Genomic DNA, 72,089 nt, shown 5'->3' with positions numbered 1-72,089 from the left:
TTTTTTTAATCTTCCCCTTTGAGTTAAGAACCTTCTGCCACTTTCAATTTATACAACTGCCTTTGTCTTCTAATCCATTGGTCTTTTTTCACATCTTCAAATAGTTACATTTGTGTATGTTTCTTCATGAATCTTATTTTCTGCCCCACTGGCCACTCTATTACTTTTCAAACTTTTTTTTCTTTTTCCAATTTAGCAATGCTTTGGAAATGATTTCACTCATAGAGTAGAAGCATATTGCCAATTTTAGAAAGTTCCAGGCTTTGGGGTAGTACAGTGGTTGCTGGTTCATCCTTTTCTCATGTATTAAAGGATTGAAAACAATAAGCAATGAATTCTCATATTTAAATGAATGTGGTCTTCTCAGAAGTTACTTGAAAGAGATATGCATCCTAATCCAAATACTACTCTTGTAAAAAACATTTTCTGAATTCCTTTTCTTGGAAATGCCTTTAGAGGCCATCCACCAGCCCTTTAAGAAAATAGACTTTATAACTTTATACTCACAGAAACCCTTCTTTCGTCTGGTGCTTTTTTTCTTGCTACCTCTCACTTCTCCCTGACCATCAATGTAGCCTCATCTTCTCACTGCTCGCTGGTGGTGGGTCACGGTGAGGGTACGCAGAGCTCCTGCCAGTAAGCTGAGTGACAGACATGGATCTGCTGCTGTCTGTGACCTTCCTGCTCTAACAGTAGGTCAGTGAGTTGACACATGGAAGCCACTGGCTGAACTTTATACAGCGAGTATGGGAAATCTCATTTCCCCAAATTGATGACAGCCCCAGCTATTTGATGTTGGCAATAGCTTAGATTCTACCACGCTGAAAAGAACTAAAAGTAAACTGTGTAGACAGTTTGGTATTAGCAGTCCCTTTTCTTCCTGGTTATGGAAATGGTATGGAAAGAAAGCTTCCACAGCTGGTGACTATGTGTTTACATACTAGGTCTACATTTAATGCTTTGCACAGTGGAGGAGTAACCACCCATTAAAGACACCTTTTGGATTTATGACTGCCATTACATGAATACGCTTAATAAACAGGTTCAAAGACACATCCTCTTTACTTTTGGGGAGCAGGTGTTGCCCATGAGACAGGTGTTTTGTTTTAATTTAGATTTTCTCAATGGAGTTTTTGAACAGAGCAACCAATGGACAGCAGCTTTAATCTCAATAAAGCCTCAGGGCTGCTTTATGGGATTGGAGTGCAGGAGCCGTGGCGGATATTCCGTTTCAATGCTGGGCCTGTTCTTCACCAGTTTCTAGAGCACCTTTCCCTTCCCACTGCTCCACTCCTGAAAAGAGTGCTAAAAACTGGCTCCCTCTTTGTGACAGCTAATAGTCATCAAGGCTCTCATTTGTTTTCATGTCAAGTTCTAGACATTTCATGGATCAGGGAGAGACAGGACTCCAACTACCCCATCAGCGAGTGGTAGGGGAGCCTGCTGCCAATAGATTAAGACGTTTTACACACCCACTGACCATTTGTTTCACCCATGAGTGACTGACAAATGGCTTCTTCAGCTTGGTTCATTTTTAAAGCCCAGTGGTTTGTCTTGAGTGAGACGACACACAGAACCTGCGCGCTCTCAGAACTACCTTCGTGTCATCCTTTTGGCTTAGCGTCTATTAATAACAACTTGGAATAATCACTCCAGACATGTTAATGAAGAGAATCTAAAGATCATGATTTATTCATTCAATCAATAATTATTTATTGACCTCTTGCTAGATGCACGAAATAAATAAAATGAATAATTGCCACTCACATTTATCTTACTATAGGCTAAGCACTGTACTACATGCTATACATACATCATTTCATGTAATCCCCACAATCACCCTTTAAGTGACAAAGTGACCTTTGTCACTTAAAGAAGTTGTATAAATTGCCAAGATTGTGCAGCTAGAAAGCAGCAGAGCTAAGGTTTAACCCAAAAGCCTAAGCTTTTAGTACTATACTTCCTCCCAGTACAGAATGCAGGCCATGTGTTCAAGAAGCTTATTATCCCTGGGAAGTCCACACGATAGTTTTATTCCTGGTTCATTCTCGAGATGATGTTCTGCATGTAAAACACTATTTAAAGAAAAATTTATAAAAGATGTATCTAAGAGTGATAATTTCATGCAAAATTTCGAACATTGCTATTTCAGTAAATGTGCGTGTTTACCACAGTGTTCAGCATGTAAAATTCTGTCTAAAGACAATGTATAAAAGATGATTCTAAGAGTGCTATTTTTTTATCATACTTATAAAAACTACTATTTCTTGAATGGAATTCTTAATAGAATGATTGATAGAGTCATTGATTTTATCTACCCATTCAGTCTAGAATGATCGATAGAATTCCTGGTACTTTAGTTTCCCTCTGATCAAATCAATTGAATTCAATATTTGCTTGATTTCTATACTGCATGAGACTCTCCTAGGTCCTAGGATACAAAAATACCTAAGACACCTGCTTTGCTCCCCCAAAACTACAGTCCAAAGGAAAAGACATACATGTGTGCTGCCAACACTAGTACAAGCTCTATGGTAATTGTGAACTAAGTATAGTGGCACTACAGAGGGAAGGAAAGGAGTGAGTCATGCTGACTGGGGGATTAGGATGTCTTCCCAGAAAGGGTGGCATTTCAGTTGGCCACTGAAAGATAAGTACTATTTCCACTTTTAAAGGAAGAGGTAGAGAATTGCAACAGAAAAAGACAACTTGAGCAGAGGTATGAAAGCGTATTATGCACCCAGGGAACATGGTCTAGCATGACTGCAGTATAGCATATGAGTTAGGGAGGGGATCATGTTCACACCATATCATATTTGGGGCATTTTGAGAAAAAAATATATAACATATCATTAATGAGGGAATGTGTTTATGCGTGTATCATCAATGAAAGAAGCTGTGACTTACATGTAATTCATGCTCATCATGCAATGCTGTCTTTAACCTGTTTCACTGAAGCAGTAATTGGAGTAGAGATGTTCTATATGATTCTGCTCAAAAATGACTGGAACAAAAGAAATAACTTGTTCCTGATTGAACATGCCCAGGGCTGTTTGTGACAAGGCAGGGCCAGCTAAAGGCACTGAGGACTGCAGGGACTTCTAGGAAACAGAGCCTTTAGTGGACTGGATGCAAAGAAAGTGATCAGTGTTCTTATCATAGAATTTGTTTTCTCGTATAGGTGCATGGTTGGCTATGTGAATGCCAGCTTGTCCGTGTTCCGGATTTCTGACTTTGAGAACCGATCTGAGCCCGAGTCTGACGGCAGTGAGTTCTCGGGCACTCCTCTCAAGTATTGCAGGTGAGCGAGGCACTCCTGGCGTGGCTCTGCCCGAGCTGGGCTGGCTGTACAGTGGGGAGGCTTTGCCCCAATAGCCCCTGGGGGCTGAGCGAGTTTAAAGCAGTGATTGTCAACCTTAAGGATGCATTAAAATTGCCTGGAGAATTTTAAAAGCTTCTCTGGCCCAGGCTGAGACCCAAACCAATTAAAACAGAATCTGAGGGAATGGAACTCAGATATCAGTATGGTTAAAGAACCTTAGGTGCGGTCAAAGTTGAGAACTGCTGGTTTAAAAGGAAACATCTAAAAATATAGCCGACAAGCGATATACGCCTGGTCCAGGGACTCGGACAAACAATCTCTAGGTGGTTTGAGCAACAGCTGTGGAGGGCACTTGTTTTTGTTCTGCTTCTCTCTCTTGCCCATATTGTGTAGCATCACAGTTCAAAGGCTGAACAACTCAGATGTATGTGCAAAGACACCCAGCCTGTTACGGTTCCACCACAGTTGCCTCTGCTACACATTCTTGTTCTCTCTCTCTCTCTCTAAAAGAGGAAACTAAACTGTGCCTCTTGATGTGCATCCACACAATAGCACATGAAGAGGAATTTATTGACTACCTCCTATGTGCCAGCAACTGTTACTTCATTTAATAGTCACATCCACCTTTTAAGGCAGGCAGTATTATCCTATCTGACAGATGATTTAACCATTCACTAAATGCTCGATGAGATTACTTGTTACAGCTGTTGAAGTCAAGTTCAAATGGTGTTAATACCTTTTCTCTTAACACTTTGATGTTATAACAATTTTATGGATTTCCCATGAGGACATTTTGTGCTCACCTTGTAATAAAAGCATGACAAAGGACAGCCATGGAGTCCTAGGCTCTTTGATGTACTTTGTAACGATCCACTTCAACCCTCGTTTTACAGAAGGGAAATCTGAGGACCAGAGATGGCAACTGATTTGTCTAAAGAGATACCCCAAGGCTAGAGGTAAAATTCAAGGCTCCCACCTTTCATTGCTGTGTTCATTCAAGTAGCTTCATTAGTACACGTGCCACAAGAACATGGATATATATACTTCTCAGATGCCACACTGGCCCGGAAGGGACTCTGGACAGAGTCATGATAGTGAGGCTCCAACATGGTTCTTTCTGGCATTAATAAATAATGTCTATGGCTAGTGACTTTTAGCTTTCCATGAATGAAAATCAGATGATCATTCTTTTGTAAATTAACCTCTTAACTTCTTGCTGGAAAATAATCTTTTTTCTTTGCCCATTTTCTTTCCTTTGCCTATAATTGTTTTTTTTTTTTTTTTTTTTTTTAAGAAATGGGCACAGTTACAGAAACTAGATGTTTGGAACAATAGTAGCCCATATTTACCCACTTAGTCCCAGTGTAAGAAACTAGATCCTAGAGAACAGAAACTGACTTGGCCTTCCTGCTAGAACAGGTGACTCTATGTTCTACCGTGTGGGGAAGAGAGGCGTAGACCCCACTGACCCCGGGCATGGGCAGTTCCACGAGGACAAGAGAGATGTGCGAAGCCAGGTGCTCCCTGTTTCTATGCAGGGACAGCACATTCTCCACCCCTTTGAAACACTCATACCAAGTTTCCAGGGTCTCATTGGCTGTCAGATCTCATCCGATGCCCTATTTCCTTCTCCCACATGGAAGAACAAGTAAAATGAGGAGAAAGAGTGGCTGGAATGTAACCCAGTACTGCTTCCAGTTGAAAGAGTAAGCAACCAAACAACACTAATGGACACTTTCTTTAGTAGATTTTCCACTTGCTTGTCCAGACCATTTCACACATGAAATTATTTACAATGTAAACATTGTTAGAGGCATATAGGATTCCAAGTAGAAAATGATTCAAAATAAAATGCCAATTATTTAAAGGCAAAAACCTTGTAATCATTAGAAAATAAGATAAAATACAGAACCTTTCTCCTCTTTTCTTTCCTGACTCATAATTCTTCCTGCCTATTTCACATAGTGGCATAAAAGTACATTCCATAAATTATGAATATGAATGGATTGTTGATACTGTCATCATTAATTTGAATGATGATGGTTTTGTTTAGCCTTTTATTAAAACTTCCCTAAAGAAAATATTTTTAAAATTTCAATTAAAAATAAGATCAAATAACATTTTCAGGTTTATTCAGAGCTTTTAAATTGTGGTATACATACACACACACATACACACATACCATCATGAAAAATAGAAACATGGGACTTTTATTTTTAGTCACACAGCAGGTGAGACACCAAGATCAGCTCTCAGGCTTAACATATCTAAACATGTAGAGAAAATTTTAAAAACACCTCAAATGCATCGATGATCTGGGAAGAAAATTTGATACTCTAAAGCCAAAACTAAATGAAGGCAGACCTTAGAGTGGTACACAGAGTCTTGCAGCCAACTTTACCCAAAGGCAATTTGCTGAACTGAGTGGGCTGGATTTGTTTTTCAGGGCCTTCTATAATTAGGGAAGGTCATAGAAAATATAGAAATGACCAGCCCATGAGTAAATCTAAATATATACTACATGAAACAACTCTAATATAGAGTCCCACTACAGTCTGTTATACAGCAATGAAAATAAACGAGCTACATGCAACAGTATGAATGAATCTGAGGAACATGATACTGAACAAAAGCAGTTCCCAGAAAACTACATACAGTAAAATATGCTTTCTATAAAATCCAAAAACAAACAAAACTAAATAGTATAATATTCACACAAATGTATATACATATATACATGTATATTAATGATAAGAATGAAATTCAGGATAGGGGAAGCAATAGATGTAAGAGATTTACCTTATGTTAAGACATAGTATAAAATTATAGTAATTAATCAGTGTGGTAGTGTCACAGGAATGGATAAACAGAAAATGAAATAGAATTGAGAACCAAAAATATATTGGATAATAATTAAAGATGCAACCACAGAAAAATGCATACAATATGATTCCATTTACACAGTTCAAAGCAGAAAAACTTAATGCTATTTTATTTAGGAAAACCTGCTTAGGTGATAAAACTATAAAGGAAAACAAGAGGGTGGTTGTCACAGAAATTAGAATAGGGGTTTCCCACTCTTCTAGACATCAGCCTAGGCAAAGAGTTTATGAAGAAGTCCCCGAAGGCAATCACAGCAGGAACAAAAATAAATAAATGGGACATGATCAAACTAAAAAACTTCTGCACAGCCAAAGAAACAGTCATGAAAATAAACAGACAGCCTACAGAATGGGAGAAAATTTTTTCATTCCTACCCATCTGATAAGGGACTAATAACTAAAATATACTTAGAACTCACGCAAATCAGCAAGAAAAAATCAAATAACCCTATTAAAAAGTGGGCAAAGGACTTGAACAGAAACTTTTCTAAAGAAGAGAGAAGAATGAACAAACATATGAAAAAATGCTAAACATCTGTAATCATCAGGGAAATGTAAATCAAAACCACAATGAGGTATCACTTAACTCCAGTGAGAATGGCCTTTATCAAAAAGTTTCCAAACAATAGATGCTGGTGTGGATGCAGAGAGAGGGGAACACTCCTACACTGCTGGTGGGACTGCAAACTAGTTCAACCTCTGTGGAAAGCAATATGGAGATACCTTAAAGCGATACAAGTGAATTTACCATTTGATCCAGCAATCCCATTGCTGAGCATCTACCCAAAAGATCCAATGACACTCTACAAAAAAGACACCTGCACTCGAATGTTTATAGCAGCACAATTCATAATCGCAAGGCTGTGGAAACAGCCCAAGTGCCATCAATCCAAGAATGGATTAATAAAATGTGGTATATGTATACCATGGAGTACTATTCAGCTCTAAGAAACAATGGTGATATAGCACATCTTATATTTTCCTGGTTAGAGCTGGAACCCATACTACTAAGTGAGGTATCCCAAGAATGGAAAAACAAGTACCACATATATTCACCAGCAAACTGGTATTAACTGAGCAGCACCTAAGTGGACACATAGGTACTACAGTAATAGGGTATTGGGCAGGGGGGAGGGGGGAGGTATATACATACCATAATGAGTGAGATATGCACCGTCTGGGGGATGGTCATGCTGGAGACTCAGACTTGTGGGGAGAGGGGGGGAAAGGGCATTTATTGAAACCTTAAAATCTGTACCCCCATAATATACCAAAATTTAAAAAAAAGAAAGAGTAGGGGTTTCCTCTTGGGACGGCTGAAAATAAACCAAGGCATTTCTTTCTAAACCATTGACCATGTTCTGTCTCATCTTGAATGGGGGCACAGAATGGGGGATATATGAAGTTCACCTATCATTCTTTCAAATATACTTTTATTTTCACAGTTTAAAAATCAGAATTATATACAGCGCTACACCTGGTGCTAGGAACATAATCCTTGCAAGCCAGTCTGATCCTTGGGAAATAGAAGCAGCTTTAGGGGATGCACTTAAGCCAAAAGGGAAACACGCTGCCCTCCCACATGTAAAATTGAAGCCAAGAAATTAAAAGCGTCACTTTCAAAAAACAACTCTTGAGTCACTTGAAAAAATTTCCTCCAAACATTAATGCCACCAGACGGAGTACTTAGTGTCTTTGAAGGTCCTGGACTAAAAGATTAGAACAGTAAAACTTTGACTTTAACCCTTTGCACTCGCTTGGTTTTTTCTCATTATCCACTTGACATTATCCACACTTGACATTCAAGTGCAAAGCGTTAATAGCTTTGAAACTTAGCTTCATGGCTGTCTCTACAGCAGCAAAGGGAAGTGTTTTCTTTGTACTAGTTCCAAAGAACATGCAGCCACAGTTGTTTTGCAAATAAATAGCACCACATCAAAGGCAGAGAAGCAGGACACAAATGACATCTGCACGTGGCCCTTTCCCAAGCCTCTGTCTGATGGCAAAGGCCAGTGGGGTCGAGGACAGGATAGAGTGAAAACTGAGAGCTCCACTTGCAACTGTCATCTTCAAACTCAGAGTAGAACAGAGCAGGCGTGTAAAATTTTCACAACAGGGTGAGACGGAGAGACCCTAATGTTACTGACAGGGAAAACTAATGTGCAGAAAAGAATTCCCAGCGTTAGTGAACACCGTTGTGTAAAAAGTTTAAGGAATCAGTGAAGATGACTACTGAAACAATTCCAGGTTCCTCCCTTTATAAATATACCTTTGTCTGATAGCCAACCCTATATATAACAAAAAGCATACTGTTATTGTGCCTCTAGAATATTTACTTGGACTATATCTGAAATATAGATAGTTAAAGAAGAACAAAGGAATTACATTTGTTATTTTAATTGTGAAAAACACAATTCGTGGTTCTTAACTAGCTGTACTCTGCAAAAAGTGAATGAAGGTTAGAATAGTCCATGTACACTTTTAGCCCTGAATAAAATTATTCTTTCTAAAATTCCATGCATAGGTATTGGACCTATGACAAGAGCAGATAACCATATATTGGAAAGAACAGTGTTTTAGACAATTACCTAATCCTCATCACCATAGAGAGAACCAGCGGTTTTAAGGCACTAATAGTTTCATTCTTAATTTTAGCACCAGCTACTCATAATAAATATCACTTTAATGACAAAATAATCATGATACATTATTACTACATACCTATACGCACTAATTATAATTAAGATGATGATTGTGATGATGAGGAAAATGGTGACAGCTCATATATTTGTAGTCCTTGATACATTTCAAAGATATTTGGCATAGGAAATCATCTTGTATGCAAATCAGTGCCGACCTTGAGGATAGGCCCTGTCTTATATGAGAACCTGAATAGTCATAACTTTTATTTAGACAAGGCAATTTGGTATGTCTTCACAGCAGAACTATTGGAATAACCAGTATTTCTAGATTTCTACATTTTTGGAGCTAATGAAAAGAACACTGGGTTCAAATATGTGAAAATTGTCTGATATTGAACAAGTCACTTTTCAGTTTTCCCACGTGTGATAATAATAATGGTACCTGTAAGGATACAATGGGGTGACATGGATTAACATTCCTACATTAGTGCCTGGCCCCTAATCAACAGGTGGTCAATGAACATTTGTGCCATTTGATGCTGACTCAAAGTGATGGCCGGAGAACACATTTGGAAGTGCTTTCGTGGCAAGGGGTAGAAATCCAGTATAAACTGACTCAACCAAAAAGAAATTTGTGGATTTAGGTAACTGGGAGAGTTAATGGCTGGTATGAACTTTAGCAATGACCAGATACCAAGAGGACAGTAACTCTCTGCTTTGCTCCGTTGACTTCCTTCTCAGGTGGCTTCATTCTCTCTCCATACGGTTTGCGGTGGCCACCGGCTGTTGCAGGCTTTTACCTTCTGTGGGCTTAGCGATAGTTGCTAAGTGACGGTTCTAGCAGAAGTCCTGGTGATGAGTTTCACTGCTCAGGTCTGGCTCATCTTTTGAGTTGGGGTCAGGCAGGGGGGCAAGCCCTATCCAACCCACGTAGATGATTCCCCAGAGGAGAAGAGATACTCTTTTATCAGAAGAAGAAAATGCTGGACAAACAAAATGACAGATATCTAGTAGACAGAAACTTCTCTCCCATTGAATGAGGACTACAGAGTGGGAATGGAAGAGACTTGGGGATTAGAAAAATCAGAGTTGGGAATGCAGCATTCTCCTGTGTCTTCACAGATACCGGGACTACCGGGACTCTCCTCATTCACTGGTGCCCTATGGCTACACGCTGCAGTTCTGGCACGTTCTAGCAGCTCGACTGGCTTTTATCATTGTGTTTGAGGTAAGTTTTCCCAACCACGTCCTTTATTTCCCTTAACGTAACGAAGTCACTAGGAGTAATGAATAAAAATAAATGGTGGGCACCAGCAAATTGGTATTAACAGATCAATACCTAAGTGGAAATATAGAAACAACATTTATCAGATGTCAGGCAGGTAGGGGGGAGGGGATGGGTATATACATACATAATGAGTGCGATGCGCACCAACTATGAGATGGACACCCTTGAAGCTCTGACTTGAGAGGGGAGGGGAGGCAAGGGAAATATACGTAATCTTAACATTTGTACCCCCATAATATGCTGGGAAAAAAATCAATAAATTAAAAAAAATATTTTAAATAAATAAGTGGTGGGGGACTTTGAATGTGATTTTCTACTTCCAGAAGTAGTATAGTCATATTATGTAATTTCTCTTTTATCTTTTTTTTCTTTTCCTTAATGAAAACATTTGAATTATCCAGGAAATATTTGAAAGTCCATTGTTGGTTGTTAATGAACAAGTCAGAACTCATTGGTCCTAAATTTAATACTCTAGGGCCACAGTTTTTAAACTTAGTTCTAAACACAGTTCTTCAACATAGTTCTAAAACTGCATTTTTCCATCTCAGAGATTCTGATACATCATGTCTGTGACTTGCTTCTCACAAGCACTCCGAGATTATTCTGATGCAGGTGTTTAAGGACTGTAGTTTAAAAAACATTGGCTTAGGTATGACAAGTGGTACCTCTGGGTAGCATTATGGCATTCTTTGTATTCAAGCACACAAATAAGTTTTCATTGTCTAAGATCCAGAATGGAATTATAAGGTAAAATCTACCTAGTATTATAATATTTTATATTATATGTCAATAAAAATATGTAATCTATTTTCTTTAAGTCTTTAAGAAAATTGCTATATAGTTTATATTTCTGTAACTCTAGCCATTAATAGAAATGTCATCTCTTGTCACATTTATTGGAGTCATATTAATGCAAGCCAAGGTTGCCTCTTGGCTTGGACCAGAAGAACTCTTTGAGACTATTCGCTGCTTTTACCTTCATTTCAGGGAACCAAGAGAAAGCAATATTAAGCTGCTCTTCTCTGGAAACTAGCTTATCAATGACTGAGTCTCTCTTTAAATGAGATTTTTTTTTTAATGAGGCAAGGTCTCACTCTGTTGCCCAAGATAGGGTACAATGGTGTCATGATAGCTCACTGCAACCTCAAACTCCTGGGCTCAAGTGATTCTCTTACCTTAGCCTCCCGAGTAGCTAGGACTACCGGTGTGCACCACCAAGTCAGACTAATTGTCCTATTTCTCATAGAGACAAGATATCATTCTTGCTCAAATTGGTCTCAAACTCCTGGCCTCAAGCAATCCTCAGCCTCCCAAAGTGCTAGGAGTACACATGTGAGCCACCATGCCCAGCCTAAAGGAGATATAACCTGTCACCATCTTAAAGTTTTTCAGACAGAATAAAATGATGAGTCACAGTAGGTGATTATTTGGTTTTTCAAGTAGAACTTTTCACTTCTTTTCAGTATTTTATTATAACTATTTAAAAATACTAGAAATTACACAGGAAACTTCATAATTGGCAGAATCATGTACCATCCATGCATCATCAAATTTATCAAGTTTTGCATAAAATGAAGAATACTTAGTAGTATCATTTGAACATTATTTAGTCTTTATTTAGTACCTTAGAGTTGTAAGGGCTTTAAATTATCATCTGCATCTGGTACTTTATTAGTTCGTAGGTTGTAGTTGAACAGAAATGACCAGTGATTCTAAAATTCCAGCTATTAATATTTCAGGTACAGAATTTGTGACAGTTTACCAAAAGGAAAAAAGTTTCTTCCTGAAATGATCCCTTCCTTTAGGCTTATAGATAATTCTTACAATCAAGATTTGCAAAGATTTGACAGTCTACACAGCATTTTTTAAACATTTTCTTCTAATTCTCACAATAATAAGCATTTGATAGATGAACAAAATGAAGCTCAGAAAAATTAAGTGACTTATCCTCAGGTAGACAGACAGCTCTTAAGCAGTAAAAGCTACTGAGCTGGGATTCACACCCGGGTTTTCTGATTCCACAGTATACGTTCTCCAGCTTCCTCTAGATTCTCTGCATTCCTCCCCGCCTTCCTGACTCCCCTTCTTAGTCCCTAGGTGGTGCCATCAGACCAAGTTCAGATCTCACCTACCTTTTGCTCTTTCATTACATACACCTCCCCTGGCCCCTTCCCACTTTCCAGGTACCCTAGAGGCTCCATGTCCTTCTTGAGCCAACTCCCAAAGCTCATCCAGACTAAGGATGGACAATAGACCTGACTCTGTTGCCTTCTCCTCTGTGTTTTAGCACCTCGTATTTTGTATAAAGCACCTCATTTCATATCTGATCCCAGACCTCCCAAAAGACCTAAGGGATCGAATGAGAAGAGAAAAGTACTTGATTCAGGAGATGATGTATGAAGCAGAACTGGAACGCCTCCAAAAGGAACGAAAGGAGAGGAAGAAAAATGGAAAAGCACACCACAACGAGTGGCCGTGACCAGGTAGGTGCGAGGGGTTCTCATGACCCGAAACCACTCCAAGGTTGAGAGAGGGTGCTTTGGACTTCCTGAAACAAAGCTCGCCATTGTTGCAAAAACAGGGATCAAAATAAACTCCTTAAAGACCAGCTTATTTCTAATTTGGTAATAGCAAATGTAGCTTGATCTTCCCTTCCCACACACCTCCTGCAACTCTTCTCTGCCTCCTTGCCAGACTCTGGCCTGCCAATCAAGGTCTTCATGAGTTGGGCCAGGTGTTCCCTGAAATTAAACCTTTCTCTCCCTTATACTCCAGGCAGGCTGTTCGCTTTAATACTCTCAGGGAAACATGCCCCTTCTTCCTGGTTGAAGTCAGCCTTTCCTCTCACCCCTGATGGGCTTCCCTCCATCATTCACTTACTGTTTCCTTCTAGGCTGATCCAAGTCATACTATAGCCTCTAAGGTTTCCTCCGACTCATCAGCCCATTGAAACTTATTCCTTCTAAATGTCTCTGGTTAACTGCCATCAGTACCAAATGTATTAAAATATACTTATTTGTATTGTTAATTTATGATTTTCAAATAGTTATCAGGATTCCCCACACACCATCTAAGCATCCTTAGGGAAAGCTGTATGGATCATAATTTTATTCTTCCAACTGGCTAGCACAGCGTTACACACATGGCTCCTATTAAATGCACATTCAGGTAGTAGTTCAATGGCTTAAGGCTGAATACATTGTAAGACAGCTCCATAATATTCCCACACATCCCATCAGAAAGTTATTCTGAAACTTTCTCTCTAGCAAGTCAATTATTAGCTGCATGACCTGGGACAAGTCACTTAACTTCTCTGGGCCTGTTTCCTCAAAGATGAAATGTTTAGATGAGCTATTCATTCTGATACTCTGTGAGTCTAATTTTATTTCTGAATCTCATTTGCCTTCCTTGCCCTTCAATTCTCTTTTCACCACTTAATTGAAAACTTGGAAGACATTTTTCAAAATCTGGCCTCCAAAAGAAAAGTGAGATACATAGGAAAAAAGTATAGTTTTCACTTTTCCTGTAGGTTAAGATGCAGCGATATCTGCCCAGATGTTTGTTGTTAAGTTAGTTGTCTCAACCCAGATCCGTGTTTGGAGTCCAGAAGGGTGGGTTTGGAGGAAATAACCAAGACCCCACAGGGTTAAAAGTCATACACAATTGAATACTAACCTTCCTGTCAATTCCAGAGTAGGCTTTAGAGGCAAGAAATGTTTTGCTACTTAGTAATTTTATTATTTTCCAGATCTGCTATTTGGCTCTATTACCTTGGCAAAGAAAATCTTAACTTTTTTGAGCCTGCCTATTTGGCAGAATGAATATGCAGCTGAAGGAAGGGAATGTATGTGAGACATTTACTACTTAATAAAGTAAGCTGTAGAATACCGTGCGGGATTTGTGTCATTGTTAAGTGTCATATTATAGTCCTCCTGATTCGAGACCTGGCTTTTCCAGTCTGTGTCTGTATGATCTGGGGCATTCATGTGGATTCAGTTTCTACCTTTGCAAAAATTGGATTAAACCATACTTTAAAAACCTTTCCAGCTTTAACCTTCTGAGATTCTGAGATTTGCTCCAAGCTTCTGGCCCCCACACCCATTCTGATCACCTCTTCTCTGGCTCTTGTCAGTCTTTGGAGGAGAAAGGCTGACTGTGTCCAGAGGCTTGGGCTAGGGTGGGAGGCAGACATTAGTGAAGAGAATTGTTCCTGAGAGCTCCAGGAGCCAGAGACCAAAGTGCAGCGGCGGCAGTATCCACACCTTGGGGATGTCCTGGACTGTAGGGCCAATGACCAACCGAGAGTTTCTTCTGGCCTCACCACTACTGGCTACTTTCTTCCCAAAGCCGCAATTTCTAGTTTGCTTGTTTTTTAAGAGATAGGGTCTTGCTCTGTTGCCCATGCTGGAGTGGAGTGGCATAATCATAGGTCACCATAACCTCGAACTCCTGGGCTCAAGAGCTCTCTTGATCCTGCCTCAGCCTACCAAGTAGCTAGGACTACAAGCACACACCACCACACTTAACCAGTTTTGTTTTTTTTTCTAGAGACAGGGGTCTCGCTATGTTGCCCAGGGTAGTCTTGAACTCCTGAGCTCAAGTGATCTTCCCACCTCAGCCCCCTATATTGCTGGGATTACAGGAGTGAGCCACCGTGCCCAGGCCATTTCTAGTTTTTGCTTGAAAGGGATAGTGTTTACCTCTCTGTCCCTATTCCCCCAACAGTAGGCAGGATGTCGTGTTGCTTCAGACTGGCTTTCTGACTCAGTCTGTTCATCTGTAAAACAGGCATGATAATGTTTATACCGTACCTGACTCAGTATGGAGTTACAAATGCTTTGATGATGGTGAGTACAAACTATTCACATCATGTTGTTAAGCAATTGTGTGCACATAGGATCTTAACGCCTTCTTTTCTCTTTCCAGATAGTAGTTCCTTTCCAGGCCAAGGACCTGAATTCCGTTTACTTCTCCCAGCTGTGCAAAAGCACATCCAAGTGAATGACTAAAAATGCAAGCGCAGTGCATGTTGCAGACACAGGCTGCCGCGAGGGGTCAGCACCCAGTGGAGGACTGGCATTGCAGTCACGCTGCTGTGAAGTCACGTCGCAGTCCGGCACACAGCTGCTATCTATCCATAGACCATTCCTGACCAAGCAAGCATGCACATTATGGGCAGTTACATTCTCAAGTTTTTAAAACCAAGGGGAACTTGTATACTGGGCCTGTTTTTCAGCCTGTTTGCTACCTTTTTTGCATTCTATCCTGTGTGAATTTTACAGACACTGGGCTAAAAAGGGTATTTGGACACCTGGATACACATTCCTAGAATGTCATCATATGGTCCTAATTCCATGTCACCAACGACACAGACAAGACCCTGTTTACAACTTTTTCTTTCCTTTTTTTTTTAATTTCAGATCTTTCTGAAAAGATTATTGTATATGACATATCTATAGCTATGTGTATGGCCATAGATGTATTTCTGTGTGTACATATGTATAGTCATGTATTCCTACATATGTACATACAAATACAGAGATATATAAAGTACATAGAAATTCCTTACTTGTAAATAGCCAAAAAGTACTGACATGAATGATGAATTTTCACATTTAAATAATCATCAACATGAAGCCATGTTTAATGCTTGTATAATGTGATGCAATAAAATTTAAAATAAATTTATGCACATGGAATATTTTCAGCTGACTCCTCTGAAATTCTGTTAAATTCTCATATAATAAGAGGAATCATATAGCAGAGTGGGATCTTGAATGTAAGGAGAATTGCTAAGGGACTTTGTAAGAAACCAAATGTTTATTGGATGAATGCATGCAAAAACAAACAATATAGCCAGCAAAATATTAGCATGTGTTTCTGATGAACTTTTTTCCTAATCTTGATAGAATATTTTAAATATAAGGCATGATGAGTAGGCCAGAACTTGAGGATTTGCTAATCTACCTAATCTTATGAGTCTTCATAAGACTTCATAAGACCATTAGAAATATACTACTTCAATACTAGAATCTTCATTAAAATCTCATCGGCTGTCTGGATCATTCAGGAAAATAGTTACTTGGATAACAAAGTTACCCAAATAGTTGGCGAGGTGGGGTGGTTAATCTTTGAACCGGCCAAATTTTATGTTAGTTGATTTTTTAAATAGAAACCTTTCTATAAATATACATTTATAGAACAAAATTGAAACATATTTATCCTTCTTTTGATGACTTAGTATCATCACTGTAAAACTCCAACTTTTGAACAAGTACGTTTCCCAATAAGTTCTATCTGCTGGCTCCCTAAAAGTCTCCTATCCGTACAAACTGCGCCACTCACTGGGACTCTTTTCCCGTTCATTGCATTAATTCCTCACCTAGCGCATGCTTACCTATCTTACATCTCCACATGGCTTTGTAGTGATATCGGTCTAGACATGCACCTTCGCCTTCCCCACTGCCTAACGGAGTTTAGTACCTACCTTCAAGTTTTCAGTGCTTCTTAAAAATAAATGAATCAAAATGGGATACACACCTTTGCTTATAGCACACAAACTCACTTTCCTGTAAACATATATTTCAACATGAAAGAACTGAGTATTTCAGTCTTCAACTGGATATAATGTTCTAGTGAAGGAGTGAAAGCTACTCACATCACCTGTGACATGTTAAGTGCCAGTTATTATTTTCCCACCGGGCACATTAAGTGATCTTTTTCAAGATTGCCCATTGACTTCTGGGATTTAGACACCAATTTTATAATATTTTTCAACAACAACAACAAAAAAAAAATTTAAGGAAGGCTTGCTTAACAATGCTTCCATTATGTGAATGGAATACTTAAGTATTCAATTTAGATCCCATTAATCTCCTGGTAGGGGGGAGTAAATAGTCAAGCTGTTGTCAGTGGGGCACAGCCATGCTCCACTTGCATATCCATTAGTCCCCAAGGAGGTAATCTTTAATTTTCATTAATTCAGACCTTACTAATTAGGAAGTTGGGATCTCTGGCTGGGTGAGGTCCATTATGCAAAAGAAATACTATGAACGCAATAGAGAAAATATTCAAACCATTTTTTATATTTATTATTAAATACTATTTTATTTTGCACAAACTTCAAAAACATGCACTCATGGATGTATTCCTAAATATTAAAAGTATAAAATAGGCCGGGCGCAGTGGCTCACCCTTGTAATCCTAGCACTCTGGGAGGCCGAGACGGGAGGATTGCTCAAGGTCAGGAGTTCAAAACCAGCCTGAGCGAGACCCCGTCTCTACTATAAAAATAGAAAGAAATTAATTGGCCAACTAATACATATATATAAAAAATTAGCCGGGCATGGTGGCTCGTGCCTGTAGTCCCAGCGACTCGGGAGGCTGAGGCAGGAGGATTGCTTGAGCCCAGGAGTTTGAGGTTGCTGTGAGCTAGGCTGACGCCACAGCACTCACTCTAGCCTAGGCAAGAAAGCGAGACTCTGTCTCAAAAAAAAAAAAAAAAGTATAAAATAAAAACAAAATATTTGCTGTGGGGTGTGAGTGAGGGGACAAACAGGCATCTAAGGTGCTGGCAACATACTATTTCTTGACTTGAGAATTAGTTCTACAAATCATTTTTAAAAGAATATTTATACATAGTTTATTTGCTAATTATCGATATAAACCCGGGTTGTTTTTTCCTACTAATTATCATTATCATCTCTTCCAGTAGTTCTCACCCTCTAGCATGCATTGGAATCACCTGGGCCCTACCACTACTGATGTTTCTGACTCAGTAGGTCTACAGGGGGCCAGAGAATTTCTAGAAGGTCCCCCCGGTGGTGTTGATTCTGTTGAGTAGGGACCACATTTTGCAAACTACTGATTTAATGAATATTTTATGGCCATAGATTAAATTAATATACTCTACAACTCAAGCTAAGCTTAATCAGTTTTATCTGACTGTATAATATTTTAGGGAATATAAACTTGTTAGCAAGGTAGGTGGGCAGCAATTTCAAACTGTGATCTTAGTTACAATAGCAGTTATCAGTTGGTCACATCATTCAATACAAAGCGCTCCCAGCTGAGCGGAGCACTGAGTGTTTCTTGATGGATTGGGGTCAGTGCCACACAAAAGTCCTTTACCTTGACCTGCATTTTGCAATAACCCAGCAGGCTGAGAATAACTCCCACATCTAACTCTTACCCTTGCCAGTTTAGGAAAGAGTTTACATCAACAGGTACAATAAAGCAAATCTATTAAGGTTATGGGCTCTGGAGTCAGACAAAACTAAGTTTGGATCCAAGGTGTATGACCTCAAACAAGGCATTTAACTTCTGGCTCGTGGGGTAGAAGTCATATGCTGCCAAGATCTCTCTTCAATGAAAGACTTCTTGCCCCAGCTGTAGGGAGAGAGTGCCACTGGCAAAGTGCCTCCATCTGTCAGCCCCGTCAGGACTGCCTCATTGCAGAGGGTCCTCTGGCCCAAGCCATGCCCTGTTTTGTGGCAGCCCACATCAGTGACTAATTGATGCAGGAATATGAAAGCCCAGCTGTCTTGGAACAACTGTGAAGAGCTCCCCTCACTCTGGAGGTCCCTGTGGAGAGGTAGTGAGATAGTGCTTAGGCCTGCAATGTAGCTGAACCTCCTTCTCTGCCCAAACCTGCTTCCTCTTTTTCCTTCCATAAGTGTTGATGCTAAAGGCACTCCTTAATAAAATCCAAGCTCATTACACTCCATATCAGGATATGCTTTCCAGGGAATGAAACCTGTAACATTCCTTTAAAACAATGGACACAAACCCTCAAATGCAGGAATTGTATGGATTCATTCATTCAATAAATACTGAGCCAGGCTCTGTTCTAGATGCTAAGACTACAGAATGATCAACATTAAGAAATCATGGAAAGCATTAAGAGGTTGAAATCAATTACAGTATCAATTGACTACTTGTTATAAAAAGAAAATAGTATATCTTCCTCGCATCACCACTTCCCCACCTGCCTTGTTTTTTTCTTCTAATTGCCTAGGCCTGTATTAATAATATTCACATGCTGTTCTGAAACTATAAGATAATGATTGTGTAAGCAGATCTCAGCCAGATTGAGCATTAGTCCCATGTGGTTTCCGTTCCTACCTCCATGCTGCCCTTGGGAGATTGGAAATCATCATACTGCTTTTCCATTACCCTGAGTTGTGGAAAATTGTGAGCCTATTTAAAGTCCTATTTCCCTGGACACCTAAGGCAGCAATTTCTTCTTCTATACTCATGAAACATAGTCAAGTCTAAATTCCCAAGGCCCTGTGCTTGCCCAAATACACCTACTGGGGTCTTGTGCCTTTACTGGAATCTCATATCTTTACTGGGGTCTTATGGCTCTAAGCTCTATCCAGGAGACATGGGGCATGGGTTTCGCCGGCTTTCAAATCCCACAGAGCTATCTATGGTGGTTCGCTGCTGCCATCCCAGGGCTGAGCACATGCAGTAAACATAGGGACCCTTTCTCAGAGACGTGATACCACGCTAGCTCTCAGCTCTTCCCTCCAACACTCCCAGCACAGGAATCCATTCTACTCTCGAGGTGGGGAACTTAGCTCCTACTTTCTACTTTCTAAGATATTTTATCCTCATCAACCTAAGAAGCTAGACTTTTGGCACCCAAAAGCCAAAAAGAAATTGCTATTTTCTCTGTTTTTTGCTGAAGTATCCCTTTTATGAGCTACAACCATAAAACATCAGGCCTGATTATTTGAATGTGAGGAATAGCCAAGGAGGCATGAGAGTGATCTAGAAAAGTGAAGGACATCATTGGTTAAATGTTCTGAACATCCCACCACTCCTCTCTTCTCTGGACCCTCTCACATGCCTCTCTTCTATGCTTGATCACTTCCGTCTTAGGCCTCCTCCTTGGGCCAGCCCCTTGCCTCTACAAGAGCATGAAAAGCAAGGCTTTCCTTCAGTCTTTCCTACCATTTATTTTCAGTCTTACCTTTGCCTGGGTATCCTGGCTTCCACCCATTATATTTTACTTCTGTTTAGATCTCAGGCAACTTTTCTCTGTAACTCAGAGACTTGCAGTTAAAACAAACAAAAAATCTCCAATGCACAGAATGGGAGAATACCTATGATGATGCCACTGCACTCTAGCCAGGGCTTCAGAGTGAAGGTACCAACAAACACTTCCAAGATGCCCTCCAGGCTAAGGGATGGGGCTTTTATTCTGTAGTCAGAGATCTCCCAGTGGAGGAGTTTGGTTTACAAAGAAACAACTGTGGACTAGAACAGTGGTTCCCAGGCTACAAGCACCATCATCCTTAGGAAAATTATGAGGAAGATAAATTCCCAGGACCCACTCCAGAGCTGCTGAATCAGAAACTCTGGGGATGAAGCCCAGAGATCTGTTTTAACCAGCCCAGCCCGGTGATTCTGATGCACACTGAAGTTTGCAACGCTCTAGAAGAGAATGAGAAAAGCGCAGTGACAGACCAGACCACAGTCCAGAAGAGAACAAAGGTCTGGATTTAGAAAGCCGAGGAGAGCAGAAATGGAGAGACTCCTGACTCCTGACACACACATGTGGAAGTGGATCTGGAACTCCAGGAGAAAATTCTATTAATTGATATCCGGTGCCCTTGGGCAATTAAGCCTAAACAAGGGTAAGAGGTGAAATAGGCCTTTTTAAATGAAGAAAAGCATAAAAATAAGTGATTAGTAAATGGGGATGAGTAACAAAAGTTAGCGATTTCAAAATATCAATTATTTTCTTTCATAAATTTAAATTAGAGATCCAATTTGACCTTCATAGTGAAAGGTCATGTAAAATTCCCTCTATATGGAGAATTTACATTTTGCTCAACCACGAATTGAATGAGTAATAAATAAGTAGGTATTTTAACTTAGATGACCAGTAGGAAGAACAGAGACATAGAAACTTCATGCCAAAGTGGAAACCTGCAACTGCTTCTTTGATGATGTGTCTCCAAATTGAGTGTCTAGGTTTAAACACAGTCATCTTTGGCACCTAACTTCTCTCTGGCTTAGCTGTCCACTGAGTTTTGTTTTTTTGTTGTTGTTGTTGTTTTTTTATTTTGGCATATTATGGGGGTACAGATTTTAAGGTTTCAATAAATGCCCATTTCCCCCCCTCCACCCACAAGTCTGAGTCTCCAGCATGACCATCTCCCAGATGGTGCACATCTCACTCATTATGTATGTATATACCCGCCCCCTCCCCCCTCCCACCTGCCCAATACCCTATTACTGTAGTACCTATGTGACCACTTAGGTGCTGTTCAGTTAATACCAATTTGCTGGTGAGTATATGTGGTGCTTGTTTCTCCATTCTTGGGAAACTTCACTTAATAGTATGGGTTCCAGCTCTAACCAGGAAAATATAAGATGTGCTATATCACCATTGTTTCTTAGAGCTGAATAGTACACCATGGTATACATATACCACATTTTATTAATCCATTCCTGGATTGATGGACACTTGGGCTGTTTCCACAGCCTTGCAATTATGAATTGTGCTGCTATAAACATTCGAGTGCAGGTGTCTTTTTTGTAGAGTGTCATTGGATCTTTTGGGTAGATGCCCAGCAATGGGATTGCTGGATCAAATGGTAGATTCACTTGTATCGCTTTAAGGTATCTCCATATTGCTTTCCACAGAGGTTGAACTAATTTTCAGTCCCACAAGCAGTGTAGGAGTATAGAATTTCTTTTATTTCCATCTTGATTTCTTCATTTATGAAGTAATCATTTAGTAGGAGGTTGTTTAATTTCCACGTTTTTGTGTAGAAATGTGAGTTTCTGTTAGGGTTGATTTCTACTTTTATTCCACTGAGATCTGAGAAGGTACATGGTATGATTTCTATTTTTTTAAATTTCTTGAGATTTACTTTGTGTAAATCTCTAGGATATGGTCAATCTTAGAGAATGTCCCGTGAGCTGATGAGAAGAACGTATATTCAGTGGATTTTGGGTAGAATGTCCTGTAGATGTCAGTCAGACCCAGTTGTTCCAGGGTTTTGTTTAAGTCCATTATTTATTTATTAATTTTCTGTTTGGAGGATCTGTCTTGTGCCGTCAGTGGGGTGTTGAAATCTCCGGTGATTATGGAGATGCTATTAATCCTTTTGCTTAGATCCAGTAAGGTTTGCTTTATGAATCTGGGTGCACCTAAGTTGGGTACATATATATTTAAAATTGTTATCTCTTCTTGTTGAAGTGTGCCCTTCACCATTATATAATGACCCTCTTTGTCTTTCACTACTTTTGTTGATTTAAAAACTAAATCGTCTGAAATTAGAACTGCCACGCCAGCCTTCTTTTGGCTTCCACTTGCCTGGAATACTGATCTCCACCCTTTTACTTTTAGTCTATATGCATCCTTGCAGGTTAGATGTGTTTCCTGAAGATAGCATATACTTGGCCTGTATTTTCTTATCCATTCAGCCAGCCTATGTCTCTTGAGTGGAGAGTTTAAGCCATTCACATTTAGTGAGAGAACTGATAGGTAAGGTAGATTACTATTCATTCTGTTGGGTTGGATGTTGTTGCTTTGATTTCTCTCTTGAGCCATTGTATTATCTGGCCTTTAATCTTTGGGTTTTGGTTGTTTTTATATTCGTGAGTTTTTATTATGGTGTTCCATGCGTAACACTGTTTTGAGTACTTCTTGTAGGGCTGGTCTTGTCTTGGTGAATTCTCTGAGCCTTTGCTTGTCTGAGAATGTCTTTATTTCTCCTTCATATATGAAGCTTAGTTTTGCAGGGAATAAGATTCTAGGGTGGGCATTGTTTTGTTTCAGAAGAGTGAGAATGGGGCCCCAGTCTCTCCTAGCTTGTAAAGTCTCATTAGAGAAGTCTGATGTTATTCGAATTGGCTTTCCCTTGTATGTTACTTGCTTCTTTTGTCTTACAGCTCTTAGAAGGGCCTCTTTAGTTGATATTTTGGTCAGTCTGATGACTGCATGTCGTGACGTCTTCCTGTTTGCATTGAATCTCCCAGGGGTCCTCTGAGCTTCTTGAACTTGTATATCAAGATTTTGAGCAAGGCCTGGGAAATTTTCCTCTATTATATCTTCAAATAGCTTGTCCAACCCTTGGGTGTTGTCTTCTTCCCCTTCTAGTAACCCTATGACCCTCACATTAGGTTTCTTCACATAATCCCACATCTCTTGTAGGCTTTGCTCTTTTCTCTTGTTTCTCTGCTCTATCTCTGTGATGGTTTTATTTAGTTGGAGGGTGTTATCTTCAAGCTCTGAGATTCTTTCTTCTGTTTGATCTACCCTGTTCTTGAGACTTTCCACCGTATTTTGTAGTTCTCTGAATTGATTCTTCATTTCCAGGAGTTCAGTTAAACTTTTCTTCATTGTGTCTATTTCTTTAGTGAACTTTTGTTCTAGGTCCTGGAGGCTTTTTGTGGTTTCTTTGTGTTGGTTATTGAGTTGTTGTTGCAGCTCGGTGAGTGTTCTTATGATCCACATACGAAATTCCTCTTCTGTCATTTTGGTTGCCTGATTTGGGTTGGTGTCCGTTTCTAGGGGGCTGGTGCTCCTCTTTGGGGGTGTGTTTTCCATTTGGTTCTTCATATTTCCTGAGTTCCTTCGCTGATTTCTTCCCATGTCGATCAGTTGTTGTTTCTTTCCTTTAGGTTTTTGTTTGGATATTCACACGCCTTGTTTAGTTTCTGAGGCGTTAGGTGGTGTCTGTGGGTGAGATTCGACCACTCCCTGTATATTGAGTCAGTGGGTGCCGTGAAAAGGCTGTGCAGGATGCTGTCCCTGTCAGTAGGTGGCGCTTGCTTGGAGGAACAGGCTATGCTGTTGTTTTTATGTCCTGTTATCAGCTCTTGTTCTGGGCGGAGCTGGGTTGGGTAAGCATGCCCTCAGGCATCACCAATGCCGTTAGCAGGGGTCAAAGTTCTGTTCTCTGCTGCCAGGAAAAGCTGTCAGGGTGGGGCTGGAATGGTTCCTCTCAGCCAGAAAGTCTGCTTGTGGGGGTGGGGCTGTCTGAGACCCGCAGTCTGGAGCGGGCCTCGCTTCTTTCCACCCTCCCCAACTCCGCAGCTACTCCTGGGCCTCTGCCAGCAGGCCAGACCACACGGCACCAGGCCTCCCGGGATTGTGATGCTGGCGGGGAGGTTCCCTGCACAGAAACGCTGCCTGGGCTGGGCGCACGGCCTCCCTTTGGTGGGAGGGTTGCCCTCTAGGACGCTGATCTGCCCCTGGAGGCACACACACCTCAGCAGGCTGTTCACAAATATCCCTTCTGTGCCCTGGGCAATGCTACACCTCGGTGCACGGGATCTGGTCTGCAGGTCCGACCTCTGGGTCCCAGAGTTCAAACTGTATCCCCACCAGGGAGAGGAGTTCTGGTCCCAATTCACCCGCAGGGAGCCCAAGCTGTGTCTGTGTTTCTCAGCCTCTGAGTCGGCACCGTTCTCCTGGGAACACCGTGCCAGCAGCACCTGGGAGGGCTGGCGGGTAGGGAGCTCACAGCCTGAGTTCCCCTTAGTCAGATGTAGGGTCCCAAAAGGGAAGGTCCCGTTCCCTGGAGATGCCTCCGGCTGGTGGCTGTATTGTCTCTCTGAGCAGCCGCGGGTGGGGTCGGCGGAGGGGAGGAGGAGGCAATATGGCGCCTGCCGCGCGGCTCGGGTCTGTGCACACAGAGGTGCCCGGAGGGATTTGGGAGCCTGGTGCCGCATCTGCTACAGGCTCACCACTAGCTGGCGGTGGCTGTCTCTGGGCTGGTGTCCGCAGGTCTCTCCACCCGCTGGGGAGCCCACCAGCAGTCCCAAATGCAGGGGAGGGGAAAGGTGATTTATCCACCTACCCTTGCCACTGGTCTTCGGGCTGCTCCTGCAGTCTCAGCTTCCAGTTCTGCTCCGAAGCCTCCTCCCGTGGAGTCTCCCGGGGTCTCAGGTACCCCTCCTTCCGGCCCTCGTCTGCTGTATGCTCGCCTTCTTGCTTCTTTTTTCTAATTTCTGCTAGAATCTGTCTTTTCTGCAGAGACACTCTTTCTGGCTGTGTTTCTCGTCCGCCATTTTGATCCTCCCCCTGTCCACTGAGTTTTATAGCCCACAAGCAAAATATAACTTCAAGATATAAAATGTTATTTTTTTTTTTGAGACAAAGTCTCACTCTGTTGCCCTGGCTAGAGTGCTGTGGCGTCAACCTAGCTCACAGCAACCTCCAACTCCTGGGCTCAAGCAATCCCACTGCCTTAGCCTCCCAAGTAGCTGGGACTACAGGCACATGCCACCATGCCCAACTAATTTTTTTCTTTATATTTTTAGTTGTCCAGCTAATTTCTTTCTACTTGTTTAGTAGAGACGGGGTCTTGCTCTTGCTCAAGCTGGTCTCGAACTCCTGAGCTCAAACAATCTGCCCGCCTCGGCCTCCCAGAGTGCTAGGATTACAGGCAGGAGCCACCATGCCCGGCCTAAAATGTAAATTTAACACTTCAAATTGATACTTCTTTATGAGAAAAAATATATTCAGATTAAGAGCTTCTGTTTTTATTTTGAAGTCCTGATATTATCAACAATTACTTGGACCAACTTTTAAAATATTAAATTACCCCAATTAAAAATTGGGTTGGGGCAAAAGTTGGTACTTCTGTATGCCTTATTTTGCACTTTCTACTTTCAAATACAGTGTTAATTAATTAAGAAATAAAATATTCTTCTGTGACAAAATTTCTGCATGTTCTTTGGTTATACTTTTATAATGTATTACAGAATTTAGGAAGAGTCCTTTCTGTGGTGCATTGGGTAGAAACATATTTCTGTAAAGGCTGATAAGATTATTTATATCCAATTTGACATTTATCCCTCCAAAATAGGCAACTGCAAAGACATTTGTAGAGAGTTTAATCAGCAGGTTGAAAGATCATATTTGCAACCATATTTCACATTATAATGTTCAACTCTCCCAAGCTTCTTCATAAACAGTGAGCACAAAAACTTAAATGTAAAAGCATAAAGTGAATTTTCAGCAACTAAATGATCATGCACTCAGTTGATTCTTTATCAACAACCTTCATGGGAAAATTCAGAATTTCCTATAAGAATCAACCCAGACAATTACTTCTCCCATCTCCACCCCATCCCTGTCCCATGTATCTATATGATGGACACTCAGTTGTTTCAAAAATAAAACAACTATACTTTCTGTAATTTTCATAAATAAAACAAAATTTTGAAAACTTTACACAAATATATTTAATATTTCCTTCATCCTAATGTGTGTCAGTATTAGAAACCATGTGGAGAAGCTAAACTGTCCTAAGACTTATTTAAATAATCATTCACAATTCTATATAGTCCTTAATATTTCAAAATGCTGTGAAAATATATGGCCATCATTCTGCATTATAACACTCCATATGCTAGCGGTATTTTCATTTTACCTGTAGATGAGAATGTTCAGATAGAAGTGTCAGGACATTTCCCTAAAGAAACACAACCATGCTGTGTGACTTCAGGAAAATCAGCCTCCAATGCAGGGTTCTCAAACTCTACACTACTGACATCTTAGGCTGGATAATTTTTTCGTTGGGGGAGGGGAGCTGCCCTGCCTCACAGGATATTTAGTAGCTTCCCTATATCCTACCCACTGAATTCTACCCAGCAGCTCCCTTCTCTAGTTGTGACAACCAAAACTGTCTCCAGACATTTCCAAATGTCCATGATGAGCAAAACTACCCCATTGAGAACCACTAGTCTGGAGAGAAAATGATTGCATAAAGTAACTAAAGAGGTGAATATGAGTTTATGCTATTGTACATCTCACTTATACACTTTTCATTTCTCTATGGAGTGAATATGATTTATCTATATCTTCCTTTAAAATATATTCAGAGGGATATATATAACAGAGGGATTATAACAGAGGGAATAAAATATATTCCCTCTGTTGCAATAATCCACTGATTCTTAAATATAGTTTGATATTCCTGTGACACACATTTTTTAGAGAAGGTACTATCTCTACATCACGATACTGCAAATTAACACCTCATTTTTTTAAAAACTGGCAAATGACCTTTGTCTCAAACTTTGATTCCTAATCATATTGAGTGAACAGTATTTGAGTTAATAAAGTGCTATTCCACCAAGAGGCCAACCTGATCTTTTCTACTCACATCATTCCTGTGAGGTAGGTAGGGGTTTAGTGCTATGTACCATCATTAAAGGAAACCAAGGACAAATTCCAGGGTATGCAACTTGTCAGCAGCAAAACAGACATTGACATACACAACTCTTGTGGGTTTCCCCCCATTGATGTTTTTGTGATTCAAAATAAGAATAGCAGATGATTTAATTTTTTTACACTATAATATATTGATGTTTTATCCCTATTTGATTTTATCCAAAAATTTAGAAATTAAGATACATTATTTTTAATTAATAATATTACTGTACTTTCTTAAGCAATCTATCTGGCATGTTCATGTGTTTATAAAAGTAAAATATTTATAGTTCCAAATGTTACAAAAATGTACTTTGTCTAAAGGAAAGTGAACAAGAATGGATGCATCATATTTCTCATAAAGAATATACTGCATAACCCCTTGGAAATTGATAAAAGAAAAAGTTAAATAACCAGATTTTGATTTCTAAAATGGAAGCATTTGACACACACATGCATTTAGAATTATCAAATAAATAGTGATAATTCAAATTACAAATACATAAAAAAGTAAAATTATGTCTTTCTACTCCTTAAAACATTGTAGAAAGATCCACAAAAATTTGATATTTGCTTACAAATACAGTGATTTAAAAAAATAACCTCTATCCACATAAGAAATATAAGAATATATTGTTAATTTAAATGTTATATAGTTTGCTTTAGATAAATGATACTTATTTTTATTTCTTAGTGTTATCACTTAGCAACCTCTAAATGTACAGGGCATAGTTATTTAAATAGTTTGGATCAGAAAATCAGCATAAAATCATTTAATTATAAAGCATTTGTATGTATCTAAATTAGCTCTTATATGTTTTTAAAAAATTGAAAAGTTTTAAAAAAAAACTTTTAAACAGTATCTAATGTGGGAACTGTAGAAAAATAAGTTATTGATGACATCCTATAACCAAACTCTTAGCTATGAACACAGCAAAATAAACAGCTAAGCAACTTTGTTACTTGAAATTTTAAAACATGAAACAAAGCATATCTTTAACGAGTCTAGAATATGAAAAAAAGCAGTGCTTGCCTATGTAATTTAGCTCTTTAACTGGATGAATGTACTAGAATTTCAAATTTTCCAAGCCTATGCACCTTTAAATTTAATTGATGGCAAATTAGCTGATATTCAAAAGTTCGACTTAACAGCATTTGATGTAGTCATCTAACTCCATAGAACTTAAACATTTTTAATAATATAATGTTCTAAGTCATCAAATCCATAAGTACCTACATCAAGTATACATTAGTACCAGGCTCGTGGGAGTTTGTAATGTATAGGCTAGGACTTGATGAACCAGGATTTGGGATGGCATAACCCACACAGGGTGTCTTGAGACATATTCAAGCCCAAGGCAATAAACAGAAAATTAGAAAGGTAAGCACAGGTAAAGTGCAGAGCACAACCAAAGTTGGGGGTGTCAGAAACCAAGAATGCAGATAAGAACCATGGTCCAAGAAAGGAAACATAGCAGTATAAGGCCAGAAACTCTAGAAAACAAGACAAAAGGCACAAGAATAGATGTGTAGCACCCAAAGGACCTTGATTGTTGGGCCCAGGTTCTTCCTCAAACAGGATACTTCTTTTTCTTTTTTGTTTTTGGAGACAGAATCTCACTCTGTTGCCCAGGCTAGAGTGCCATGGCATCACCCTAGCTCACAGCAACTTCAAACTCTTAGGCTTAAGCATTCCTCCTGAGTAGCTCAGACTACAGGCATGTGCCACCATGCCTGGCTAATTTTTTTCTATATATTTTTAGTTGAGCAGCTAATTTCTTTATATTTTTAGTAGAGACGGTGTCTCACTCTTATTCAGGCTGGTTTTGAACTCCTGAACTCAAAAGATCCTCCTGCCTTGGCCTCCTAGAGTGCTAGGATTACAGGTGTGAACCACTAAGCCCGGCCAGAATACATCTTGACTATCACCTTCCAGAGCCAGAATCAGTTCCATGGTTAACATGTGCCCTGGGCTGATAGGGGGATAAGAAACAAAGATCTAGACAACATAGACCTATCACCTCATTGCTCCAGAAAAACAGAGTACATGGTAGGAGAGAGAAAAACACTTTCCAATACTAATTATGATTTTGGTAATCCCTCAAACTTAATGCTAGTACCAAAGGCATTGAAAATATTTTTCAGTAATGCCCAAATTTAAGAATATGCCTTTTAGGCCGGGCGCTGTGGCTCACGCCTGTAATCCTAGCTCTTGGGAGGCCGAGGCGGGCGGATTGCTCAAGGTCAGGAGTTCAAAACCAGCCTGAGCAAGAGCGAGACCCCGTCTCTACTATAAATAGAAAGAAATTAATTGGCCAACTGATATATATATAAAAAATTAGCCGGGCATGGTGGCGCATGCCTGTAGTCCCAGCTACCTGGGAGGCTGAGGCAGAAGGATCACTCGAGCCCAGGAGTTTGAGGTTGCTGTGAGCTAGGCTGACGCAACAGCACTCACTCTAGCCTGGGCAACAAAGCGAGACTCTGTCTCAAAAAAAAAAAAAAGAATATGCCTTTTACCATCAATTACATGTGCATATGTGCATATTGGCTTTTCAGCATACATGAATCATAACTTTTGTAACTAAGGCTTCATTAAAATAAGAGAGAGGGAAATGCCTGTGCTGAAACTCATAAATTAATGAGTGTAGAAAGTAAAGAAAGTCAGAACTTTGTTTTAACAAAAATTTATCCCCCAAAATACTCATGATAGACTAAAAAAAAAAAAAATCAAAAAGACAAAAACGAAAAAAACTAAGCCTGATCCAATTATCTTAGAAAATACATAAAATTGACACACTGTTTAAGACCATGTAGTATCAAAGCTGCTTCACAAACGAGTCCCATTGATCTTGCCATTGTGATCGGCGAAGTTCAGTTCAATATGGTTGAAAGCAGGATTGTCAGTTCCACCATCTTCCATTGGATGAGATTTATAGCTTAAAACATGCTTCTTCTAAAAGAAAATGTTAGCATGGTGATTAGACAAAAAGAAATTGTTCATTCATTTAATTCGAAATCATTGTCACTACTGTCTTTATTGCTCTAAACCAGCTTTGTAATCTACTGAAAGAGAGAGATATACAACAGGTATAGCCCGTCAGACGACAGGGAGATACACAACAGACAGCTCATCAGAGGATGGGATATATACCTGGATACATAGCTTTCTTGTCCATCACTATTCAAGAAAGAGGCTGAGAATTAACTAGCGTTCTATACAGGTAATCAAGCCCGGTCGCCTAATTTAAGGTAAATGAAAGCCAACTCACTTTCTTAAAAATATCAAAATTGGATAAAAAGTCTTCTTTGGTTAGTATGAATCTGCTGTCTAAGTTCTGTTTTCTTCCTCCTGAAAAAAAAATATACATTATTTACAATGTTAAAAAGATACTTGTAACTACACAGTGACATTCCATCATACGGGCATTTAACTTATGCACATCCAACTCCATGTACTCATAAAACACAAAGAGATAGAGAAACGTTTAAATAGTGCTATAGACATAACCCACCATACCTTATCCTCAGTCAGATCCTACAAGCCTCTCACTATGATAAATATGAGTCTTTATACACACACACACACACACACACACACACACACACACACATAAAGAACCTCTGCTGTTGCTGTTCTGGAGATAGAATCAACTTTAAATTAATTCATTCAACCTTATTGAGTGTCTATTGTGTGCTAGAGACTTGGCTAGGTGCTAACAAAACAATCACTGGACTCCCAGATTGTGGTCTACTTAGGAAAAATTTTATCCCCATTTTACCGATGAAGAAAGAGGCCCTGGTGCATAGCAAAGAGTCAAGTGAGGCTGAAATGCCAACCAAGTCTATATGGCCTGAATTCTTATGGGATTTCTAGTACAGTACAGGAGGTTTTAAAATATATTTGCCAAAGAATATCAGATTTGTATGTTTCTAGATTTTTTTTTCAAGGTGCTCACTACTTCTATGGAGTAGGAATCAGTCATTTGTGAAATTAATGAAGTTGAAGCTTTTTATATGGATGTAACTTACCTGGGTAAAGCATTACTTTTTAAAATAAAAGATATAGCTATATATGGTTATCAGAATCAAAGCATTTAAGGGAAAAGAAAGAGTACTCAAAGAGAGTTCTCTGACTACCTACTTTCTTAAAAAAATGAGTTGAATAAGGACCAAAGGTCAAATATTACAAGGAGACTGATTAGGTATGTTCCAGATATGAACAACTGGGTAAATGATGGAAAAAGTTTAAAATCTCTCTTAAAACATATCAAAACAGACAAAAGCATAAACCTACTGTGCTGGCAATTTTGTTTATGGGAAAAAAACCAAGTCCTTTTGGGAAAAAAAGAGAATACATTCAAACAATTGTTACAAACTTCATAATTATAAATACAAATGTCACAAGAGGTTTAAGAGACAATGCTATCCAGGTATCAGAAAACAATTGATAGCAGGGTTCTATAAAGTGGCACACTGCTGCTGGCTTTGTAGCATAAAGCAAATAAAGACATCAGACATACTTGGACAAAATGTAGGACTTCTGACTAGTTATAACACATTTGACAAGGAGGGCATGCAGCCTTTCCCTAGCGTGGTTGCTATGGGTGTATACGCCTGAAAGGGGTGCAGGGAATTAGGCAGCCCAGCACTTCTCACCAACTCCACGTTACTACCTCTGCCGGAACCACTGTGATCTCTCACCTGGATTACCGCAATGGCCTCCTACCTGCCCCTGTTCCCCTACAGACTATTCTCAATACTGGATCAGAGTGCTCCTTTGAGAATGACTGGAAAGGTAGTGACAAAATATCCCATAGAGCAGACCTAAAAGACACAGAGATGGAAAATAGGAAAGAAAAGACAAGAAAATTAGAGGAACTATCCACTACTCAAACATTTGACTAATCAGTTTCCAGAAGAAGAAAACAGAAAATGACAAGAAATTGCAAATAAATAAGAAAATGCCCAGAACTCAAGGACATGGATCTTCAGATTGAAAAGGGCCTACCAAAGGCCTAGGTCAAGGCAGTTGTTGTGAAAAAATGGGTCACATGCAAAGGGTCAGCAGGTGGCATGACACTGTCACTCAACAGCAACACAGTAAGCTAGGAGAAAATTAAGACACACTCCCAGAAAAAAAAAAAGTTATTTTCACCTTAGTAGTCTCTGCTCAAACAAGTTATCAATCAAGTAAAAGATAGACTAAAGGAATTTTTTCAGACATGCAAAATTCAAAAAACCTCTTCACTTGTCTACCCTTTCTCAAGAATGTGCTACAGGATGTGCTCCATTCAACGAAGGGAGTAAACGAGAAGGAGGGGAACCCAACACAGGAAGGACACAGAATGAGGACAAAATGAAGTCTCAGGGTAACAGCTCTGTAGCAGTCTCAGAAAGCAAGTTATACTACGTGTATGATCAATTTGATTTTTTTAAACATACTTTTTACAAAATTTATGAACATCACAAAAAGCCTTCACACTATTTAGACATAAAGATTATAATTATTATTCTTTACATGCATATACTTCTTTACAGTTTACAATGAATCAGCACAGAACAACAGAATGATTAAGGCTCAGAGATGCCGTGAAGATACGTGTAAAATCCTGAGCATGTAGTAGCTACGCACAGTGTTTCCAAGCATCTTATTTTTATCATACAGCCACCTGTGAAGTAGGGAGGTCAATTATTATTGTCCTCATTTTACACATCAGAAAGGCTAAGGCTCAAAGTAGTTATGTGACCGGCCCAAGTTCATCCAACTACTAAATGGCAGAACCAAGATTCAAATAGAGATGGATCTTCCACTTTCAAGTCCAGGCCCTCAAATTTCCCAGGAGCAAATGGAAGAAATAATTAAACTTGTTGTTAACAGGATCATAGTAAAATTATATAAATAGCTATAAAACAGATATAGTAAAAAAACGGGTATAGAGGTAAATTCAATAATATTAATGTTTAGTTAGTTACCTGTTGATAAACTGAGAAGCATCCCCACAAACAATGTTACCAAGGTTCCAATAGCGCTGAAGTACAGGTATGATAAAGAATACCAGTTATCCATCAGTGGAGTCCTAAGAGATAGCAAAAGTGTAACTATAAGATTTCATGTAATGCAACTAGTAACTACCAGTATGTTCCAACGATTCTCATGGCAAGGTCAAAATATAAGATTTGGCCGGGCACGGTGGCTCACGCCTGTAATCCTAGCTCTTGGGAGGCCGAGGTGGGCGGATTGCTCGAGGTCAGGAGTTCAAAACCAGCCTGAGCAAGAGCGAGACCCCGTCTCTACTATAAATACAAAGAAATTAATTGGCCAACTGATATATATATAAAAAATTAGCCGGGCATGGTGGTGCATGCCTGTAGTCCCAGCTACTTGGGAGGCTGAGGCAGAAGGATCGCTCGAGCCCAGGAGTTTGAGGTTGCTGTGAGCTAGGCTGACGCCACGGCACTCACTCTAGCCTGGGCAACAAAGCGAGACTCTGTCTCAAAAAAAAAAAAAAAAAAAAAAAAAAAAAAAAAAAAAAAAGATTTAATATTGTCCCTGCCATCCCTCCCCCCCATGCCAGAACATCAAACAATATTTGTACCGCCATAACATGATAAAATCAAAGGAAAAAAAGATTTAATAATGTTTTAATGTCATAATCTGCTATCTTGATTTTACCTTATTGGATCAGGAATTAAAAGTATGACTTCACTTTGACCATGTACTAAAACATTTGTGTCATGTTTATTCACTCAACTCTTACTAATGTCCCGGGCACTGCTCTTGTCATTGGAGAGTCAGCCATCAATAAAGTAGATAAGGTGCCTGCCCACATCAAGTTTACATTCTAACAGGGAGATAAATAAAATAGGCTAATCCATAAACATATTAATTTCTACTGGTAGAAAGTGCCATAAGAAAAATAAAACCAGATGATGTGCTGTCAACAGGGAGAAGAAGGAAAGACCACACTACAACAAGTGGTCAGAGAAAACCTCTGGGGAAAAATGACATTTGGACTGAGATCCAACTCACAAGAAGTTCTTGAAGAAAAGCATCCCAGAGAGGTAAATACCAGCTGACTGAAGCATAGCGAACAAGACACAACGTGGTACAAGACAAGTGGTAGACAGAGGACTTTTTGTGGGGCTTGATATGAGTTGGGATTTAACTCTATGGGCACTGGTACTCATTGCAGTATTTTAAGTGAAGGAGTGACATAATCACTCTACAATCATTTCTACAATTATTGCTCTAGGATTCCACTTTCAGCTTTGATAAAGTTGCTTGATTTAGATGAACCATCCTGCTAAGAACAATATATTAAAACTGGGAGATAGGGAGGGAGGCAGATTTTTTTAAAACATCAGAGAGATTAGCCCAATGAGAACTTAAGGGGCCAAGACCCCAGAAAGAAGGAAAACAATTGAGGTGAGCTAATGGAATTAAGAGAGTGTGATGTAGAACCAAAGACAAAATAAACCAGACTAGAGAATCAAGAAACAGACTCGCAGGAAAATAGTTATTTGGTTTATATGGGTTTACTTGCCACTGCATTGCAATGGAACAAAAAGAGAGTCTTTTCAATAAATGATGCTTGGTTAATTGAATATCCATAAGGGGAAAAAATAATCTTGATCACACCACCCACAGAAATCAATTCCAAAGGGATTATACTTCCTAAATAGATATGGTTAACAATAAAACTTTTAAATTAAAAATCAGAAGAATACCTTTATGACCCCAGGGTAGGCACAGATTTCTTAAGCAAGACACATAAAGGACTAACCATATAGGAAAAGAGGAAGAAACTGAAATTAATTAAAAGTGAGACATTCTGACCACAAAAGGGTATCATTAAGAGAGTAAAAGGCAACCCATGGAATGGGAACAAAATATTTTCAAAACATATCTTGTATCTAGAATAGAACAAGAACTCTTACATAAATGAGAAAAAGACAGAGAACCCATTTCAAATGGACCAAAGACTTCAATAACCATGTCACGAAAGTAGATGCCCCAATGGCCAAACAACATATGAAAAGGTATTCAACTTCATTAATCATAAGGGAAGTACAAATTAAAGCCACACGTGCTACCAATATATACCCATCCAATATTGGGAACTGAAAAGAATCAAAACTGAATCTGGCCAATGGAAACCAGTATCTAGGCAACCAAAACTCTCTTACTTAATCTGCAGCCGTGTTGCTCACTGCCCTTGTACTCCAGCCTTACAAAGCCAGTGTGATTGCCCACGACGCCACGTTTCTTCAGCCTTTGCACTTGTTTTTTCTTCACTGTGCAACACACACTCCTCCTTCTGTGTGTCCCCTGGGCTCAGTCTTGCCTCCTCATTAACTCCAGCCCATGTCATACTCCTCTTAGAAGGTTTCCTTGGCTCCACCCAGGCAGAGTTAGGCTCTTCCTCTTCCTGGCTCCCATGATATGCTATGAATACTGCTTATCACAATGTGTTTTTTAAATGATTATTTTCTCGTCTGGGTCTTGTCTTCTGGTCATTAGTCATTTTCTGTGATAAAAATGGCCTTTCAGACCTTCCGCTTCATCTAGCCAAACCTCTGCATTCTGCAAGTAGTACTATGTCTCTGCAGTCTTCACATTAGTCTACACTCTGACTTTGTCTATACTCATTCTTTTAACAAATATTTATCAAATATTTATTAGCTATTTACTATGTGCTAATTATTACACTTATCATGCTTACTGGGTTCTTTGCTTTGTGTATATTAGCACACTCTGTCTAAGTAGATTTTAATTTCCTGGAAGGCAGGAAACAGTAGAGGAAGATGACTTTCTTCAATGGGTGTTAAATAGTCAGCACAGTGCTGGGTACATACTCTATGCTCAAAAATTCTTCTTTATTAGATGAAATATTTTATAAATAAGCTAACATATAAAAGTGATTATTATGGTACCAGGCACAGAGTAAACCTCAGCTAATTTATTTGTTTCAGGAATCCAAATAACCATTTTGCTTAGACTCTTAAATTAAGGGTGATATTTACATAATCAGGACAAATGCTAAGTAAAATTGTGAAACAAGAAATACATCCCGTATGTCCTCCCACTTAATCTTTTTTTTTTTTTTTTTTTTTTTTTTGGGACAGAGTCTCACTTTTTTGTCCAGGCTAGAGTGAGTGCCGTGGCGTCAGCCTAGCTCACAGCAACCTCAAACTCCTAGGCTCGAGCGATCCTTCTGCCTCAGCCTCCCGAGTAGCTGGGACTACAGGCATGAGCCACCATGCCCGGCTAATTTTTTTATATATATATCAGTTGGCCAATTAATTTCTTTCTATTTATAGTAGAGACGGGGTCTCGCTCTTGCTCAGGCTGGTTTTGAACTCCTGACCTTGAGCAATCCGCCCGCCTCGGCCTCCCAAGAGCTAGGATTACAGGCGTGAGCCACCGCGCCCGGCCTCTCCCACTTAATCTTGAATTAATCTTTCCTCCCTTTCTGATTCTCTCTAGTCAGTTTCCCAACACGCTCCCATTAGCACTTTCATGCCTGTCCAGATTTTTCCCAGGTGTTCTTGCTGCTCTCTCTACAGCACCTCACCTGGTAAAACCTCCCCCAAATATGTATGCCTCAGGCTCTGTAACTACCTGTCCACTCTACCATGTAGGGCTTACCTGCCTTGCACTCCCTTGGGAGTCCCACTGGCAGGTATTCGTATAGCTGAATTCCCTCTGGGACATGGATTGCAAATAACGGCTACATATATGGTCATGTCCCTTTTCCCAAGAGTGTGTCTGTTTCAAGAGGTAGACATCATGTCTTGATCCAAAAAAAAATGACTCTCATGGCGTCATTTGAGACAAGCTGGCCCTGGGGCAATATTTGGGGGACAATGGCCTTGTCTTTGCATTCCTCAAACATATCCATGGGGTTTGTGCTTTAAGGCTGCACATTTATATTAATATATTCACCAAGGAAAGTCTTGCCCTCACACCCACTATACAAAAAAACATGACTCACGGGTCTGCACCTCAGACCAGTACCAGTCTGTGGCCTGTTAGGAACCAGGCCACACAGCAGGAGGTGAGCAGCAGGTGAGGGAGGGAAGCTTCATCTGTATTTACAGCCGCTCCCCGTCACTCGCATCACCGCCTGAGCTCCACCTCCTGTCAGATCCTATGTGGCATTAGATTCTCACAGGAGCAGGAACCCTACTGTAAACTGCACATGTGAGGAATCCAGGTTGCGTGCTCCTTATGAGAATCCAATGCCTGATGATCTGAGGTGGAGCTGAGGCGGTGATGCTAGCACTGGGGAGTGGCTGCAAATGTAATAAATGTAATGCACTCGAATCATCTTGAAACTATCCTCCCCCACCACTCCCACTCCCTGTCCATGAAAAAATTGTCTTCCACAAAACCAGTCCCTGGTGCCAAAAAGGTTGGGGACCTCTGGTCTATGTCATTTCATTAAACCAGACAATCTCAGTATCCAGGGGCTAAAAAATGTACTATGTAAGTGAAAACTCTAGTGGGAAGATTGTATCAGCAACTCACTGCTAGTGCTTGGAATCTTTAACTGAACAAGTAGTAATTATTTAACATATTTAGACAACTGTAGCTTTTGTTCAGTAAAGGCTATACTTAAAAGACTATACAAGTAATATTCATTTTATAATTGTGCTTTTAATTTTAAAAGTTTTTCAAACACACAGACAATTCATGCAGCTAGAGCTGGTGTTTGGTAGCATTTACTCATGATAGAATCTTTTTTCATTAATATTTAAGTCTTCTCCAGATCTGTAGACAGGGCAGACATTTCTATAGAAATTAATAAAATACGGCATTTTTTTCTGTTGCTGAATATTATAGCCAGCTGCATGGGTTCTACCCATTTAAGAATTAGGTAAAATCACAGTGTTGTAGGTAAGACAAAAAGCGACTAGAGTTCTCTGCCTACTACACAAATTTTTTAAAAAAGGATATCATAAAACTTAATTCAATACCTTTCAACATTGTGGATTTGAAACGCACTAGTAGAAAATGGCATTTCTGTGGCTGTCGTCAAATTCATCCCGTTGTATGAGCTGTTGCAGCCATAGGTTTCAAGGTGTAAGGGCATCGTTCTCTCAGGAAGCGGAGGGTAAAGTTGAGCTCCAATTCCAACCCATAAAGAAATGGCAAATCCAGCAATCAGCCCGACAAATGTTCCCTGCAAAACAAGAGTGCTTTTAAAGAAAAATAACACAGTTTGCTTTGAGATAGAAACTGACTTTAGAATGCCAAGTTCAACAAGATCCAACCCAAACTGACTAGCTCCCCTCCTACAAGTACTCTCCCCGGCAAGTTCTCTGCCTCGTGTCAAGGGCACCAGAGGTCCCTTTCCCTCTGCCTAGAGCCCTGGAGACTCGGACTTCATGCCCTTTTTCATACCCCTATCTAGCCAATCACCACCTCCTGCCCATTTTTCTTTTCAAATATCTCCTACTTCCATTCCTTCCACTCTGTTTCCATGGCCAGCACTATGCTCTGGCCTCATCACTTCACACCCAAAAGACTACAACAGTCACACAGTTGACTCCAGGCCAATCGATCCCTTTATTTTTATTTAATCTGGGAACAAATGACATGCTGTATAAGCACCAGACTATGAAAACAAAAGCAGACACAGGGTTTACCCCTCTACTTACAACATGCATGACTGTGATTGTGCTGCAGGACAATTAGGGAAGACTAGCACGTAGTTGTTACAAATGACCCTAAGAGCACACACAACCAGAGCAGGTATCTCTGGAGACAAATGGAAATGGAGTGGGGGAACTTACCTTGGCCAGCTGTCCCCTCTGAAGACTTTTGGTTTCTCAATCATTGCAAGACTCAGCACCCCCACACACACACCACTTCACCAATAGCCCAAGTGTTCTGCCAACCCTTAATGATGTAAGCCCTGGTTCCAAATTATGTGGACAAAAGCAAACCTTGAGCTGGGAAGCTCCTCCCTGTGGCGAAATTTCTCCCATTCCTTTAGGGATAATGATCAGTCAGATGGGGCAGCCTGAGCCTCAGGAGCAACACAGAGAAGAAAGAGAGGGGAATATTTGAGGTAAGTGGGGAAAATATGAGTAAAATCACAAGGTAGGAAGAAAAGAATGGTGTGTTGATGAGAGTGCAAGAAGGGTGCTGTCCAGATCAGGGGATTTGTGTTGGGCACAAGGACTGTGAGCTCTTTCATATGCTGTGAACCCCTTGGGAGCAGAATTAAGTGTCTTTATTGTTGGTACCCTAGCATTTAGCACAATGCTGGATGTCAAGTAGGAAGACAATAAATGTTTTTGTTTTTATTTTTTGAGAGAGAGAGTCTCACTCTGCTGCCCAGGCTAAAGTACTGTGGCGTCAGCCTAGCTCACAGCAACCTCAAACTCCTAGGCTCAAGCAATCCTCCTGCCTCAGCCTCCTGAGTAGCTGGGACTACAGGCATGCGCCACCATGCCTGGCTAATTTTTCCAATATATTTTTAGTTAGCCGATTAATTTCTTTCTATTTTTAGTAGAAACGGGCTCTCACTCTTGCCCAGGCTGGTCTCGAACTCCTGACCTTGAACAATCCTCTTACCTCAGCCTTCCAGAGTGCTAGGATTACAGACGTGAGCCACCGCGCCCGGCCAATAAATATTTTTAAACAGAGTGGTCAGCTGTTGGCAGGCCGAACTTAGCTTACTCTCAGCACCGTACGTGGCTTGATCAAGGATCCACAAAATTATAAAACCCACCAGGGCGGAAACATGCAGTGCTCTACACCTAAGATGGTGCTCAGCCCATAAATATTTATTGAATAAATGAACGAATGAATGAATGAATGAATGAATGAATGAATGAATGAGAGGGAGGGAGGGAGGAAAAAAGGAGGGAAGAAGGTCACTCCAAGGAATGGTAGATAATCTGCTGGTGAAAAACTTGGATATGGTAAAAGGAGGTATTTCCTGTGGCAGGAATAATAGTGTCTTTTTCCCCTCCTAAAAAGGACATGTTGGGTTCAGGCAGCTACAGCTCCTCTGAAGGCAATTCATGATGGCAACAAGTGTCAGAAACCAAAAGTTGCTCTTTTTTTGTTGTTTTTCAGATTCCCAACAAACCAGCGCGTATTTCATCTGAAAGTCTAATCAAAGCTTCAACATTCTGAGGTGAACACAAACAAGTCTCTTTCATTGTGATTAATTTCTACCAAACTAGCTTTTCGTATGTTTCACTGAGACTTATTAGTAATAATAACAACAATAGCCCTTATTAGTATCTGCCTTACCAATTCCTAATTCCTTATGAGGAAAATGGAATTCTGAACATGAAGTCATAGTTCAGCGGTTATTCTATATCTGTCTGAAACAACTGTATGTACATTAGCAGTTTTTCCTGAACTTCATCTTGTAACAGGACTGAACCAGTGGACATTCTCTTGGCTTTCAGAGAAATAATTTCTTTCCCATTTTTTCCAAATAAAATGTAGTACTTCTAAGCACAGATATGTCTACATAGAAGAACAGAGATATTACCTTTTTCTGGATAATGTTCCCAATTATGATCACCCCGTTGGGACTAAAACAGGTTGTGGAAGCTACAGCTTTTTAAATACCAAGAGAGGAAACTTTCTGGCCAAAGTGGCAAAGATCTTATTGCTGTTGTACTAGTTATTTTTTAAAATTGTGTCCTTTAAGAGATGAGGTCTTGCTCTGTCACCCAGGCTAGAGTGCAGTGGCATGATTATAGCTCACTGCAGCCTCAAAGTCCTAGGCTCAAGTGGTCCTCCCACCTCAGCATCCCAGGTAGCTGGGACTACAGACAGATGCCACCACGCCCAGCTAACTTTTTTCTTTCTTTCTTGTTTTTAGAGGAAGGGTCTCACTATGTTGCTCAGGCTGGTCTTGAACTCCTGGCCTCAATTGATCCTCCCACTTCAGCCTCCCAAGTAGCTGAGATTACACGTACAAGCTATTGAACCCAGCTTTTTGCTGTAATATGGCTATTCACAAGAATCCCAGCTTTATTGGCCTTAAATCTCTCATATCTCAGCCTGTTGATCTCATTCTTTAAACCCTACCTATTAATTTTTAAGAAGGGCAACGAAATAAGCACACAAACTATGTTGCTCCTTTAATTATATTATGAATATTTAAAATTGCACTATATGGTTCCAGCAGTTTCCATTTAGCTTCACACATGCAGGGGCCAGTGCCGAGCGTTTCATTGCACACTCCCTCAAAGTCAATACAGGTAATGTAAGTGAGCGAGACAAGTTTCTAATGACAGATCTCAAAGGAACCATATTTTACAATTGAGAAAAAAGTGCAGAGCTGCTACTGCAGTTGGGAAAGTAATCTCCACACATATTCACTCTTTATACTTACAATGGAGTTGGCAAAGGGAACCAAAATGCCCAAAGCAAACACGCCCAGAAGTGGTCCACCAACCATGCCAAATATGCTGAGTGATGCCTACAAAAATAATACAAAGTCAGCAATTAGCAAATGTAAATCCGAACTAAAATGTTTGAAAGTAATTTCATCACGGTGACTATTTAAAGTATTCAGCGTCCTCCTGAAAATCATAGTTTTATTCATGGAAGCCTTGTCATTGGCAAAGAGGTAATTAGAACTTGGAAGCTTCTGCTTCTCCATCTCAAGTATCCATCTGTTCCTCCAAGAAAAGGCAACAAAGTGCAAAGAAGATGGAGAATCCTGGGACAATGGGAGCACGTACATGAATGCATAAATCAAGAATGACACCACTCCCCTCAGTCCTGTTCATGCTGATGTTTATAAATCACAGCACTTCTTTGTGCTTTGATAGCTTCAAAATCTTCCTCAAAACAAGATTATGGATAGGTACTGCTAAGTGACCAGAGATGGTAATGAAACCTACTTTCCATTCCTGATTTGGTTCCCTAAGGGTGAAGGAGAATGAAAAATATGATTTTTTAAAAAATTGATCAAATTCAGTTTCTTTTCAGGAAATGTGCTCTAACAGTATGACTCTTTCTCTCACTCTTAAACAGTGATCTGTGTGATACTAGGAAATTGGAGTTTGAAAAAAGCTCCTCATTTTTAATAAAGTTTATTTGTGCGTACCTCTCCGTGTTTAATTTATATGATAAAATAGGTGGGGAGAGTCTGAACCTTAACTGTTGTATGTTCTGTTCACCTGTGGCCACAATAAAATGTACTTGTAAAATTAAAAAAAAAAATTGATCAAATTGTGTAGAAATATATTTAAAATCTAATTGGATAATTGCAACCTTTGTTTTGATATAGAGGTGCAAACACTATGATAGTGGGAAAGATTTACGATCCAAAGCATGAAGGCATGCAAGTAACTGAAGCTTCCAAGAGATGTATGTTCCCAACAATCAAATGCCTAGTTTTAAGAATGCACAGAACCATAAAAGAATTAGCCAGATGACTAAAAATAGCAACAATTAGCCGGGCATGGTGGCACATGCCTATAGTCAGCTACTTGGGAGGCTGAGGTAGGAGGATTGCTTGAGCCCAGGAGTTTGAAGTTGCTGTAGGCAAGGCTGATGTCACAGCACTCTAGCCCAGGAAACAGAGTGAGACTCTGTCTCAAAAAAAAAAAAAAAAAAAAATCTGGAAACAATCCTGATGTCCTTCATCAGATAAGTGGTTAAACAAACTATGGTACATCCATACCAGAGAATACTATCCAATAATAAAAAGGAACAAACTAATGATACATGCAACAACCTGGGTGAAATCTCCAGAAAGTTATGCTGTGTGAATAAGGTCATCTACTATAAGATTCCGTGTATGTAACATTCTTGACCAGAGGAAACTGTAGAAGTGGAGAACAGTGATTGCTGCCAGGGGTTAAGGAGGGCATGGGGGCAGGAGGAATGTGAATGTGGCTACCAAAGGGCAACCGGAGGGATCCTTGAGGTGATGCAAATGTCTTGCATCTTGCCTATATCAATTACAATATCCAGGCTGTGATATTGTACTATCAAGATCTTATCATTATTGCAAGATGTTTTCTCAAGATGGTACCATTGAGGGAAACCAAGTAAAGGGTATATGGGCTCTCTCCACATTATTTCTTACCATTGCATATAAATCTACAATTATCTCAAAATAGGAAGTTTCATTTAAAGTAATTGTAAAGAGAGTAGTCATCTCTGCCTCGATATGTCTATGTGTAGATATATATTGAGAGAAGTATGGAAGGATGGTCACGTCAACATTAAAAGAAAAAGAATTTAGTGATCATGACTTAAACCTCCAGGAGTCAGCTCTCACCTGTAACAAAGTTCCCATTGTCGATGCCAGCGCAGCCATTCCGATACACAGGACTCCGTACAACACACCTGGATGGATGGCACAAAAGCAGGTGTAAAATCTAGACCGGACATTTAGAATTCTCAATAGAATAAGCCACCACACCTTCGATTCAAAGTCGAATAATATGACTGTGGCGAAGAATGGCCACGTACATCAGAGCGAGCAAGAAAAGAAAATAGCTGTTGTACGGCAGGATCAGCAGCGTGCGATGAGGACAAACAAAGCCCTTATATTGTGTCCCAGGATTAGTTACAACAGTAGGTTATATAAGTACAGAATCCCTAGAATGAACTATAGGGATTTCAAAACTAAGTACTCCATTGTATGATTAATCCAATCCTCCATAACATTTGGATATAAAGGAAAACTCAGGTCTCTGTTTCAGCCTGTCAAAAATAGGACACCATTCAGCTCCGCCCTGTACAAGGCAGGGGAGGGAAGTAATAAACAGTAGAAATTAGAGTCCCCTGACTTTAAGCATTCATTTCTCTGGGAAGTGAAAATCCATGCCAAGGGGTGTTTTGGGAACTCTAGCCCCTCATAATCTCCATGAGCACTCCCAAGACTTTCCTATTAAATTAGCAAAGAAAGGCAACTCCAAGACAAGTATCTTATTTCCCCTTTCTTGCCACATTGTTTCCCCTAAATGTTTTTACAGAAATTCACAAGCCACCATTGGTGGTCAGATTATGGAATGTTTTTCTTCCTCTTTTGATTTTTGTATTTTTCAAATTTTCTCCAGGTACATGTATTGCTTTCAAAATTGTAAGAGATATTATGCAAAAACAAAACAAAACAAAACAAAAAAACCTTTATTTTTTGAGTTCCATTCAGCAAGTCACCTGAAATCAGTCAAAGTAATTTCCCACATTGGGAATTCAAAATGCAAAAAAAAAATAAAGCAATGAGAAATTGCTTATAAAATTATTGCATTCCTTATGTTATTTCTATCTTACTATACTAGCACTCATACCTTTGTTAAATATATTGGGTAAATAATCTCATTGCACCTGAAGGAAAAATTTTACATGAATTTTTTTCAAAAACTCTTGTTGCAATGATTTTTATGTCTCTCAATCCTAATTTAAATAGTATTGCCAACATATTTAGCTTTATTTTTCTCCATTTGATAGGCCATGAATGGTCACCAGTATGAGGTTTGGTATTCAAAGTTATTAGAAACATACTCAAATCATCTTCCAAGTTCTTCTCTATGATGTCCTTACTGCATATACCTCAAGATTATGAGGTCATATTACCCTTCAAAATGAATGAAAATCTCATCTCAATTCACTGAGTTGAATTGTTGTTCATCAACATCATTCCATGAGCACCAGGCAGTGCCTCTTGTTTTATATGCATTATCTCAAAACCTCATAGTAACCCAGCAAGGTATTTTTGTGTCCATTTTCTATATGAAGAAATAGAGGCTTATATGGGTTACTGAATTTCCTCAAGGCTAATTGCTAGTAAAATGATGAAGCAAGATTGGGTGTATCTGGCTTCAAAGCATCTATTCATTTTACTAAACCACACAGCCTCAGTAATACCATAATGAACTACATACTCTTTAGAAAGCATTGTATCATTCTGAAATTACACTCCAGGATTAAAAGTTGGTACATAATAAAATGATGCATTGCTATTTAAATTTAGGGAACATCTAAAAATATAAATTAAGTAATTATTTCATGCTACAGTCATGGCAATTATATATAGAATTATGGCTCAAAACAGAGTATCATTTACTATTTCTTTGACGGTCCGTTTGTGTTACTGTGTTGAGGTTGAAGATTCCTTTTTTTTCAAAAACAAATTTGTTATTCATTCATTCCAAATAAAGAATGAAGTACGTTCGCAAGATTTGAGTTAGATAATACATTTGAGGCAAGTGGGAACTGGAGATTCTTAAATCTTTGCATTCAAGCTGGTATTTAACCCCTAATAAGGTTCTAAGAACAGAAGTTGAGAATTCCTTACACTATATTATAGACCATCTCCAGGACAGTGCACATGAGCAAACAGAACAGACAATCAAGATGAGTCAAAGATCATAAACACTGTTTCTCTATCTTCAACTCATACATACAGACTATGTACCTGAAACTGACATATAGAACAGGACATAGAGGAAAAGTGTGGCTCTTAGTTCCAAACTAAGGATATTTCTTGGAACTGTTGCCTCAAGTTAAAAGGGAAAAGAGTTTAATTTTTTGTGTGCATGGCTAAGAATTTTAATGTAAATTTGGGATAAGAAGAAGGTAGGAAAGAAGAACAGCCAAATACAATAGGACCCCTGGGAATCGTCCTTTGTGATCTACTGACAATTGTTTGGAGTGTCTCTCAAATCTTGATTGCAAATACAGCAGTGTCCACATTAAGTTGCAAGCACACATATGAGGATTTACAGTCATGCTCAGAGGTTCTTACTCTGTATCTTCAGTGGAAAAGAATTTTCTCATGTCTCAAAAAAATCCTCTCTCTGAGCTAAAGTGGAATTGTGAAAACAGAAACTTACTCAATCCTTGGGAAATCCAGGACAGAGATCTTTCTGAGAGTGATCTGAAGCGAGGTTTTATTAGATCTTCCACAGTGACCGCTGCTAAGGCATTAATACTGGAGGACACTGTGCTGTAAGGAGAAATACAACTTTAGATGTATAGTATGTTACCTCCAATAATACTCTAGGATGGGAAAGGGGAGAAACAAATTGTCACTTCTAAAATATAAGCAGATTTCTACAATGTTATTTTTAATGATCACAGCCTCTCTTTTTGGAATCTGTTATCATCCAAGAATGATTCAGGCAACATCCACAGGATTGATAATAAAAGAGAAAGGATATGCTAACGTCGTCTCCATTTTCTAGTTAATCTTCAGTGTCTATGAAAGGTATCTACATAATTATTCAGTATGACTATATGCAACAACTTTAAAACATATTTTTCTTTGTGCATAGAAAAGATTATCATAAGTCCACCCTAACATACACCATAAATATCAACAATATTAATTTCCTGAATCCTCCCTAACACGTGCTGTACATGTCAATAAGAATCCCCTGCAAGAAGAAAATGCAATGAATAAGTTCAATCACCAAACACAAGATTCCTTGGGCAGTGTATATTATGCAACATGTAAATGGAATATTTAATTCTAATTTTCCAGCTGGCCATGCTTTAGCCACATACATATTTTAAACCAGGCTGTAGACACCCGTTTTTGATAATCAGTGAAAGCTACCATCAACCGATCATCATTACTGCGACATTATAAAGTATGCGATGATATATTAGACAGCAGTTAAAAGTGGAGCCTGATGACAACAGGATGACAGCTCCCAGAGGTAACAGTTGGATTGACAGGATACCTGCAGTAGATGTCTACTTTGGGCCCTTTGTACCTATGCCCAGAATTCAGCTTTATCTCCCAAAGTATCTCATAATAAAAAAAAAAAAAAGATCCCCCAAAAAACACCATGTGTTATTTGAGTCGTAGTTCATACCTTAATGTTCCACTATAAGCACAGGCCACGAAAAGCCCAGGAAGTCCTGGATAATCTTGCAGAATGTCCAGTACCAGATAAGGCATGAGCTGAAAAATTCCAAAATTTACTCCTGAGTGCTAGTTGCTACTGAATAAAATTAATTAATGCCTTATTTAGCTTGGCATTCCTCAGGAACTTAAAGGAGCTATTCCACACAACTGAAATTTCCAAATGCCTAAAATTAAACTATTTAACTGCCAACACTTAAAGGAATGAATAACACAGTAGTTAAGTAAACAGATGTTGGATTCAGACACATGTGGCTTTGTTATTTAATTTCTCTGAGCCTCAGTTTCCTCATCTATAAAATAGTAATAACACCAACTTCATACAGTTGCTATAAAAGTTAAATTAGATAATCTACATAAAGCTTTTAGTATAGTATTAATAACAAGGTCCAAAATCCTCTACCTTATCATCATGTTTCTATAAATCTTCACTGTGATTATTTCATATCTGAGTGGTTCCCTCAAGTATAGGTAGAATCAATGAGACGAGATTGATAGACAGGAAAATTGTAAAACTATATCTAGGCACTAATCCTGCTTCCTCAGAGCGAATCCAGCAAAGTGTACCAGAAACACATCTTTGCTCTCCTGAGGATAAGATTTTGACACGATCTTCCACTGCCTTATTTGCATTGTATCCTCAGTGGAATGTTAATCCTTTGCACTCGGATGTCGAGTATGACTTGACACAGTTAGCAAAAATTATAGAGATTAAAATTACTCTTTGAATGTATCAATAATTTGAAATATTAAAAAATCCAAATAAATAAGTTTGTATGAAAAGAAACTCCAGTTTTTTATTCTACTGCCACGCTTTGTAAAATCTGGGGTATTTAAAAAATTAAATCCCGAGTAGAATAAAGGAATCGAGAAAAAAGCAAGCGAGTGCAAAGGGTTATTTGAATTGGCTCATTAACACAGTCCTGGAAAGAGCCAGTTAGAGGGAAACCCTAGCACAAGCTCTCTTAAGAGCAAGACACTTTGAATGTATCCTATGACAAGAAGTCTCAAAGATAGGAAGTTGCAGGGACTTTATTTTTGTGCACGTTAAAGGGAGGGTGTATTAGAAACCATTTTTAAAAAATCCCTCTAATCTTCGTGACACAAATTGCAGACCAAAAAAGTGATAAAAATCACAAAATATTCTTGATTAGAGGGAACATAACAGAAGTGTCCCTCCATTGCCTCCATCTTCATAGTAAACACAACTCTGAGATTGTCTGAGCGGACAAGAATTGTGTGTTTATCAGGAGGGCACAGGTTAAGACAGGGTTGAGATACACAGCTCAAGGATGTTCTCATTTTCTATTCCCACAGTTATATTTTTCTGGGAGTATATGATGCATTTGCACCATGATCAAATTCAGTCTATCTTTCTTCTAATGAGTCCCCTGGGTGCTTGATCTAGAAACAAGTCTTAGAAAATAATTTTAGCAAGAACTCAGACTTTGGAGTCAGGCAGTCCTGGGTTTGAATTCTAGCTTTACTTTTTGAAAGATAATATATGGCAAAGAGGTTCAAATTTAGGACTCTGGCGGCAGCTTGCCTGAATTTGAATCCTGATTCCAGATTTACTAGCTAGTTACTTACTTAACCTCTCTGTACCTCAGTTCCCTCATCTTTGAAAAGGAGATGATCATAGTACCTTTGTCAGATGGTGGCTGTGAGAACTAAAAGTTGAAACTTAACATGAGGCATTTATAGTAGTGCCTAGCCCATGGTCAGTATTTGAAAGAGCTCATAGTTACTCTTATTTATTAGCAATGTGACCTTGGGCAAGTTATATAACCTCTCTGAGATTCATTTCCTCATCTATAAAATAAGAATTACAGGGTTGTGAGAATTAAACAAAGCATGTAAAGCTGTTGGCACAGAATCTCATTACACAGTTGGTACTTAATAAACATGCACTTATTAGATCTGTTTCAACATCATAGCGAAACTAGAAGATAAGCTAACAACACCCACAAAATGTTCTACAGTACCATGGTTTATGTAGGATTTTTTTAAAAATCACATTTTTACATTTCTATTCCCAGCTTCAATCTATTTCTATTTAACATTTGACTTGAATTTTTTCCAGGTATTTCGATATTTTAACTTTAGATGCAGCACTCTTCATTCTTGCTATATCTGCTAAAATAAATTTTTGCCAAATGCTTTATAGAAATTAAAGATGATTATTGCGTGCCCACTTGATGTTTCTCTGCAAGAACATCAACACTCCTTCCTCCCCACTAATAAGCTTTTTGAATGTCATTGATGCACGTATAAGAAAGACATGATACGGAACCTGGTCTACTGCAGACACTTTCTTGGTTGTCCAAGGATCACAGTCTTTGTACCTGGAATAAAGGGCGAGCCCACAAAACACTGAGCAGGTGAGGATTACCCAGAGTCCCACGAGGTTGATGTAGAGAGACCTAAAGGAGTGAAAACAAACCAGCAAAATGACAATTGTAATTCCGATCCCAAAGATTAGGATACCTGCTGCATGATCAAAAGAGACCTTCATGATTCTACTCAATAAATGCACATTACCATTTGGTTACCAAAAATGCTACTTATTTTATTCTAGTCTCATATTCTGTTTCTGATGTTAATCAACAACATATTTGGAAATATTTGGAATAGATGAGGTTATCTCCCATAATGAGTCTCCTGGTCAGAATTCCATGGGCATTGTTAGCTTTATAAGGGAACTTAATTATGGTACTTCAGCCCTTCTTGTCATGAAATCAGGATTTTAATAGTCAACATAGTAGTAACTATTACTCATTTTCCTTTTAAAAGTAATGTAATTATAAGCTGCTAAACATTGTTAGCATCTACATAGCAACTCACCAAACTTGTTTAAATGTTATTTATAAGACCACATATTAAGGATGAATGCAAACCTGTGTTCCTTGGACAGATATGTTTTCAAACAATGTTCAGCATTATAATATACCCTGTGTGCTCCGGTAGAACATAAAGGTTTACACAACAACATGGGAGTCAGACCTGGGCATAAATCCTAGCTCTACCATATAAGACCCTGGGCATGTAATTCATTCTCTCTGATCTTCAGTTTTCTCATTTACACATAGAGATATCAATGCCTGCATCACAAAGTCCTACAATTAAACGAAATAGTATGTATCATATAGCATAGGACTTGCATATAATAAACACTTGTTAAATGGTAGTTATTGATATTATTAGTGTTAATGTCATTGAATTCTATGTCTTAATAATCAGTTGGATAGTAAACACTTCTCTCACTCAGGTGGCCACATGTTTTTTCCAATGGTGTTATAGTGGACAGTGCTGAGTCACCCAAGGCCAAGGAGAGGTATCATCCTCCAAGGTCATCCCGGGGAGCAGCCTGCATCCAATGACTAGTGGCTTCAGGGGTTTAAAGGCCCAATCCTTTCATCCTACCTTGGGACAAGCCTGAAGAGCCACTGTAGCTCTACAGCTCTGTGGAGACTGCATTACAGTACAGGGTCTCCCTCCGGCCAATCCTGCTTTCTTCTCTTCCCTTCTACAGGTAGTGATGCCTTAATCAACTCTTGCATGCTAACCTCCACCTGGAGTCCACTTCTGGAAGAACCTGCCCTATAATAGGTGCCAGACAACAAATTGCTGCCTTTTCCCTTCAATTGATTAATATTACTGTATATTTTGTTATTCTCTCATCTCCAAATTACCAGAAAATTATGCCCAGATACCCTCATGCTCAAACACCTCCTCTCACTCACATCTGAGTTTAATACTGTTGAAATCATGCTGTTTTATTTGATTTTCATGCCGCTTAAATTGACCACTTATCAACATCTGATAATGGCCCTTGTCAATCATTGTTAGTAAGTCTTGGCTTTTTGACAGGGATCCATTCTTCTTCCCACAGTGCCAGTACTAGAAAGCAGGTGAAAATGGTTCCCCTGGGTTCCAAGAGTCTGCCTTGCTCAGGAGATCCATTGGGATATTCTTACAGGAATTAATTTTTATTAAGAAAGTTCTAATGCTGTTATTTTAGCTATAAAATTAGGCTTTTTGAGTTTCAGGTTCCCAAAGAAACAGAAGAAGAACTTGTACACAATTACTCTGGGACATGTATCAGCTCTAGTACAGATTTAAAAGTCCAATAGACTATTATATATGTAAATTAATTTCTTTCAAAATTCCTTAAAATACCAGAACACCTAAGCTCATTTGGGGGGGGGATTCCTTATCCAGTTATTACATTCATATTCATATAAACCTTTCATTATGAAAGTCTCTAAAGACTTAATTTCTAAACCAATTAACTCTCAATATAATCAGTTCTGACATATGACATCACAATATGTTCATCTTCTCCTCTTAATAGAAATAGAATTGCCACTCCTCCCACCCGAACCACCCTGTACTCTTAATCTATCTAGAATTTTTAAGCCCCTAAACACATGTGAGCAGAGTCAATTTTATTTATCAGCTTAGTGATGGTCACTAAGCTGATCTGAGGCCTCCAGAGAAAGAAACAGCCACCATTCCACACTCTTTGCCAAGCCAAGAAAGGCTGGAAAGTCCCTGGCCACACTGTCCTTCCTACCACTGTGCTTTTGTCCAAACCACTCCACCTACCTAGAATGCCTTCCCACTTGTCTCTACCTGCCCAAATTATGATCACTCTTCATATTCAGTCTTCCAGATCAACAGGAATCTCTCACCTACCCTCTGCCTTCACATCACATCAGTTGAAGTAGAAAAAAGAATGTACATTTACTAGACTTCTATCATGTGTGTGCCAAACACAATATTGCATGATACCTACCATGCGACATAGAGTATTTCTTATGCTTCTATTTTTTTTTTTTTTTTTTTTTTTGAGGCAGAGTCTCACTGTGTTGCCTGGGCTAGAGTGCCGTGGCATCAGCCTAGCTCACAGCCACCTCAAACTCCTGGGCTCAAGCAATCCTGCTGCCTCAGCCTCCCGAGTAGCTGGGACTACAGGCATGCGCCACCATGCCTGGTTAAGTTTTTCTATATATTTTTAGTTGGCCAATTAATTTCTTTCTATTTTTAGTAGAGATGGGGTCTCGCTCTTGCTCAGGCTGGTTTCGAACTCCTGACCTTGAGTGATCCGCCCACCGTGGTCTCCCAGAGTGCTAGGATTATAGGCGTGAGCCACCACACCAGGTCCCTTATGCTTCTTTTTACAAGTTTAGAAACTGTATCTCTGAGAGACTAAATAATTTTCCCAGGATCACTCAAGTAGCAAGTATTAGAACAGGGTTATAAACCCATGACTATGTCTGAAAATGAAATACAAGGCAGTATATACACTCTGGAACATTTCCTCTATTGTTATATTGTTTCATGCAATTGTTATTATCTTGCTAGTATTATTTTACTTTTCATATACTGGCATATATTTGCCTAATTTGTTATTAACTTCTTTCATGACAAGGGCCATATATTTATAAACTTTTTATCCCCATAGGTCCTTATACAAACAGATGCACATTAAATGCTTATTTATTTCATAATATTTGTCTTACTTTAATAATTCATGTAAATATTTTCAAATTTCTGATTTAAAAAATACAGTACAACTTTGTTCTGCTTGGTCCTTTTATAATCCTTTTATAATCAATTTGTCTCTTGAAATTTCTTGATACGAAAGACTTAAACTTGAGCTATACTTGACTTACAGAAGTGTTTCCATAAAGACAACTGATGTGTTATTAATGATTTGTTCACCATAGTGTATGACTTACATTTTTGCCTGGAATCTGCTTTTACAGGAAATATATCTCTGCACTTGGGATTGGTTGATACCATAGATGCTGGTCCACGTGAACACACCTCCTATAACAACTGTCCAGAATGTGTGTCTTTGTAAAGGATTAGGATTAAAACTAAATGAAAAGAAACAGGAGACAAATCTGAACAGTTAGCAAAAGACTAAAGAAAAAAAATCCTCTTAGACTATTTTTGGAAGCAAGCAATGTGTACTTATATACATAAATATGTACACATTTATTAAGTAATATGAAAGGTAAAAATATTTCTAACTTAAGTTCAATGACATAAAAGTTTATTTTCAGAGATCTGGAAATTCTCGACGGGATTGGGAGGAAATGAATGTTCTAATCATTCTGAACATTTATATAAATCGTTCTCCTATAGTCTTAAGAAACTGTTGTGTAAACTAATTTGACATGCTATAATCAGAGAAGAACATAAAACACACAACACAGGGGGCTGGGAGATACATTCGTACGTGCACCACAGCAATAGATTTGGTACTAAAATAAACACAAAATTAACACATTTTGTGTATATAATTCCTCTCTCAGCACATGGAGTCATAGTGCTCATTTATATTCAAGTTCAAGAAGTCAATCAATTAATGGCAGTTTAAAGGCTTTCATTTTCTAAAATTGCCATATGCCAGTATAATCATGCTTTCATTATAAAAGGCTGTATGCATAAGCTAAACACTAATAGTTGAAAAGCACTTTATGACATGTGCATAAGCCCCAAATATTGTTACAAATGAAGTTCAACTTCCATGCTTGAAATATCTTTTAACCATTTTTACTGGAAGGAAAATGATTTTGTTCATCTCTGACACACCATATGAGCTTGAAAACTTTCTGCAAAATTAGCTTGCAGGGACACTTTTTTTTATATATATATTTTCTTTTTTCAAATTTCAGAATATTATGGGGGTACAAACATTTTGGTTACATATATTGCTTCTGCATCACCCAAGCCAGAGCTAAAAGTGTGCCCATCCCCCAGATAGTGCGCTCTGCACCCATTAGTTATGGGTTTACCTATCCCCTCTACCCCCCTCCAACCTGCCCAGCACCTGATGAATATTATTACCATGTGAGCACCTAAGTGTTGATCAGTTAGTACCAATTTGATGGCGAGAACACGTGGTGCTTGCTTTTCCATTCTTGTGATACTTCACTTTGAAGTATCACTTTGAAGGCTCTAGCTCCACCCAGGATAATACAAGAGGTGCTAGTACATCATTGTCTTTTATGATTACGTAGTACTCCATGGCACACATAAACCACATTTTCATTAATCCACTCATGTATTGATGGGCACTTGGGTTGTTTAAGGCATCAGCCATAACTTTTCTATGTAATTCTCTAGAAATAATATATCAGATTATATAATGTACATTATATACATATATGTATATAAATACACATACATATGATTATCATACACGATCATAATCAACTATATTAATATACTATATATTGTCAGGGCAACATCAAAAGAGAAACTCTCGGGGCTGATTAAAACAAAGAATTGTCAAAATGGAATCAGTGTGTTTTAGTGTCTGTCTCCTAAGAGGCTTCCTTTTCTTTATCTTTCCACTTCCCTTATCATGCTGCCCTACCTTTCAACTTATTCTGGACTTTAATATCCAGAAGAAAATACTCTCTTGCCATAAACCCCTTCTCAGGAAGAAGCATCATTCTAAGTACCATGTAACTAAGTACCACTTGTCTGTTTCAACCTCTTAAAGAGCAGGTGGAAAACCCTACACATTTACCCACCAGCTTCAGTTTGCTAGGCCACATCCTTAGTGGCATAGTTTTGTTGGTTTGTTTTCAAATGTAAACTTACTATTTCAATAAAGAAGTTATTTTTTTTTTCTTTTGAGACAGAGTCTCACTTTGTTGTCCAGGCTAGAGTGAGTGCCGTGGCGTCAGCCTAGCTCACAGCAACCTCAAACTCCTGGGCTTGAGTGATCCTTCTGCCTCAGCCCCCCGAGTAGCTGGGACTACAGGCATGCGCCACCATGCCCGGCTAATTTTTTATATATATATCAGTTGGCCAATTAATTTCTTTCTATTTATAGTAGAGACGGGGTCTCGCTCTTGCTCAGGCTGGTTTTGAACTCCTGACCTCGAGCAATCCACCCGCCTCGGCCTCCCAAGAGCTAGGATTACAGGCGTGAGCCACAGCGCCCGGCCTAAAGAAGTTATTTTTAAGAGAAAACAAAAGATATGTTCTATTTACCAAGAGGTAAATAGCAACCTACTTCCAGAAGTTTAATCTTCCGCCGTTATAGGCATCACTTAAAATAACGTTGATTCCACCTTGAACCACCGCAGCCCGTATAATCACAGTCGCAAATCCAGCCACCATGATTCCAACTTGAAAAACGTCCGTCCAGATAACTGCTTTAAGACCACCCTTGGAGGGAAAAGCATATTAGGATTAATGCTTCTATCAGACGTCATTAAGCATCCACACACTTACATGCTATGCTGGACAAAAATTATGAAAACGTGCCTTAGCCAAGAGATGCACTCAAGAGAGATGGTCGAACCTTTACAGAGAAGGAGATATTTAAGCCAAGCCTTCAAACACAAGCAGAGGCAAAGATGGAAGGTCCTCCCAGCAGAGAAAAACATCATGGGCAAACACAGGGCGGGGTCAAACTATATGGCATTTGAAAGTGGCCGGAAATGTATTTTGGAATGAAGTGGAGTGGTGTGAGGAGATTGCTGGGAAGAAAACACAGAGTCAGACTGTAAGTCAATATTATGAAATTTATCCTGGAGACAGGACTGATATTTAATCAGTATGCATCTGGATGGTCATACCAGTTGTTGAAAAAGTAAAATTGTTTTATACTAACCACTACCACAAACTTCCCAAGTGTCCTCCTCTAGTCTCTATGCCCTAAACTGAACCACCCCCTGCCTGAAGACCCCATCTTCTACAAGATTGGCAAATAAAGGGTTAAGATCTACACTATCAGAGATCCCATAAGCTGTGCATCACTGCTAAGGACCAGCATGCTCGATAACACCAGTGCCATGCCGTACTGGTTGTTGCATATTTTGTCGCCACTGCCTTTACACAATGGGAAGTTATCACAGGTTTTTAAGCTGAGGAATACTATGAGCACAGCTGTAATAACTTGGCAACACAAGGATGAATCAGGAGACAAGAGTAGCAACCACTGCAGTGGTTCAAATGAAAGAAAAAAATTCAGTTATGATCCATATTCTACAAAGGATCGAATTTTACCCCAGACCAAATATTCCTTACAAAAAAAGAGTTATACTGTGGGAGATCAGGAATAGGTATGAACAACCCAGTTTGCAGCACACAACTACTGGAATTTTCAGTTATGCAGAGTAAGTAGGTAGAGTGAAAAGGGAATGTGTTGACATACCAGCGTGCAGTAGAATGTGCAGACCACCCCAGTTGCCACTACTGCGCCCCACAGATCAAATCCTGTGACTGTAAGAGAAAACAGAATGCATGCATAAATGTTAAAAATGCATAATAAAAATACTTCCCAAAAACTATTATGTAAAGCTGTATCATTTACTGGGCACTTACCTCCATACCCACTTGCCTAAAACTAGGTCCAAATCTCATAAATGTCAAAAAAACAAATGTATTTTAAAGTTATATTTGATGAATTTCTATCCTCAGACACCATATACAGATCCAACATTGGCCAAATTGAATGCATGGAAAAGCATTTATGTTGGAATTAAGCTAAGAAATTACTTGACAATGTGAGATAGTTTTTCAGACTGAATGGGGTCAAAGGGTATTAGTCATCTCAATAGTTACATTTGGAGATTTTAACATTCCTCTCTCAGTAATTGATACAAGTAAAAAAAATCAGTAAAGATATGGAAGGAAGATGTGAACAATACTATTAACCAACTGAACCTTTGATCTTTATAGAACATGACATTTAATAAGCACCCATATAGATCCTTTTCAAGAGTACATGGAATGTTCAAGAGCATAGACCATATCTTGGGCCATAAAATAAATCAATAAATTCAAAGGATTAAAATCATAATAGTTCTCAGACTAAAGAAGTATTAATTTATAAATAAATGACAAAAAGATATGTTAAAAATCCTCAAATATTGAAAATCAAGCAACACTTCTAAATAACCCATGAGAAAAAGAGATCATAAGAGAAATCAGAAAATATTTTAAATGTAATAAAAACACAAAGTATCAAAATCTGTGGGCTGCAGATAAAGTAGTGCTTAAAGAAAAATAATAACTTTAAATATTTATATTATAAAGTAAACCATATTTTAAATCAGGTAGACATAAGCGTCTACCTTAAGAAACTAGAAAACTTAAACCCAAAGGAAGTAGAAGAAAAGAAACAATAAACATAACAGCACAAATTAATGAAACAGAAAACAAAGAACATCAACAAAGCTAAAATGGTTGTTCATAGAAAAGATTAAAAACATCAATAAAAGATTAGAAAGATAAACCAAGATAAAATAATAGAAAAGGTATATTATCGGTATTAGTAATAATTAGAATGGACATCACTATAGCTATTACAAACATTAAAAGGACAGCAAGAGGATATTACAAACAACTTTATGCCAATGAATTTGATAAGTTAGATCAAATGAATACATTCCCTGAAAAACACAATTCACCAAAGCTGACTCAATAAGAATTATAAAATATGAATAACTCTATTAAAGAAATTAAACCCATAAATCAAAACCTTCATGCAAAAACAAACATGAGGCCCAGGTACCTTTATTGTGAACTCTATCAAGCATTTAAGAAAGAAATCCTTAAAATCAACTTATTAGCAAATCAACTTCAGTAATATATAAAAAGGATAATAATGCTATGACCAAGTGAGGTTTATCCCAAGAATGAAAAATTGGCTTAACATTCAAAAAATTAATGTAACTTTCCACATTAACAGTGCAATAAAACAAGAAAGAGAACTAAAAGGCATAAGGACTAGAAAAGAATTAAAAATTTTCTCTATTGATAAACAACATGAAAATCCTAAGGGATCTCCAAAACCCTACTTAAATTAATAAATAAATTTAGCAAGTTGTCAGGACAGAAGATCAACAAATAAAAATCAATTACATGTTTACATACTTGCAATGAATAATGGGAAAAGGATATTATAGCACAATACCATTTGCAATAGCATAAAAACGTCGATTATCTAGGAATAATCTAAGAAATATGTGCAAGATCTCAACATCAAAAGCTACAAATCATTATTAAGAGAAAATTTTAAAGTCCCAGGTAAATGAATAGATGTACTATGCAATGTATTAGAAGAATATCTGCTTTTGTGGAGTGTCTGTGAGTCTTTTGATCATTTTTATGAGACTACTTGTGATTTTTAATTCATTTTATCATTTCGTGAACCAATAAACCAAGCCTCAATAGTCATCAGGAAGATGCAAATTAAAACCACAATAAAATAATAGGTGATACCCACCAGAATGGCTAAAATAAAAAGTAATATTACAGAATGTTGGCAAAGATGTAGAATGCCTAGAATTGTCACATCTTGTGGAGTGGGCATGTAAAATGGCACAACCACTTGTAAAAGCTATTTGCAATTCCTCTTAAATTTCATACTACACCTACCTTGAGCTGGGTCAGAACAGATGTATGTTTATCTTTATACAACTTCCATGAAACAGAATAAAGAGCCCAGAAATAAAGCCAAATACCTACAACCAACTGATCTTCAACAAAGTAGACAAAAACATACACTGGGGAAAGGACATCCTATTCAATAAATTGTGCTGGGAAAATTGGATAGTCATAGGCAGAAGAATGAAACTGGGCCCATATATCTCACCACATACAAAAATTAACTCAAGGTGAATTAAAGACTTAAATGTAAGACCTGAAACTATAAAAATTCTAGAAGAAAACCTGGAAAAAACTCTTCTGGACGTTGGCCTAGGCAAAGAATTTATGACTAAGACCCCAAAAGCAAATGCAACAAAAACAACAATGGACAGATTGGACTTAATTAAACTAAAAAGCTTCTGCACAGCAGAAGAAATAATCAACAGAGTAAACAGACAACCTACAGAATGGGATAAAATATTAGCAAACTATATAGCCAACAAAGGACTAATATCTAGAATCTACAACGAACTCAACAAGAAAAAAAAAATAACCCCATTACAAAGGGGGCAAATGACATGAACAGACATTTTTCAAAAGAAGACGTATGAATAAACATATGCAAAAATGCTTGACATCACTAATCATCAGAGAAATGCAAATCAAAACTACAATGAGATACCATCTTACAACCAGTCAAAATGGCCATTATTAAAAAGCCAAGAAAAAATAGATGTTGGCAAGGATGCAGAGAAAATGGAATGCCTATACACTGTTGGTGGGAATGTAAATTAGTACAACCTCTACAGAAAACAGTATGGGGATTTCTCAAAGAAATAAAAATATAACTACCATTCGATCCCACAATTCCACTACTGATTATCTACCCAAAGGAAAAGAAATCATATCAAAAGACACATGCCGGCCGGGCGCGGTGGCTCAAGCCTGTAATCCTAGCTCTCTGGGAGGCCGAGGCGGGCGGATTGCTCGAGGTCAGGAGTTCGAGACCAGCCTGAGCAAGAGCGAGACCCCGTCTCTACTATAAATAGAAAGAAATTAATTGGCCAACTAATACAGAAAAAAAAAAAAATTAGCCGGGCATGGTGGCACATGCCTGTAGTCCCAGCTACTCGGGAGGCTGAGGCAGGAGGATTGCTTGAGCCCAGGAGTTTGAGGTTGCTGTGAGCTAGGCTGACGCCACGGCACTCACTCTAGCCTGGGCAACAAAGTGAGACTCTGTCTCAAAAAAAAAAAAAAAAAAAAAGACACATGCCCTCATATGTTTATTGTAGTATTATTCACAATAGCAAAGAAATGTAATCAACAAAAGTGTCCACCAACCAATGAGTGGATAATGAAAATGTGGCATATATATACATAGAATAGTGCTCAGCCATAAAAAAAGAATAAAATCATGTATTTTGCAGCAACTTGGATGGAACTGGAGGCCATTATTTTAAACAAAATAACCAGAAACAGAAAGTCAAATATCACATGTTCTCTCTTATAAGTGGGAGCTAAATACGGGGCACACGTGGACATAGAGAGTAGAATAATAGACACTGGAGATTCATAGGGTGGGAAGGTGGAAAGGTGGTGTGGAATGAGAAATTACCTGTTGGGTACTAAGTAAACTAATCAGGTGATGATTACACAAAAAGCCCAGACTTAACCATTACACAATATATCCATGTAACAAATCTGCACATGTACCCCATAAATCTATAAAAATAATGTTTAAAAAAGGAAAGGACAACAGGTGTCACAAAGCAAAGCAAAGCGCTCTAAACCTGTACAAGAATGTTCTTAGCAGCCTTGATTCACAGTAGCTTAAAACTGGAAACAACCCAGTGTCCATCAATAAAAAAATGGATTGAAGGGGCGCAGTGGCTCACGTCTATAATCCCAGCACTTTGGGAGGTAAAGGTGGGAGCATCTCTTGAGGCCAGAAGTCTGAGACCAGCCTGAGAAACACAGTGACCCCTATATCTACAAAAAATTAAAAATAAGAAAAATTAGTGGGGTGTGATGATGTGCACTTGTAGTCCCAGCTACTTGAGAGGCTGAGGTGGGAAGATCGCCTGAGCCCAGGAGTTCTAGGCTGAGCTATGATCCTGCTACTCTGCATTCTAACCTGGGTGACAGAGTGAGACCCTGTCTCTAACTAAAAAAAAAACAAACAACAACAACAAAAAAATAAGAAAATGGATAAACAAATTTTGGTATATGCATACAATGAAGTACTACTAGCAATAAAAAGGAATGAACTACTGATACATGTTATCAGCATGAATGAATCTCAAAGACATTTTGTTGAGTAAAAAAATCAAACACAAAAAGGTTTTATATGATTTCATTTACATAAAATCTAAGAATGGAGAAAACTAATTTATGGTAGTAAAAATCACAAAGTGGTTGCATAGGGTAATGGGGGGGTTATTAGAAAGAGTCACAAGAACAGTGTCTGGGATTGGATGATAGAAATAGTCTATATCTTGACTTGGGTGGTAGTTACATGAGTATACACAATTATTAAAACTCACCCAACTGTACATTTAAGTTCTGTGCATTTGATTGTATATAAGCTATACCTTAACAAAAACTGGTTTTCAATTGTAAAAAGCAAGAAAGAGAAATTTAAGAAATAACAACTAATTGCAGCTACATAAACTTATTTGGATCTGGATTCTAACAAACACCAAAAAAAAAAAAATCAGGGAAATATGAACACTGACTTAATATGAAATTAAGAAATTGATATTAATGTTTTAGATATAATGATGGTATAATCATCTTTAATAAAACAGATTCTTATTTTTAAAAGACATACTGAAAAGCAGATGAAATGACTTAATATCTCAGATTTACAGCAAAATAATCTAGTGGGGGAAATAGGAGAGAATTAAAATTGACCATGTGTTGATAAATATCAATGTAGAGTGATGAGGACATTAGGGTTTGATGCACTATTCTCTCTATTTTAGTATTTGAAGTTTTCTATAATTAAAAAAAGTTAAAAAAGGAAAGAATGAACCTAGAGAATGTTAAGATCCAATTGAGTTAAACGAGTTGTTATTGAGCACTGTTACACACCAAGTACAGTGTCTACGCCTGTGCCTTGTTCACGGTAAAATATAGAATTGACACTCTAGTCATCAAAATGTAGTCCCTGTCTCCCTAATTTACTCCCAGGGAGTGGCTTGAGGCTAATCAGAACAGAATCCTTGATTTCTTCAACAGACTGAAGTCAGTGCTCTGATTATTCCCAGAACTGCACTTTAAAACTCTAATATCTTTAATTACACTTAGCGTCAATAAGTAACTTATGAAGCGTATAACCTAGTTCTTGACAGACGAAATGATCCGGTCATGATGTTGGTAATATTGACATGGAACATGCCCGGCATTCACAGTTCAATAGCACATTACATAATGGAATTCCTCTTTGTAATGATACTGTTGTACTTTATAAATGTAGGTAATATTATTATTATCATATCTATCATAACATCAAGAAATTAGAGTGTACAGTTAGTAGGTTTTCTCCATATTACAGGAACTGCACCACATTCTTCCCATCAGAGTCCACTTGTCCATTTTACAAGGAAGTTTTAGAGATAAACTCACTTCCGATTGATAAAAATCAAAGGCCAGGGGGTTTCCCAGAAGCCTTTTTAAGATATGACTAGCATGAACCTTTGCCTCAATAAACTTTCCCAGTCTTGCTGCTTTTATCGGCCCAAATCTAGAGAATATAGGTAATTTGCTGATCAGCACAATCTTCTTAAATGTATTAGTAAGAACTCTACAGCTATTTGTCCTTTCGTCACTAGGAGCAGTCTGATATTGCAAATCACCCAGCTCTCTTTCTCTTACATTGTGGGCCATATGAAAAGTGGAGAGAAGAAAAGTTTCTCTCTCTGCCAGATTTTATTAATACAATGGACCTGAGCAGAATTACAGGAAAGTCTCCTGGATGCCAGTGTTGACACTGAACCCACGCTGCGCCCTCATAAAGCTGACGTAGGCTACCGGAAGCATTCCTCCCTCTGCTCATCTCCCCATCTCCCCAAGGAGAGAGTTTTATTAAAAATGAACCCCAAAATGTGAGTTACCTAATTGGCAACTCTAAAATGTACCTTGATTCAAAGCCAGTGCAGGGGCATAAATAACAATTCCAGTATACAGAATCTACGGGAGAAAAAAAAGAAAGCCAAATTAATTATATGAATTATAAAATTCATTAATCATATGTATGAATTATGAAATAAAATATTGATTTTTTTTCTTATAACTTCAATTGTGAATTAAAACAGCAGTTTCCATGTACTTAATTAAATTTGTTTCTAACTTGAAAATGTTATTTAAATGAAGTTGATTCTGCTCTTTTATTTTTGGTGTGGTCATAGGTTACAAATATATTTTACAACCAACTTTATGAAAAAATATGAACTGTTTATGTGGTGCTTAGTGCAAATGGTCACTGATCCAAAACTCAAGCTTGAAATCAATTTTCCTAGATCTAAAACAATTAGAAAAAAGAAAAAAATATTCATTTAAAAAGAGAATGGACCCTCAATCATATGTCTTTAAACTATTATTAATTACTGCATAATTAATTGAGAAGACAGTAAATATTTTTTAAACTGATTTTTAAAAGTTTATATATCCATAAATTAAGCAAAAGTGTAAATTTGCACTAAAAATTCTAAAAGCCAGTAAAAATTGTATTCCACCTTTTTAATATTATTTGTTGCTTTCATTCATACAGTCAACAAATATTTGTTGATCTGGGGTAAAACAATGAGTAAGATAAATGCAGCCTTTTTCTCTAAGTATCATTTTCATATCATTTGATCTTTCAAATATATCACATAGAAACCAATTCTATGATTAATTCCATAAAACACATTATAGAAAACATATTATTAAATAATTAATACTTAATATTAAATAATGTTTGATTATATTACATAAGTAATGCTATGGAAGTCTTTCAAATGGAAGGTGCTAAAGCGCCTATCTTTTTGCAAAAATGAACTAGCTTTCCATAGTCATTATTCTGTCCAAGTTGAGGATTTATTAATAAAATGTGACCATGGGTCACCTTCCTAATACCCTCGTCCCCACTTCTCATTTCTGTTGACATTTCTAAGATCCAAAGAGGGCCTGAACAGTTGGCAAATGCCAGCTACCAGGCCAGCTCTGTATCAGAATCTCTACCAGATCCCAAAAGGCATCTTCCTTTTACACAGAAAGTGTTAAGGGCTGATAAAATTTAAGTTGTATAATCTACAAATACATGAAATGGAGTCGAGTTAAATAATTTACAAAGGCACTCTGTCTCACTGCAGCAAATACTTAGGTAGCTTTTGACTCGAGAAATGAAATTGTAATTAGAGATGAAAATGAAAACCCTTTCCTCCTCCTCCATCACTAACTCAGCCCTAAAAGGCTTAACTGCCAAGAGGAAGACACATACAAGTGATATACCAACGATCATTACAGTCCCCCAGCAGCCGCATGCGCAGTGGGAAGTGTTCTCTGTCACTGGCTACTTGGCAAATCCTTGCCTTTCCTTTGCGTCAATCAGTAAATCCATACCATGCATATTCTAGAATTACTGGATTGAGTATTTGTCTTTAAAATCTCCTCCAGAGCCCATGACGATCGGGTCTTATAGTTCAATTTTTAAAACAGCACTGATTTTTAAAGTATGCTCTCAAACGAAGAAAACTATTTCCTGCTGTCTTCCCATGTCAGTTAATTTTTTCATACCTGTTACTCAACATACTGTGAAACATGCAACTTGTTTTCTCTTTGTCAGAATTCCTAATTTCAGCTGCTACAGCTCCCTCAAATATCTTTGTCATCTAGAAATGCCCTTGTTGGTGGAGGTGGGATGAGGGAAAATTATATTTTCCTAATGTTGCTTGATCAACGTGATATTCAACATTCATTTAAATCATTCTGGTTTTCCAGGAAGCAAAGCATTTACTGAAACACTGTTTAATGATCTCAACGGCTAATGCTGTGTAGTGACAAGTGTTTTTCCTTTTCGTTTCCTCATATTTTCAACATCTCTTTGTTAGCCGTCATGTGTTTCCCAAGTAAGCTTAACCCAGATGCCGTGGTTAAAAACATTTTAGATGACAAAAGATAAAACAAATTAATGGAGAGCTACTTACTGTTTGAACAATGAAGAGGACTGTTCCACAGAGACGAACGTATCTGTTAAATCGAAGTTCTAAGTACTGTCGCCAAAAAAGGAAAGACAGTTGTTATATGAATCCTCTGGACATTTGTTTTTATCATCACCTTAAGAAGAGTTAGAGATTTAAGGCAACTTTATAACTGATTTGTATTTTCTACTTTCATGTTACTATTATTTTTAATACATATAGCAGAATTGACTCCTGTTTTAGAGAACAGTTCAATGGGTTTTAACACACATACAGGTTCATGTAACCACTGTCAACCATCAGGACACAAAAGAGTTCCATCACCCCAGAAAACTCCCTCATGCCTCTCCTCGGTGTTCAAGCCCTCCACCCACCCTCAAATCCTGTTCTCCTTCCCTAGTTTGGCCTTTTCCGGAATATCATACAAATAAAATTACATTCTATATTTTTAGAGTGAATGACCTGTTTGTTCTCCTCTTTCTTTTGGTATCTACTCCATACATTTCCCTTGACTCACTTGGGGAATCAACCCTTTCTGATTGATTGCAGGCAACTGTGATGAAATTGTCAAGCAAGGTGCTCTGCCTTCATTGACCAAGAGGAAGTCACATGACACCAGCTCAGCCAATCAGCTTCTCTCCCAACAGGTATTTGAATCTTAGAGGCAAGATACAAGAAAATGATGAGAGCAGACTGATCCTGACAGAGTGGCTTCTGTCCTTTGCAAGGATTTCTTATTCAGCTTTTCACTCTGTTCTATGAGTTACCCCAATGTCCTTCCACCTTTTTTTCTCTTTACTTAAATTACACAAGTCAGTTTCTGTTCAGAGCCAATGATTCTGCCAATTTCTCCCAATGTCCTTGAAATCTGCTTTATCTTATAATACAGCCTGCTTCTCTCCTACATTATATAATATACCGTACTTTTAACATACAGAGTTAGAATCGTAGAATTTCAGGGCTGGGATCAAGACAGTCTTTAACTTGAATACTATTACTAAGAAGTTTAAGGCTGACAATAGTCTTTTCATATAGCAGGAAAAAAAGAAGGAAAAACTGGCAGTAGGTAGTAATCGAAGGAAAAGACATCTGACATTTTTGCTCCATAATCATAGCTAACACAGAGCATTTGCTGTGTGCATCTTCCCAACTAGTCTATGAGGCAGGTACTATGCATAACTTTATGTTAGAGATGAGGACACTGGGACTCAGAGAGAGTGTTTGCAACCTAATTATTGGCAGTGCCACAACACAAATTTAAAACCTTTGATGCCAAAATCCATGCACGTAACCACATTATTTCACATACATAAGTAAACAACCTGACCAAAAGTTTAAGGCTCAAAAAGTGAGTGTATGGCACTGTCACATAGTAGGGCCTCCAAAAATCACTGATGGTGACAAATACACAACTCAGTAAAGCACATTGGAGGAAGAGTTTGAGGCACTGTCCAAATCTAAGGTTTGTACTCTTCAAAATGAGGAGCATAGTAGTAGTTCTTTTCCCTCTTAATGTAGGGTTTGAAGACTATCCAATGATATAAATGAAGGGGAAAATGTCATAACTTGCTTTTTATTTAAAAGTAAAATTTTAAGAAGCTAGTGGTGTTGAAATCCATGTGCCTCTAGAAACTTGAATCTCAGTGAATTACATGTGTCAAAATCATTCACGGATATTTGGGAAGACTTTTTAGAAAACTGGAGAAATTTCCAAAGCCTGGAAACGGGACAGTGTTATTTCTTTAGAATTCTTTTAGTAAACCTCTATAAACTCCTAAACACATGAATGAACATGAATAAACAAGTCTTTGCCTTCTAGGTACAAGTATCCAAATTGCTAGAGACTAAAGAAAACTTAGGAGAAAAAATGTGACAGAGGTAAGAATGCAGCAAGTTGAACCAAATAACTTGTATATATTAATTTTTCCCCAAGATCAGCTGACCCAGGAAAACCTATGGTTTAAGCTCACACAAGACCAACTCCAGACAGAACCAAGAAGTCTCAGCCATCGGTTATTAGGCTGCTGAAAAAATACATGGAGACCTAACCAGAAGGCCAAGTCACCATACAGTAGCCTTAGAGAATAGCTCTAGAATTTCCAGACTAAACTACAGACAGACAATAAGTGCTTACAGTCAACCAAGATCGCTCACAGTCCTCAGAACTTTGAATAACATAGGGACACTAAGATTTCTGTTGATACAAATAAATAAGTAGTAAGGTCTGAGCAACTCAGTTCAAACACAGATCTAGCTGGATCCAGAAAGATCCCGGAGAAGTATTGAATTAAACTGGATTCCTGCATTATACTTTGTGCCACTCTATGGGTCTGGAAATTGCTAAAGACCTGTCAGGCCTACATTTTGAAGGCAGTGATAAATTGAAAAAAGTGCTTGTGAACAGCTAATTTTAGCTAAAGAAACGTAAATAGGGAGAGATTTCATACTCTCAAGTACTATGCATAACTTTATGTTAGAGATGAGGACACTGGGACTCAGAGAGAACGCCATGTTTGCAACCTAATTATTGGCAGAGCCACAACACAAATTTAAAACCTTTGATGCCAAAATCCATGCACATAACCACATTATTTCACAAACATAAGTAAACAACCTGACCAAAAGTTTCGAATCAAGAATGCCAGGGTTTAGATCAAGAATGCCAGGGTATCTGTTACTCAATGTACCACGTATTCTGAATAAGTGGCTCCACCTCTCAGCATAAAACAACAAACAAATGATTTCACTAAAAAATCCTTTGCCACGGCCAATTGTCAGGCTCATAGCATGTTGCCTAACTTCCCTGTCCTCAATTGCCTGGCCCCTCTAGTGGTGAACGCCTGCAGTATGACCATAATACCATGTGTCCTGCATTGCTTCCCTTGTTCTCTGTCCTGGTATAAGCCCTGCTTGGAGCTATAACAGACTCACCAGAGCGTTCAGAAACAGCCAGTATGCTGCCAGGTATATGTCTACCTGACTTGACACTCTCTTAGTAGCTTAACTTACTCTGGGTCCCTTTGCCTGCACAATGGGGCTCTGACAGTACCTCCCTCCCAAGGACTGTCCTGTATTGAGTCAGCTAATGTATGTAAAACATTCAGCCCAGTGCCTGGCATGTATTAACCATTCAATGAACTTTAGCTTTTTGCCAGTTTTAGGTGGATCCCCTGCTATCTTGACCTCTACCACTGTAAACGTGTGGGAATTCATTTCTGAGTTAATGCTACAGCCCTGAAGAGGCACGGGTCAGTGATTACTAGAGCAGCATTCATCTGTGGAGACTGAAGTCCTCTTGCCAGACTTTTCAAAACCCTTTCCAAGTTTTGGAGTTGGTTAGAGCTACAGATCAGAGCTCACAGACTCAAATGCCTGCAGGTCCCATCAGGTAATATATATGAGTGACATCGGCCAGGCGTTCATCTATTAACATGTTGGAATATTCCTCACATCCACTAAGAAATATGTTCTCTCATATTTCCCTGGAAGCAAGAATTCCCCTCCCTTGTCCATTTTCCCTTTCACATTTTTTTTTGAGACAGACATAAGTACCAATAAAGATTTCTCCACCATAAGAAAGTAACTATGCAAACACAATAAGACTTCAGTCTAGAAGTTAATAGAGAGTGAGAGCGATGGCTATAAACTGGAGATCCTGTGACTTAAGGGAATGCAGGCCTGGTGTCACCAGTCTTCTGAGTTTTCAAAAGATGTCAGAGTTAAATAATAAATTAATTATTAACATTTTTTTTCCAAAACACTATATGGCTCAGAAAAAAAAAAAAATCTCTTCCTCTCCTTTAAAAAAAAAAAAACAAAAAAAAAAAACACAAAAAAAACCCAGTAACTGAGGACTGAACTCAGCCTGGGGCAACCAATCTGTCGCCTCTGAGTAAAACAGAGAAATTCCATCCTGCTCACTTCTGGGGTGATGAGAGAGCTCTCGCAAACACAGTGACCAGAGTGACTGCAAGACAGTGCTGCCCCAGGTGTGCGTCACCCTGGAAGATGTCACTAGAGCCCAGGCAGAGCTTGTCACCAATGCTTGTTGTGCCATTGGGGCTTTGGTCCCAGCACCAGTTGAACCAGCCTCACTAGGAAACCACCTTCCAGTGGCCCTGGGTTGGAGCTGTCTGGGTAATGGCCTATTAAAGAGGAAACTTAGGCCGGGCGGGGTGGCCCACGCCTGTAATCCTAGCACTCTGGGAGGCTGAAGGCGGGCGGATTGCTCGAGGTCAGGAGTTCCAGAAACCTGCCTGAGCAAAAGCGAGACCCCATCTCTAATATAAATAGAAAGAAATTAATTGGCCAACTAATATATATAGAAAAATTAGCCGGGCATGGTGGTGCATGCCTATAGTCCCAGCTACTCGGGAGGCTGAGGCCTCAGAATTGCTTGAGCCCAGGAGTTTGAGGTTGCTGTGAGCTAGGCTGATGCCAGGGCACTCACTCTAGCCTGGGCAACAAAGTGAGACTCTGTCTCAATAAGTAAATAAAGAGGAAACTTCTGCGGGCCTGTCCATGGAGCTTGTGGATCAGTGCCTGGGTGAAAGCAACCACCGAGGGCCTGGAAGTGGCCACATGGCTCCCCTGAGCTTTTATCCTTCCCCATTCAACAGCTCTTCAAACTAAACCAAAGCATTCTTCTTCTTTGCAAAGCCCTTTCCTGCAGACGGACTTGAGAAAACCTGTAACCAGGGAACCTGTGCAATAGAGGAAAGACAGTTTTCCTTAATTACCTTTCCATGGAGAAGACAGGGTCGTTTGAGAACCTTGTCATCTAATTTTCCTACTGACCCCAAAGTTAACAACGACCACCACCACGAGCACCACCACAATAATTACGGCCCACATTTATCCAGCGCTTACTATCCTGTGTGGGGCACTGTTCTAAATGCTACACCTCGTATCATCTCATTTAATCCTCCCAACAACCGGATGAGGTAGGTGTTGTTATTATTACTCTTTCTGAGATGAGGAAATAGGCACAAAAGGTTAAATAAATTGGCCAGTACCACCTAGCTAGTAAGTGGTAAAAATCTGGCCTGAGACACAGGTACTGAGCCAAGAGATACAGCACCTTAACCGCCTGGGGGCCTGCTCCTGGTGGAAAGGGGGTGTGTGTGGAGGAGGGAGCACAAATTCTTTACCAGCTATCCTGGAAGAGCAAGTGGTGCTGAGGACCCAGAGCGAGAGGATTCATTTCAAGGAGGAGCTGAGATCTGAGTGACTTACCCAACCCTCCAAATACAAAGTTGTAAAATCTTTTCCTTTGGGAATCAAAGATGTTAAAGGTAGAAAGGACCTTAGCGAGCACTAGTCCAGTCCACTTCCTATACTTGGAAGCCTCTGTTTTCACTGAGCTCAGGAGAATAAATCCCAAGCCCACACCGCCCCTCCCCCCCGCCCTTACAGGACACCTCTTCCCAGAAAGTGGGGGGGGGGAGGAGGAGAAGGGGGGAGGGGAGGGCCGGTGATGAACGCGGACAGGGAGAGATTTCCCTGTGGTGGTGAGAGTGTGCCCCCAAGAAAATTCCTCCAGGAGCCCGAAGAGTCCCCCCACCTCCCCCGTGCCGGGCCACCCTCCCCCTTTACCTCGTAGGTGCTGGTAATTCCCAGTTTGTAGAACACCGGGAGGAAGACCTCCGCGGTGATGACGATCACAAAGAAGTAAGTGAAGGCAAAGATGCTGTATATGGCCCCGAAGCGGTAGACCTCGGAGGGGGTGCCCAGGACGGTGATCGCCGACATGAAGCTGGCGGCGAGGGACAGCGCCACGGGCACCGCGGTCATGCTGCGGCCGCCCATCAGGAAGTCCTTGGAGGTCTGCTGGCCGCCCCCCGCGAAGGCGTAGTAGATGCCGATGACGGCCGAGATGAGCAGCATGCCGGCGAACACCAAGTAGTCCCACACCACGAAGGTGCCGATTTCCCGCGGCGCGTCCATGGCCCGCGGCGCGCAGCCCGAGCCGGGCGCGGTGGCCTCGGCGCTCGCTTCTTATTCCCGGCGGGAGTGGCGCCCTGCGGGGACTGCAGGCGTCGTCCCCCAGGCGTCCGTCCCCAAAGTGTCCCTTCCCGCCGACCCTGAGCGCCCCGCCAAAGTGGGAGTGGGGGCGCGGGCTGGCGGTTGTCCCTGCGCCCGCGGCTGCGAGCCGGGCCCCGAAAACCGAGGTCTGGGGCTGGGCGCTCGCTCTCCAGGTGCGGGCCTGGGCGGGGTGGCCGGGATCGCCAAGGCGCCGGGGACACCCAGGCAGGTGAGAACTGGAGCCTCCAGCCACGTCCTGCGAATCCACGGAGAGCGCTCGGCGCGGATTTTACCAGGTGGCACCCGAGGGGACGCACCCTTTAAATGAGTAGGCGACCGGTGGGGGAGTGCTGGACGAAGGGCAGTTGTCACGCCTTGAATTGGAGCTTTCCAGTTCAACAGTCCAGTCCGGGTCCTTGCGGGAAGATGTGCCGAGACTTTTCAGATTGCCTTATTTGATAGGTTAATGGATGACTATAGGTCGATTTGCGTGACAGTCTGCAGTGAGCTGAGATCACAGTCCTTAGACAGGTAAACGATTATAAAGGAGAGGGAAAAGTCTGTGCTATTTATTGGTTGCCTTCGTTTTCACTCAACAAAACTTTCCGATCCCCTACGGTTTGTGGCAGAAATGATAGTTGCTGTAATATTAATAATAATTCTTATTGTTTAATGAGCCTTAGGAAGACACACACACGTTTGGCACCTTTTATTAAAATATGTTAATATAATTCTATTGCTCTTGAAAAATGAATTATCTCCATTTTTCAAAAAAGGAAAGTGCCTTAAACTGCTTCAAAATGATTAAGTCACTTGCTCAAGGAAATGGTGATTAAGATTTTTAATCTAGGTCTGATTTCAGAGCTTATTCTCCTGACAGTGCTATGCTTTGTGGAGTCCACATGTAGATATGTGTTAAAGGTAGGCACAAATGTGTACACTTAAAGACACTTGCAAGCACACAGAAGAGAAGAGCATTTCTAGTATCAGCACTCAGGACATATTTTAAGTGGCTTGTCTTGAAATATTACTAATAATGCATGAGTCATGCTCACAAAGTAATATAATTCCCAAGTTTGCCTGCTAAAATGTACACACTACCCAAATGCACCCAGCTATAAGTCTATTTCTGCCTGTCCTTGTTCATTTTCACACATCTCTATAATTTACCAGTTGATCCTTGGTAAATAATACACACAGTGCATTTAGTCCTGTTCGGTGTGTGAAGAAAGCTATATCAGATTTTATTTCTTGTAAACTGGTGTTATTTGCATAACATTTTCA

At 39.2% G+C, this 72,089-nt stretch overlaps 2 protein-coding genes across 6 annotated transcripts in view; one reads left to right on the top strand and one right to left on the bottom strand.

The window, feature by feature from the left end:
* The window catches only part of ANO4 (anoctamin 4), a 276,016-nt gene extending 259,729 nt beyond the window's left edge, over nt 1-16,287 (top strand). For 4 of the 5 annotated variants that reach the window (XM_076007082.1, XM_076007081.1, XM_076007084.1 and 1 more), the window contains 4 exons: nt 3,182-3,301; nt 9,969-10,074; nt 12,422-12,617; nt 15,061-16,287. In XM_076007082.1, the coding sequence (XP_075863197.1) occupies nt 3,182-3,301; nt 9,969-10,074; nt 12,422-12,613 (418 nt within the window). In that variant the 3' untranslated portion in view covers nt 12,614-12,617; nt 15,061-16,287. Of the gene's footprint in view, nt 1-3,181; nt 3,302-9,968; nt 10,075-12,421; nt 12,618-14,922; nt 14,982-15,060 lie in introns of all 5 variants that reach the window. The other variant, XR_012921397.1, reaches the window with a different exon arrangement.
* A 9,694-nt stretch (nt 16,288-25,981) lies between these two features.
* Nucleotides 25,982-71,225, bottom strand: SLC5A8 (solute carrier family 5 member 8). Its single transcript, XM_076007080.1, has 15 exons — nt 70,377-71,225; nt 64,788-64,853; nt 62,739-62,790; nt 56,381-56,448; nt 55,235-55,389; nt 52,938-53,078; nt 49,487-49,616; nt 47,144-47,232; nt 46,157-46,269; nt 43,597-43,664; nt 41,695-41,781; nt 38,303-38,508; nt 33,296-33,399; nt 30,592-30,671; nt 25,982-30,275 (listed from the first exon to the last, which is right to left on the bottom strand). The coding sequence occupies exons 1-15, from the start codon at nt 70,725-70,727 to the stop codon at nt 30,150-30,152; spliced, it is 1,836 nt and encodes a 611-aa protein (XP_075863195.1). The 5' UTR covers nt 70,728-71,225; the 3' UTR covers nt 25,982-30,149.
* Between the last annotated feature and the right edge of the window lie 864 nt (nt 71,226-72,089).

The sequence above is a fragment of the Microcebus murinus genome, chromosome 10, assembly GCF_040939455.1.
Source record: "Microcebus murinus isolate Inina chromosome 10, M.murinus_Inina_mat1.0, whole genome shotgun sequence".
Lineage (NCBI taxonomy): Eukaryota > Metazoa > Chordata > Mammalia > Primates > Cheirogaleidae > Microcebus > Microcebus murinus.
Note: the sequence above shows the minus strand (reverse complement) of the source record. Positions and strands in the feature narration are given on the sequence as shown.

Coding starts and splice junctions, on each gene's coding strand:
- SLC5A8 (XM_076007080.1), bottom strand. CDS start 70,727: ATGGACGCGCCGCGGGAAATCGGCACCTTCGTGGTGTGGGACTACTTG. Junction 62,791..64,787: donor TCCTCTTCATTGTTCAAACA/GTAAGTAGCTCT, acceptor TTTCTCCCGTAG/ATTCTGTATACTGGAATTGT. Junction 30,276..30,591: donor ATTTTGATATTTTTAAGAAA/GTGAGTTGGCTT, acceptor ATTTTCTTTTAG/AAGAAGCATGTTTTAAGCTA.